This window comes from Silurus aristotelis, assembly GCF_946808225.1.
Source record: "Silurus aristotelis genome assembly, chromosome: 10".
In the NCBI taxonomy this organism is placed as follows: Eukaryota; Metazoa; Chordata; class Actinopteri; order Siluriformes; family Siluridae; genus Silurus; species Silurus aristotelis.
Genome location: NC_139583.1, coordinates 28044210 through 28105157, shown reverse-complemented (window position 1 = coordinate 28105157; position 60948 = coordinate 28044210). Strand labels below are relative to the sequence as shown.

The 60948-nt window shown below is 38.5% G+C and overlaps 6 protein-coding genes across 9 annotated transcripts; 1 reads left to right on the top strand and 5 right to left on the bottom strand.

The window, feature by feature from the left end:
• Positions 1–1294: 1294 nt before the first annotated feature.
• Positions 1295–8633, bottom strand: LOC310732464 (tubulin beta-3 chain). Of its 2 annotated transcripts, none has more exons than XM_083553063.1 (4): positions 8373–8633; positions 4174–4282; positions 3594–3704; positions 1295–2617 (listed from the first exon to the last, which is right to left on the bottom strand). In XM_083553063.1, the coding sequence occupies exons 1-4, from the start codon at positions 8427–8429 to the stop codon at positions 1542–1544; spliced, it is 1353 nt and encodes a 450-aa protein (XP_083409189.1). In that variant the 5' UTR covers positions 8430–8633; the 3' UTR covers positions 1295–1541. The 2 variants fall into 2 exon arrangements, with proteins under 2 accessions (XP_083409189.1, XP_083409190.1); XM_083553064.1 differs by having other exon boundaries at positions 3594–3834; positions 4029–4282; positions 8373–8501.
• Positions 8634–13976: 5343 nt separating this feature from the next.
• mc1r (melanocortin 1 receptor) lies at positions 13977–17550 on the bottom strand. The gene is made up of 2 exons (XM_083553136.1): positions 17186–17550; positions 13977–16994 (listed from the first exon to the last, which is right to left on the bottom strand). Exon 2 carries the CDS (start codon positions 16965–16967, stop codon positions 16026–16028), a length of 942 nt encoding a protein of 313 aa, XP_083409262.1. The 5' UTR covers positions 16968–16994; positions 17186–17550; the 3' UTR covers positions 13977–16025.
• A 2297-nt stretch (positions 17551–19847) lies between these two features.
• On the bottom strand, positions 19848–34888 carry tcf25 (TCF25 ribosome quality control complex subunit). The gene is made up of 18 exons (XM_083552977.1): positions 34528–34888; positions 33001–33081; positions 32419–32496; positions 32016–32143; positions 30817–30882; positions 30552–30634; positions 29919–30049; positions 29738–29837; positions 28385–28478; positions 27352–27444; positions 27037–27142; positions 26320–26479; positions 25818–25905; positions 25574–25732; positions 24843–24933; positions 24429–24508; positions 20884–20959; positions 19848–20467 (listed from the first exon to the last, which is right to left on the bottom strand). The coding sequence occupies exons 1-18, from the start codon at positions 34768–34770 to the stop codon at positions 20300–20302; spliced, it is 2025 nt and encodes a 674-aa protein (XP_083409103.1). The 5' UTR covers positions 34771–34888; the 3' UTR covers positions 19848–20299.
• A 2070-nt stretch (positions 34889–36958) lies between these two features.
• Positions 36959–41911, bottom strand: cyba (cytochrome b-245, alpha polypeptide). Its single transcript, XM_083553188.1, has 6 exons — positions 41756–41911; positions 41340–41409; positions 40679–40753; positions 40132–40215; positions 39947–40028; positions 36959–38057 (listed from the first exon to the last, which is right to left on the bottom strand). The coding sequence occupies exons 1-6, from the start codon at positions 41811–41813 to the stop codon at positions 37863–37865; spliced, it is 564 nt and encodes a 187-aa protein (XP_083409314.1). The 5' UTR covers positions 41814–41911; the 3' UTR covers positions 36959–37862.
• Positions 41912–42698: 787 nt separating this feature from the next.
• mvda (mevalonate (diphospho) decarboxylase a) lies at positions 42699–50489 on the bottom strand. Its single transcript, XM_083553089.1, has 10 exons — positions 50262–50489; positions 50098–50168; positions 48724–48838; positions 48473–48616; positions 47254–47453; positions 46468–46542; positions 46148–46366; positions 44686–44801; positions 44473–44581; positions 42699–43180 (listed from the first exon to the last, which is right to left on the bottom strand). Exons 1-10 carry the CDS (start codon positions 50335–50337, stop codon positions 43100–43102), a joined length of 1206 nt encoding a protein of 401 aa, XP_083409215.1. The 5' UTR covers positions 50338–50489; the 3' UTR covers positions 42699–43099.
• Positions 50490–53839: 3350 nt separating this feature from the next.
• On the top strand, positions 53840–57260 carry uraha (urate (5-hydroxyiso-) hydrolase a). 3 transcript variants are annotated; one of them, XM_083553201.1, is made up of 5 exons: positions 53840–54109; positions 54345–54431; positions 55429–55571; positions 56128–56263; positions 56936–57260. In XM_083553201.1, the coding sequence occupies exons 2-5, from the start codon at positions 54381–54383 to the stop codon at positions 57023–57025; spliced, it is 420 nt and encodes a 139-aa protein (XP_083409327.1). In that variant the 5' UTR covers positions 53840–54109; positions 54345–54380; the 3' UTR covers positions 57026–57260. The 3 variants fall into 3 exon arrangements, with proteins under 3 accessions (XP_083409327.1, XP_083409326.1, XP_083409328.1); XM_083553200.1 differs by having other exon boundaries at positions 53840–54120; XM_083553202.1 differs by lacking the exon at positions 53840–54109 and having other exon boundaries at positions 55387–55571.
• Positions 57261–60948: the final 3688 nt, after the last annotated feature.

Genomic DNA, 60948 nt, shown 5'->3' with positions numbered 1-60948 from the left:
TCACAGAAGGATCCAGGACACATTTTAGAAGTTGCAGGAACACTGTGTATTGCTGTGTAAGGGGACTATTTTAAAGGTAAACGTAGATAAATAAAGCGCTTTGTGTAAACAGAGGTCGTCTCAAAACCTTTTGTTATCACCTCATATATTGAATTTTGTACTTGCGTGAGATTTATGGTTTTATATCTAGTTGTATACATACTGTAATAATCAATACAGAGTTAGATATATGTCATTTGATTTAATAGCATTTAAGTTTCTAAGGTCTTGTTTCAGTTTTTTGTTGGTCCTGCTGTGGGCTTTCATCTCAGCGTTCAGCATGTTGTGCATTTTGAAATGCTTTTCTGCTCAACATGATTATAAAGGGTGGTTATAACCTTCCTGCTGACTCAGGTCAGTCTGAGCCTACTCCATTGCATATGTATGAACAATGTATATTTATCAGTACATCATTAGATGTGTGTCTCAGGGGACTTGTCTTGCATTGATCCGTTCCTCGACCTAACACAGCCATTTCGACGGTTCTAAATTATGCAGGAAGCATTTTCTTTCTTTATTATGGCAAACGGGTCATTATTGGGATTGTGAAGTGTTTGTGCTGCAGATGCAATTGTCCTTTCATTTCCTAAGACATTTACAGAAAAGGAAAATTGCACTTTATGTACAGATTTATATAATTTATATAAGATTTACTGATTATTTGCAAGCAGTGTTGTGTTTTTTCTAGACCTTACATTTACATCACGTGGTGGATAAACGCATCTTCATGTATACACTAGAGGCCCTGAGCATTAATGCCTTGCCTTTAGGTAATGCTAGGGTTTGAACTCACAACCTTCTGAGCAAAAGTCCAACGTGAGCTACTATTTCACCAAGCATCTAAGCTTTAAAGCCATTAGTAAAAGCCACTGCATCTCCAGAGCTGCTCAGAAGTGCCAGTGTGCTCTATGAACGCCTGCTCTGTCTGTGCATCTATTTTGTAGGCAGCAGAAAACCTTCATTGGTGTCATGACGCATGTGATCTTTCTAATGTGGTCCATTTTCTCAGTGCTGATAAAGAACAGCGTGGAAAGGATCTCGGGAGAACGAGTTCACTCTTCACACTGTGCCGGAGGTAGGCTGCTATTTTTAAGCAGCATCTAGGTCATCTATACATGGGATTGTCATGCAGGAGTCATTCAGTAGAGCTGAATAAGGACCAAACTCACCACAGACTCACTATAGTCTCATTATAGACTCACCATAGATTGCTGATGTGTCAGAAATTGATAATTAAAGAGATTTTACAACCAACTGGAGTCATGAAGACCACTTGAAACACTGGTTTATTTAGGATCGGTCAGTGAACAACACTATACAACAAACATAGTACCATTAAGAAGCCGTTATGGTACAGTAAAGTGAATTTCTGCTTAAATTGGTACAAATGGTTAACATGAAGTTTAATCTACCTGTAAGGGAAGTGAAAGATTAGGATATTATTAGCCGGCAGAGTAATAACTGGTCAGGTTTAGAGTAAGCTTGTTGTATATCATTTAGGTTTACTTTTGGACCTGGGCCTCAGACTCCTCCTCGTCATCCTCATACATCTCTCCTTCCTCCTCAGCCGTGGCATCCTGGTACTGCTGATACTCAGATACCAGGTCGTTCATGTTGCTTTCAGCCTCTGTGAACTCCATCTCATCCATGCCTTCGCCAGTATACCAGTGCAAGAAAGCCTTACGCCTGAACATGGCCGTAAACTGCTCGGAGATGCGCTTGAACAGCTCTTGGATGGCTGTGCTGTTGCCAATGAAGGTGGAGGACATCTTGAGCCCCCGCGGTGGAATATCGCACACTGCAACCTTCACGTTGTTGGGGATCCATTCTACAAAGTAGCTGCTGTTCTTGCTCTGGATGGCCAGCATCTGCTCATCCACTTCTTTCATTGACATGCGGCCTCGGAAGACAGTGGCCACGGTGAGGTAACGTCCGTGGCGTGGATCGCAAGCGGCCATCATGTTTTTGGCATCGAACATCTGCTGTGTGAGCTCGGGGACGGTAAGAGCACGGTACTGTTGGCTGCCACGTGCTGTCAAAGGAGCGAATCCGGGCATGAAGAAGTGCAGGCGAGGAAAGGGTACCATGTTGACTGCCAGCTTGCGCAAGTCTGCGTTCAGCTGGCCTGGGAAGCGCAGCGAGGTCGTGACTCCACTCATGGTAGCTGAGACCAGGTGGTTGAGGTCACCGTAAGTGGGTGTGGCCAGTTTAAGTGTGCGGAAACAGATGTCGTATAGGGCTTCGTTGTCAATGCAGTAGGTCTCATCTGTGTTCTCAACCAGCTGGTGGATAGACAGTGTGGCATTGTAGGGCTCCACCACTGTGTCAGACACTTTAGGAGAGGGGACCACACTGAAGGTGTTCATGATGCGGTCAGGGTATTCTTCTCTTACTTTGCTGATCAGCAGGGTGCCCATACCAGAACCCGTGCCACCTCCGAGTGAGTGGGTCAGCTGGAAACCCTGAAGGCAGTCACAGTTCTCGCATTCCTTTCGCACCACATCCAGGACGGAGTCCACCAGCTCTGCTCCTTCTGTGTAGTGTCCTTTAGCCCAGTTGTTACCTGCTCCACTCTGACCTGAAAACAAATCGCTAGTTAACCCACCATTCTGGTGACATTTATAGTAAACAGTAGGTTATATCAGTTATATTGCACGTGTCCAGGGATTAAACTGGAGCTAGCTAAGCTTTAGTATTAGAATTATATCAAAGGTGTAAATGTTTTTAAACATTTGAGAAATCCATTATTTATTATGTCAATGCAAACAGCCTTTACACAGCATCATCAGCACTGAAAGTCTGTAAGTACATTTCAATCCTTGCTGGTTTTTCTTAATATTTTAACTGTCTATTCAAATGCATTACAGACTCCACAGTCTTTACACAGACAGAGATGATTAACTTTGTATAATAATTCATTCCTAAGCTCTCCACCATGTCTTTCACTGTAGCCAGCTAACTAGCTAACCATCTTTGCAGAGCTGGATGATATTGTCCCTGCTAATTAAATAAATCATGCATTTTCACAAGTCACATTTAATTGGAATTAAATGAAATTCAATAGATATGCTGTGTGGCTTCAGCTTGCTTTGAAATACAGGCACACTACAGCTTACTATCAATTTAGCTGCATAACTGTAGACTTGCTAGTCAGATGCTAATTTGACAGAAATACTAATTTGATGTAGATACTTCACTTGTGAGATGTGTATTATTAGCTATTAGTCCAATTTATAAACTATCATGTATCTTTGTCAAAAACTAATCTGAACATACACTGTCTGGATAAAAGTTTGTGGCAACCTGAAAAGATTTTATGCTACCACATCTAAAAATGTCCTATTCAACTGTGTGCCTCCAACTTGCTGAACAAGTAGTTTTGAGAATTTAAATTCTGATCTGAGAAACGCTCCAAAGCAACTGAGAAAAACTGTAATACCATTTTTAATGCTTCAACTGATCATTGAAGACAGATGAAATCTAAGAAACCCTTGTCGTACAATCGTAGCTTCTGAAGAAGATGATACAGAAACCGGAGTGCATTATTTACATACCGAAAATGAAGTTATCAGGTCTGAAGAGATGGCCAAAGGCTCCAGAACGCACACTATCCATGGTGCCTGGCTCCAGATCCACTAGGATAGCTCTGGGAACATATTTGGAGGCTGAAAAGAAATCAAACCAATGATAATTCATTAGGAAATATGGGTGAAAAAAAAATGCATGAATGTCATACTACAATTATAACACACATTTGCAGCTTGAAGAATTGGATTGTAACATTAACAGTTAAAGCTGTCATTTTTGTTAAATATTTTGTGTTAGGACAGAGGACTTTGCAGTTCTTTGTCGGTTTTTTTGGTTTAGTAACATGAAGAGAGCTGCTGTTATGTACAATTATTTAGTCTATAAAATGTAGTGATATCTAGTTACAGAAAATTCAATCTAAAAGACATTTCAATATTAACCCATAAACCCAAAGCTTTCACATTATACCTTCCTGTAAAGTCATAGATAGATTTGTCATAGATTAATCATCTTTTTCTCAGTTATTAATGAGAATATTATCAATGCTGAGTGAGATCCTGTACTAAAAGGTTTCTATGGTGCTTTTAAAAGCTTGTTCTGACTCACAGGAAGCTTCATTGTAGTAAACGCTGATCCTCTCCAGCTGAAGGTCTGAGTCACCCACGTAGTTTCCAGTCGGGTCGATGCCATGTTCATCACTGATCACCTCCCAGAACTAAAGAGCACAAAAAAACACACGGGACACTGATTTGAAAAGCTCATTTAACTAATTTCTCTTAAAGAATTCAGAAATGACAGGAATCACATCATAGCGGCTTGAAGTCCATTTGGTCTGGATTAATACCATCGCCCTTAGGCAGCCATCCGAGCCAGTGAGATTGATCTTTTAGAAACAGATGTAACTGGAGAGGCTTGTGATGTCCTGCTGAGAGAAACACAGCAATCCACAGGGGACACTGGCTCCAGTCCAGCGAAAAGAAAAATGGATGTGGAGCAAATGAGCTTAACTTTGCTAATCCATTCGAGTCCATTTTGTGACTTAAAGTCGTGAATATTTAAACATGAAATGTGGTCAATTTTTAGAATCAACAACCAGTAGTGTGTGTAAGGGCGGGGTCATGTTACTGAAAAAAAAAAACAGGTTACTGGTTTTGTGCCGATATTAAACATAACTATAATCCAGAGATACTTATAATTATACTACAGATGAGGGTTGCATCTGACAATCCTGGGATTTGAACTCATAACCTTCCGGTCAAAAGACCAAAAATGAGACCACTAAGATACCGCTTCAGGATAGTAAGAGTGTGTTGTTGTACTATGTTGTCATTAGGCTGTATTCTACACCGTATTGTAGATTATTTTCCTGTAAGATCACTCCTCATTGGGTATTATTTCCTTACTTAATGTAAATAGTATGCATCCAGTGCATGATTATTACTGTTATGAGTAATGCCTCATAATCATCTAGCATTCGTTGCTATGAAATTAAAGAACCAAAGATTTTCTGAACTCTTTTGACATAGCTAGTCATCACGTCTGATTTCCCAGTTTAAACAAAAAAGATTGAATATGCCTCGTAGAGTGACGTTCAGTCATTAGCTTTCCTTAGAAACACATATCATCAGAGGAGCATGACTTGGCAGCTGATAGGAAAAAAACAGACAGCTCACTCCTTCACTGATGTGTTATATATTCTTGGAATCGGGTGACTCGTCTCTAAAAGAAACAGACTTGTGCTTTAGCTTGTAAAACGAAGAAAACAATATAAAAAAAAAAACAGTATTCCAGACTGTTTCTCTGACCTGAACTATTGTAGTTTCAGTGATGACGTATATGTGCCTTTCTGTTGAGAGCTGAGAAATGCAGCTAGAAATCATAATATCTGAACAACAATGCAGAAATTGTTTGCTGTGTCACCTTTGAACTTGTCCTTCATGCTGCTTTCCTCCTCCCAAATAAAAGACTAAGACACATTGTGCTGCAATACAAAGCGTGCCAAGGGCATTGAGGGCATACTGTGTTAATGTCGCCCCATTAACGTGTGTGTGTGTGTGTGTGTGTGTGTGTGTGTGTGTGTGTGTGTGTGTGTGTGTGTGTGTGTGTGAGAAAGAAAAGAAAAAGAAAACTGCAACAGGAAACAAAGACGCCTCTTTTGCAACACAGGACTGCTTAACGTTGAAACGTGAACTTTTTCTAAAATTTCACTGCGGTATCTGGTACTTTCACTATCAATATTAAAGTCAATACTGTAGGATTGTTAGACTAATTAGATTTAACAACTCTTTGACTTAAAGTCATGAATTTTTAAACCTACAATATGATCAATATTTATGACCCATTATCCAGTAGTGTGTGTGTGCGGGCGGGGTCTTGTCTAACAAATATTTTAAGCATGAAGTAAGGAAAAAAAACAGCTTTGGTTTTGTAGAGATAAATATAAAATAATATTAAATAAAACTATAAACAGATGAAAAAAATCTTGACATGCACGCTATTCATAAATGAAAAATCAATGCATTGGCAATCTGACATATAACAATTCAGGAATATTTTGATGTAGGAAAATGTACTTATTAGTATTTTGCAGACACTTATTCAGATTCGGAGGGCATCTTGGGGATCCCAGGATATGAACTCACAACCTTCTGTTCAAAAGAATAGTTTAAACACTACGATACAATTTTACGGTAGTAAGAGTAATCTTTTGGCATCAGGCTGCATTACACTACCCCAGTGATAATTTTCCTATAAGAGCACTCCTTCATGGGTTTTATTCCTTGCATAATATTAATTATATACATACAGTTCATGATTTTTACTCTAAAGAGTGATGCCCATCATCTAGCATTTGTTACTTATTAGACTTTATTCTCACAAGACATTATACATTATATTTAGCACCCAGAACCCTCGTGATGCTTTTGTGTGTTGGGCCGTGGCTCCATCGTCTCCACCTCTGTCTCCATCGCACCATCACTTCCTGTCTCTCTTAGTCTCTGCCAGTTTCTAATGATCTGTTCTGTCTAACACAGATGTGACCTGCCATCTAAATAGGTAATTAATCATTCCTAAATGACAGGGCCCGCTTCTTAAGTGTGGTGTGTGTGTGTGTGTGTGTGTGTGTGTGTGTGTGTGTGTGTGTGTGTGTGTGTGTATGTGTGTGTGTGTGTGTGTGTGTGTGTGTGTGTGTGTGTGTGTGTGTGTGTGTGTGTGTGAGAGTGTGCATTTCCTAAAAACAGAGAGGAAGAGATGTCTGTATTAGTAACGCAAGAATAGAAGTGGAGCATTTGTTCCAAAATAGGATAATTATATTGTCTTAATATTTGAAAGAAAGAAAGAAGAAAGAAAGAAAGAAAGAAAGAAAGAAAGAAAGAAAGAAAGAAAGAAAGAAAGAAAGAAAGAAAGAAAGAAAGAAAGAAAGAAAGAAAGAAAGAAACTATGAGGTAACCACTTAAACACCCCCGGTCCTAATCAGAGGGTGTGATAAAAGCTGATGCAGCTCTCTGCCATAAAGGAAACTAATGAAAGTGGCAGATGTGTGTGTGTGTGTGTGTGTGTGTGTGTGTGTGTGTGTGTGTGTGTGTGTGTGTGTGTGTGTGTGTGTGTGTGTGTGTATGTGTGTGTTGAGCCAGGGTTCCCTGCTGCAGACAGCATGAGATCACTGCATTATGTCAGTCATCTCCCCCTCCCTTTTCTTCCCAAAACACCAAACCAAAAGCCCCTCTGACAGAAGGCCCTGGCAAAAGCACAATGACACAGAATGTCTCCTCCCTGGTTTCTTCTCTGAATGAAGCAACACAGGTTTATGAAACACAGTCAGGATGATTTGCAGTATCAATCATCTTTAATGTTAGTATGACCTGGGATTAGAATGAGATATGAAGCTACTTTATAAATCTGTTGCATTTCGTCTACTCTGGATGGTCTGAAGGTTCGGAGTAGCTTAATATCTACATTTAGGCAGAGTGGAAAAGAACAGATTTGATGACAGTGGTGGAAAAACTCTCCCCAATAAATGCTCTCAGCAGAAGTGATGTAATAATTATATTTGCGTAATGATTGAATTAATAATCTGCTGACCTCAACATTAGGCAAGTATTAATAAGAACATCTGGTTAAACGTTAAAACTACGAACCTTGACACAGCATCTTATTTAAAAGAACCATTGTGCATTTTCCTGCACATAGAATTGATATGAAGGCTTTCAAATCACCAAAATGCTGACTCAGGTTTTTTAAACAAGACCATGCATTAAATCCGACATCACCGCTGGCTGGTGGCGCAGCAAAGAAATGAACCTGCGTCTTTGTTCGAGCTGAATCATGCGACAGAAAGGAAATCGCGGCCTTATTACAGGTTCAACACTCATTTCTTTTCTCATTATTTAAATGGTTTTTTTTTTTGTCTCATACATTTTCCTCGTTTCCTTGTTCCTTATGCATGAATGCGCAATTGCGCGTTTGCCAGCTGTTGCGCTTCTTGCGATTTTTTTTTTCTGCGACTTTGAAAGTTGTGCCGATTTAAACGCGTCTTTTGGCGTAACATTGCGAGAGAGCAGCTCCGATCATTTGGGTGTGGTCACCTCTTTTTGTCAAGTCATTTCTGCGACCCACACTCTGGGACAAGGTCGAGATCTGGACCACCACAATGAAGTCGCAAAATGTCCACCATTACGCCTAATACACTCACCCCTTTCCAGCAGAATGCTATTATTATTATTGTTATTATTATTATTATTATTATTATTATTATTATTATTATTATTATTATGAACAAGAACAATGATAAAAGCGTTTTTTACCTTGGCTCCAATCTGGTTGCCGCACTGGCCGGCTTGGATGTGGACAATCTCTCTCATCCTCGGTGTGTGTGTGTGTGTGTGTGTTCTATGTGAGTGCGTGTTGTTCTCTGTTTCTTCCAAGTTGCCGGCGAAAAACTCAGACAGCTCGATCCGATCTTTTATAGCGCAGACTGCGCTCAGAGAGAGAGGAAGAGAGAGAGTGAGATATGCGGTGACGTCATGGAGCCCAGGGTGGACGCTGACCAATCAGAAAAACCGGCCGGCATCAGCCTGGGGTGAGGAGGCAGCATCAGGACCACTGCGCACTGCGTTAAAGACAATAGGACAGGAGGATCAGCGGGAGAAAATGGTGTCAGAGTTACAATGTAGACCGCAAAGATATATTAATTTATATAGATATATATCATATATAAGTTGTATTTTATAGGATATAATCGTAAATTGCGTTTATAGAGTGCAGGATGCTGATCCAAGATTGGTTCCGGTGTGGGACGATCAGATTAGTTCCGGTGGATGTGGTGCGTTTATGCAGCTGGATTTAGAAAAAATGTTTCATTAAAATAAATATATAAATGAATAAACAAACAAATAATAATAATAATAATAATAATAATAATAATAATAATGATGATGACGATGAAAAAGAAGAATATAGTTTCAGTTAAGTGGGATACTATTTAATTGCAGGATACAATGCGCACACACACACACACACACACACACACACACACACACACACACACACACACACACACACACACACACACACACACATACACACACGGGGCTAATCAAGCATAAGGAAACTGGAGAACCCACATAGACTCAGGGAGCAGATTAAGCCTGTGGTCCTTGATCTATATGAAAACGAATAATAATGCTAATTAATGGTGATGATGACGATGACAATGATGATGATGACGATGATGATGATGATATCAGCTTCATTTAAGTGGGATACCAATCCATTGCAGTGCACCATGCACTCACAAGGGAGTAAATAAACATACTTTATGTTAAGGGGGACACTGGAGAACCCATATAGACTCCAGATCAAGTTTGTGATCCTGGAGCTTTAGAAGTAATAATTCTTAGCTGTATTATTAGTAGTAGTAATACTAATAATAATAGTAATACTAATAATAATAATAGTAATAGTGCTGTCAGCATTAGATATGCGCTGTGCTCATAAAACATCCCTCATTTCCTCCAGACCAACTTCCTGCTCTTTGTTCAGTACACACTGAATTCCCAAGGCCTCGTGTCATTAATCTTTACTTTTCCTGGCCCATCAGTGTAGTTAGAAACACTCTTATCCAGGTTGGGGAAAAATGAAGGAGTCAGTACAAATCCTGTAATGGAGAATCAGCATGGCAATGGGACAAAAAGCAAAGGAAGGAAAAAATCCCTGACTCACTCTGACCACGCCCACACCGAGTAGCAGTCTTCACAGGGATCTGATATCAGATTCTCTTAATATAATAAAAGAAGGAAGAAAAAAATGCAACAGTTATTGTATTTCCCTTTAAGGGGAATAAACCAGCAATTTTGCGCACTCATGACTCCTGGCTAAAGCTCGGGGTATTGATTTCTGGACCTGGAGGACAAACTGCAGCTGAGTGCCTTATTGAGCTGATGATTTTAAGCCTCCTCATGGACAGATGGTGCTGCACAAAGACAACAGAAGGCTGAGATCCCCCGATTTAGAGAAAATGTAGAGAAAATGAGCTGCTTATGGAATAATAACCGACTGTAAATGTGCTCGTGCAAGGTAGATGCATATGTGTGATACCTGTGGAGATGCATTTCACCATGTCATGCCCTGAAATGTCACATGCAAAAAAATTAATAAATTAAAATCCTGGAAAAATCTATAATGGCCTACATGTGAAAAATCAAGATAATTAAATGGAATAAATAAATACTTTTCTCATAAAATTGTAAACAATAACAAAAAAAGTAAGTGTATTGCTTACATGTGAAAGATTAACATGTCAAAAGAATTAACTATTTGGTAAAATAAATAAATAAATAAATAAATAAATAAATAAATAAATAAATAAATAAATCTAGGGTTAGGGTTAGGGGATAATAATAATAATAATAATAATAATAATAATAATAATAATAATAATTATTATTATTATTATTATTATTATTATTATTATTATTATTATTATTATTATTATTATTATTACTATAATAATAATAATAATAATAATAATATAGGAATCATGTAAATATATCTAAAATATGTGTAAAGATAAAAAATTAATTTCTAAAAATAAATAAATAATAAATATGTAATGATAATACAAATAATAATAATAATAATAATAATAAAATGAGAAGATAAATTGTGACAACTGGAAACAAGACTAAGAAACCATTTTTGGTCACAGATTTACCTATCTATTCTATATCTTTTTTTTTTTTCAAAATATATCTGTTACAGCCTCTTCCACATGAAAGATTATGAAAAATGACATAATAATAAGTATAATATTATCCATATAATCATAATAATTTATTATAATCAGGACAAAGAAGTACTTCATTACTTCCTATTTCTGGTGGAAGCTGAAACAGAAAATTGAACAGGTTTTCATCACAGGCTAAGATGAACTGAACAAGAGAAAAAGTGGACTATTGCATGCTCTAGTGGGCAGTGTGTGTTAGAGCTGCTTATTTTTTGTTTAAATATAATGGAAGTGAAACATGAATAAACATGATAAACTGATCCATGTGCAGCTAACTGACTGTAAACACTCATAAATCAAATCCAAGATTTATTAACATCATTTATAGAGCACATTTACAACAACCTCACATAAATTAAAATAAATGCAGAATAAATACATATTACAAAATAAAAGGTGTGGCCTCTGTGTAAGTAAATAAAGGAGGTGTGGTCTCTGTGCCTGTGAATAAAGGAGGTGCGGCCTATGTGACTGAATGAAGGAGGCATGGTCTTTGTGTGTGTGAGTGAAGGAGGCATGGCCTCTGTGTCCATAAGTAAATGAAGGAGGCGTTGCCTCTGTGTCCATACGTAAATAAAGGAGGCGTGGCCTATGTGTTTGTCTGTAAAGAAGGCATGTGGTATTTGTGACTTTTTTTTTTTTTTTAGCTTGTCCATGTGAATTTGGCCATCAATTTATGTGAAATTTAGTTTTCTAATCAATTGAGAAAACACTGTCTATGCAAGAGCAAGCTTTTCAAGACCACCATCCTGGAGCATCTAAAAAAAATGCATTCCGACAAAGATGATGAGAAGTTATGATGCCACTCAGGACCCTGAATTATCAGACTACGTTGAGTACGCACACCGGATTCGATATCTGGGAACTTTCGGGTCCCCTCTTGCATGTGCTCTTCAAAAAACAAATGATATGAGCAGAAAATGAACGAATACAAAGGAAACTAAACAACAACTATACAATTCAGGAAAACCATTAAGTCACTTGGTTGTTCATGAGGTCCTGAAGGAGACCTTCAAGGTTTTATTCAATGCAATATTATTTTCACAAACCAATAGGAATCAAATAAATCCCTTCCATGGAGCAAAGTTCCCTCAGTTGCCCAATAAACCTCTGATCCTTAAAAAAAAAAAAGGGGATCCAATCACGTGATTGGATAATTCAGGGTTCACCAAATTTTCACCAAATAGTGTTCTACTTTGTTGTAGAGTTATATGTAGTAGCTTTAAGGTTTCTTTCTGAGGGACAATCTAAAGGTCCTCTGAAGTTATTTGGATAAATCACAAATAGGAACTCCTCTGTAGAAGGGGTGTACCTTTAAAGAACTATCAGGGACCATTTAAGGCTCCCAGAAAGGACTTTCTTCATTCAGGAGGCTCTAAATGAAATCTTTTATTAATAGCATGTTTTAACCTTGTGCAGGTGAGACTTCTACAGTGATACTTTGTTTGTGGTTTAGCTCAGGAACCTCCAAATGCAGTACAGACCTGAGTACTGAATGTTACGTGAGTCAGGGAGGAAATCGAGGCCATTCATTACTGCATTCCACAGGGAGGAGGGTCATATGTCTGCTTTGGCAGATTATGAAACAGAAAAAGGATCAAAATGTACAAAAATAAATGTAATAGGGACACAAACAGAATATCATTTCTACACTGTAATTTGTTTAACCCAGCCAATAGCCAATAGGGTACCGGTGAGAATTGGGCTACTGTTAGCCGAAGGAGGAGAAGGAGAGGAGGAAGACGTCTACGGAGACGGCAGGGAAAGGAGAAGTGGAGGAGAGTGGAGGTTCGGGTTGGTACTTTAAATGTTCGTACTATGACTGGTAAAGGGAGAGAGATAGCTGATATGATGGAGAGGAGAAAGGTAGATATGCCGTGTGTTCAGGAGACCAACTGGAAAGGGAGTAAGACCAGGAACATTGGAGGTGTTTAAACTGTTTTATCATGGTGTGAATGGAAAGAGAAATGGTGTAGGGGTGATTCTGAAGGAAGAGTACAGTAACAGTGTAGTGGAGGTGAAGAGAGTTTCTGATAGGGTGATGAACGTGAAGCTGGAAGGTGAAGGCATGATGATAAATTTCATCAGTGCTTATGCTTCACAAGTGGGTTGTGAGATAGAGGAGAGGGAACATTTCTGGAGTGAGTTAGATGGAGTGGTAGAAGGTGAATCTAGGGATGAACAATTGGTGATTGGGGCAGACTTTAATGGGCATGTAGGTGAAGGAACAGAGGTGATGAGGAGGTGATGTTAGGTATGGTTTTAGGAAAAGGAATGTGGAAGGGCAGATGGTAGATTTTGCTAAAAGGATGGAAATGGCAGTGGTGAACATGTATTTTAAGAAGAAGAAGGATCATAGGGTGACGTATAAGAGTGGAGGAAGGTGCACACAAGTGGCTTTAGGGGTGAAGAAGAGGAGGAGAGTGAAGACAGAAAAAATAATAAAATGGTGAAAACTGAAGGAGGAAGACTGTAGTGTGAGGTTCAGGGAAGAGGTCAGACAGGGGCTCGGTGTTGGTGAAGAGGTGCTGGATGATTGGGAAACTACTGCAGGAGTGATAAGGGAGGCAGCTAGAAAAGTACTTGGTGTGCCATCTGGAAATAGAAAGGAGGACAAAGAGACATGTTGTGCTGTGTGGAGATGTTTAGGAGAGATGCAGTGGAGTTTTTAACCAGCTTGTTTAACAAGATTCTGGAAGGTGAGAAGATGCCTGAGGAATGAAGAAGGAGTGTACTTGTACTGATCTTTAAGAATAAGGGATGTGCAGACCTGCAGTAACTACAGGGGAATTAAGTTGATCAGTCACACCATGAAGTTATGGGAAAGAGTAGTGGAAGCCAGGCTGAGAGAAGAGGTGACCATCTGTGAGCAACAGTATGGTTTCATGCCAAGGAAGAGCACCACAGATGCATTATTTGCTTTAAGAATGTTGATGGAGAAGTATAGAGAAGATCAGAAGGAGTTGCATTGTCAAAGCAGCTTTACAGAATTTAACAGTTAAGGTGAATGGTGTGTATTTATCCCTGATGAGCAGCCACGGCGACTGTGGCAAAGAAAAACTCCCTTAGATCTTATGAGGAAGAACCTTGAGAGGAACCAGACTCAAAAAGTGAACCAGACTCATTTGGGTGATATCAAGAGTGTGAATATAAATCTTTAAACAATACAGAACACTGGAGAGTAAGAACATGAGCACTGGAATGTAAGATTATGAGTAATGATCTTTCTACAAGCTTTTACAGTCATTTGAGATTATGGGACCATGAGCTACTGAGAAACTCATAAAATAGCTCAACATTTTAACACTTTTCATAAACAATGAACAAGTTTATTTTCTATTCAAGGTCATGTGATCCCTGTTTTTAACTCAGCAAACTGCCTTGTGAGTTTGAACCTCTTTGAACTTTTCATGCCTTAAAACGATTTTAAACGCCTCAAATAAATAAACGAGAATGTCAACGTGGATGCGAACATTTGAGATTGGTAAAGCAGATACTCTTACTAAACTCACATTACACTTAAACTCAATTACCAATATATATTTTATATTTAACAGTGACTCTGAATTGATAACAAACACATCGATAAGTGTCACATGAAAGGGCTAAATGAGCTGTTCCTGCCCCTGAGCAAGCAGTCATGTGAAGGAAGCTTCTGTCTGATTTTTCTGAATGCCAGAAACAAAACCCAGTTAAAAATAAAGTGCGTATATACCTAATCTTTGTAAGATCTGGAGTATTTATTACGCCTGCACAGCCACAGGGTGTACAGATCAAAACGCTTTCCAACACACTCACTATATTCAACATGGTGGCTAAGACATATATTCATAGCTTTTGAATGTTTTTACAAAATGAACCATGTCTATTTCACCATTTATTCACAAACAAACAGCCCTATGAAATATCGAACATGGAGCTGCAGCTTACAAACCACCCATAAATGATTCAACTTATTTTGTCCGCATTGCGTATATATTATGTGTAAGGTTTTTTTAATGTAACTTTTATTGTGACTTGGGAGAGTTTTCTGAAGTGTGCTCTTCACACCTATTCAGCTAAGATTTCTTTTTCTACACCGCATGCATCTGACCACAATCTATTTACTGCCTTAATAACGTTGCCCACAGCATCATCTTGTGATGGGGGTCTAACTGAATCTAACAAAAGGATGATTCATATTTCATAGTAGCAGAAGAATTAACACAAAAATATTAATGGAAAAAGAACAAAAAGCAACAAAGCAATGGTGCTTTTCCAAAAAAAAGATTTTTGTTCGCAGGGCAACACTTTGTTCATACCACATGACTGAATGACTCGGCTTTGTATGTGTGTGTGTGTGTGTGTGTGTGTGTGTGTGTGTGTGTGTGTGTGTGTGAGAGAGAGAGGGAAAGAAAGATTGGAGTTGGTGATGTGTTAGTACCGGAGAAGTTCTGGCTCATAAATTCATAAATTAATGAATACTTTGTTAATGTAGTAAAAGTTTATAAGAAATACTAAAACAAATCTACCTGTTTCAGCCTCAATAACTGCTTCTTTATAAAAAAAATTCTTTTTACAAGCCGATCCTGATCCACTTGCTTTAAAGGCTCATAAAGGATTCCCTCATACACAATCGCTTGATTGATTGATTGATTGATTATAATAAATTTTCCTCACAAGTAACAAGGCATCATCTTAATAAACATTTTAAACGAATACAAGCCTGAATACAGTTTTTACTGAAGTGAAATCTCCGTTTGTTCGATTCTTTTCTCAACATACAAATCTGAATTTTTTTGCAAGAAAAAAAAAATGTCCAAATAAATCTCAGCTGAAGTGTCAAGAAAAGAATAAGAATGGGTTTATTTGAGTAGTGTTGAATAGTGTTATATGGACAACATCAAAAGTCCCTGCAGACGAACTGGATTTTAAAATCACCCTTAATCAAAGACAATGTTCAATAAGAATCCAGCATTTGGTTTGTTATTCAAATTCAACACTAAGTTCTGTAATAAGACAAGCAGAGTTTTTTCTCCAGTTCAGTTTGCATTATTTTAGTCTTTTTTCAAATATATAAATAATGATCTATTCAAGCTGTAATTAAATGTAAGAGTCAGGCATCTCTTCGACATGCTCGCGGCCTTTACAGGCGTAAACTGTACACTGTTCTACTCTTTTGTCTCGATAAATCTTACATAACAAAACACCAAGAGCACAACACGATCTCCTTAAGTGTCTTGCGCAGTTCTTGACTCCGGTAGGCGTAAATCAATGGGTCGATTAGAGAGTTGCATATAATGAGGATTAAGAAGAGGTTGAAATGACTGAAGTAGCATTTGCAATAAGGGTTTGTTGGACACGTCAGGATTAGGATCAGATGCAAAAAGAACGGACCCCAGCAAATGATAAAAACCCCCAACAGGATGGTCAGCGTGATGGCGCCTTTCATGCTGGTGGCCTGGCGCCGGTTTTTGTCGAGCGCCATGATGCGTTTGGAGTGCACGTGCGCCAGGATGAACATGTGCAGATAAAGGACGGCCGTAAAAACCAGCGTGACGCCGAAGAAGGCCACAAGGCAGGCGATGACGGCGTTGTCGGTGTGGTAGATGATAAACAGCGAGCTGGAGGTGATGCTGGTCAGCCAAACAATGGCGATGATGGTGACGGCACGCTGGGTGGTCATGATGCTGTGGTAGCGCAGGGCGTAAAAGATGGTGATGTAGCGATCGGCGGCGATGGTGCACAGGAAAGACAGTGAGGAAACCACAGAGCTGCAGATCATGATGTCAATGACGTTGTCCAGGTGGCGCAGCATCCTTGTCGTGACGCTCAGAAGCCCGTGGTCTGTGAGAAGCATGAACAACGTCTCCACCACGTTGCTCACGCTAACCAGCATGTCAGACACGGCAAGGCAGCAGATGAAATAATACATGGGAGAATGCAGGTTTCTGTTCTTGATGATGGCTGCAATAACCAGAATGTTCTCTACAAGGCTTATCAACCCTAGCATCAGGAACAGTTCCTGAGGAATCATAATCTGGGCAATGCCTGTCATGTTAATGTCACTGGGGGTCACGTTGAGGGTGATGTTGTCCATGTAGTCAATACTCAGGCTGGGCTCCATGGTGCTCATGCTGAAACAGTGGTTTGTTTCTTGAATCTTGAATCATATGAAGACAAAACAAAAATAGATAAACAAAATAGATGAACAAAAATAAACAGAAATCATGTGAGTAAAAATAAAGTCATGAAATTACATTTGCATTGAACAAAATCAATGGTCCTAAATCAGAACCCTGACACCTATCAATATCGAAATGTTGCAAAAATGATTGTAAACTTTTTTCCTACCTTTATGCTGAGGTTAAATCCACAAGTTCTCTCACTTTATAAATTTCTTCCTTTGTTTTAATTTTCTGAATGATAAACAGCCCACTTATAGTGTGACCACCTCCCAGACATGTTCTAAACGTCCATTACTGGGTTGCGGTTTGTTACCATGTGGATGAAGAAGCCTAATGCATTCGTGTCCCTTCTGGTAAACCTAAACGGATAAAAGTTCAGGGTTTGGTTTTGAAAGGAATGATGTTTGCTGCTGTTCTAAATGTTGCTTTTAAAATAAACTAACTCCTCCTTTTCTCATGCTGAAAATTAACAGAGCATGAGAGGGGGAGTGACGGAGAGAGAGAGAGAGAGAGAGAGAGAGAGAGAAAGAGAGAGAGAGAGAGAGAGAGAGAGAGAGAGAGAGAGAGAAGAGAAAGAGAGAGAGAGAGAGGGAGAGAGAGAGAGAGAGAGAGAGAGAGAGAGAGAGAGAGAGAGAGAGAGAGAGAGAGAGAGAGAGATGGCTAACGTTTTGTCACATTCCTCAGAGTTTTTAAGAGATTATGTCGATAAATTGGTGGTTCTGATAGTTCATAATAATACATTAAAAATGAAAGAAACTAATCAATAATAATTTTTCTTTTCCAAATAAAAAATTTTCCACAATTTATCCAAATATATAGATGTATTTAAAATATTTATTTTTAATATCCATTCACTATAAGTATATGTATTGCATAACATAGGTTTATATAATGTATGTACTGTAAATCTATATTTATAAATAAATATAAGATGTGATCAGACTGCCTCTCACCCCCACAGTCAAACATGGAGGTGGAAGCTTAATGGTTTGGGGTTTTGGAGCAGGGAAGGTTGGAGACTTATTCCAGAAAGGGAAAGAAAAACTGAACCAACATGGCGACCATTCCATATTTCAACACCATGCAACTCGGTCTGGACTGCGGTTCATTGGAACCAACTTTACCGTACAACAAGACGATGACTCAAAGCATACGTCTATATACAGTATATACTGTACATATCCATCAAATGATCATATCAGTGTGTGTACAGACCTCAAACAATAATATAATTGTCACTGTTCAGTTCAGTTATTCACGGCTAGTACAATAGATCTCATACATTTTAGAAAACACATGTTTGGTGTGCATTCAGATGTTTATGGATTAATGACCCTAATTCGCAGAACTTTCTGTAAGAAAACACACAGTGTTCAAGTAAATAATAAAATAGTAAAAAAATAAAAGTCTCTGTCAAGAATCCCAGTTTACTAACGTACAGAGCATCGATTCTGTAATTGCGACTGTTAAGCAGAAAATGCCCCAATTAAATCACTTTCAAGGCTATAAAGAGAGAACGGTTAGATAATGATGATGCCTGGAGCAATTTATGTAAGTCATTGGAAACAGCCTTGTATAACACCACCACCACCACCAACAACAAGTATGTAGTGTTAAAATGCTGTTTACATAAAGACTTGAAAAAAAAAAGGATGGAAGCACTCTCCAAATTAATGCATATTGGCATTCTAAAAAATTCTGACTAAATTATGTAAAAAAAAAAAAACATCAAACCCTTTGCCTCACTTGAAAATGCTATTGAAGATGCTATTGTGAGATCAGAGCACTATAGCAGCAAGATCTTCCTCTCCAAAGCATGTAAACCAGACCTTCAAGGAGCTCACTTTGTGCACAGAGGCATCGCCATGCTGAAACAGGTTTTGGGTTTCCAAGTTTAAGTGAATGCAAATTTTTATTATAGCGCCATCTAAAGACGTCCTGTACAAATAAATGCATCCAGCTTTGTGGTAACAGTTTGGAAAAGAACCACATATAGCAGGAAAGTTCAGGTTTCACTTTTGGAAATATAGTGTATAGTGATATTCCTTATTCTATACTGCTGCCCATATCTGTGTTTTGTAGTGAAAAGACTTGTTTAGGATTTAAAGTGATGAAAAATATAAAAAAGACAAAGCTTCGAATGAACTCTCTTCACACTCTGCTGTTAATCCATTAGAAATGGAATTAGATTCATGGCCTGAATCACATGCCCTTCGTCTGCACCATGTTCGAGCAGAGGATCAAAAGCTGAATAGACGTCTCTCTCTGACACGACTGGATATGACTGAAGAAACTGCATGCGTTTGAGGACAAAGCCTGGAGGTCCACTTGTTCCAAGTATTTCTCATGACATCGGCTTGAGCTCCAGGTGGATTGGAAAACAAAGCTGCAGTTCACAACAGCTTTCCGGCCAACATTTGCACCATTACGCATGTGATTTCTTCTGCAGGATACAAATCCAGAAGACCACCTCCTGCACTTTGAGGTTTCTCAGACATTTTTTTGTTTTACTAAAGCAAACTTTGAGATTTATTGCATTTTTTCCCCCCTTACAAAACTTCAAGAACGAGATCATATATTGCCTGGTACCATTATTTACTTCTGGCAGGTTGCTCTTCTGCCTCATGAAGAAGTTTTTGTCTTTGCTAGGAAATAAAAGTCAGGAACACGTCACACTAGTCTCAATGAACCCACTATTAACTGCCTATTAAGTTCTGCATAGACTGAAATGTTATGCTTATGACGTTTTCTATACAACTCTGAGTAATTAAGCTCAGGCATATCGCATGGAAGTCGATGTGAGGGGAAAAAAAAAAATCAATACCAAACCAGGCAAGAAACTCTTTTAATGAAAATATGAATTCAACATTAGGATCATTTATAGCTCAATAGATGACTTGGATCACGCCGTGAGAGGAAATTGTGCAAAGTAATGACATCTGATATTCAACCTAGTGTTTGTTCAAATCTAGAAACCTTTGTTGGGTCCTTGAGGAACACCGTTACCCCTTTAACTGCTTAGCGTACAAGCTCAGATTAAGACCATTATGTTTTATCTATATCGCTCTAAATAAAAAATAAAAGCATCTAACAAGCTTAGATTTACAGTCTGGAAAATTCAGCATACTCACAAATCAATCAACAATTCAGGTTTAATCTGGGAAGGAAACAAAAGGATAGAAATTTCTGTGAATGTACAGGTTTCTTGTTTTCCACCTCAACCTGCTACCCCATTGTCTTTTTGCTATCATTTTCTCCTCTCCTGCTCTCATTCCATGATTCAGTCCCACTCCTCCTCGTCTCGGTCTACGTCGTCATCCCTCGGAGGATCCTGAAATTGGATGTTAGCTAACATGTCCCTCATGGCCACCATCAATCGGTTCACTTCCTGGTTCAGTTCCCGACCTGCACGTGCCACTTCCAGGTCATCCTCAGGCCTCTGTTCACCCTGAAATAAGAACAAATCTGTTTGAGGACGTTTCAGGACTTGTTGTTTCTCACTACAACATTTTTTGCCACTCGTGGATTTATATGTTGTTGTATTTCCTACAAACCAAAAAACAGCTGATAAATTACCAAATATTAATATTTACAGTATATATTAAAATACATACCATGCCTTTGAACTTCTTATTACATTTATTTCTGTCTGCTAGTTGGCGCTGCACTGCTACTTTCATTGTTCTTATGGTACTGTTTTGCGCATCAACCATTTATGATGCAATGAAGTGACAAAACCTCTATACACATAGGCCTTGTGTTCACCTAATGGGCATCTAAACTAAGCCAAAGAATTTTATGAACTAAACCATTGTGTCTCCTGAAAGTCAGAGAAGGTGTATGTGAAGAGGAGCGATCACTCACCTGCAGGTTGAAGTTGGGTAACAAAGAGCGGAACAAGAGCGACAAAGTGCTCTCATTCGAGGCATTCGGATTCTGCCTAGAAAGGGTTTAACAAAAATCTAAATGAATATATCTTTCTTAAAAAATGTTACACTACATATTTAAATAGACAAAAAAAACATATAAGGGATATAACACTTGAAATGTGTTGTTATTTGAATTAAATTTAATGTTGTAGTAAAACAAGTCAGATTTCCTGTTATCAGTATGTTAGAGCAGCTATAAACCTAAAGTTAAAAGCTCAGCATTATTAAGCACCCAATACCACCAAGCTGGTGCCATGACCCCAGCATCCAAACTGTAGAAAAGATTCTTTACTATACTGTAATCTTCTTCTTCCTCTTCCGGCTGCTCCCGTTAGGGGTCGCCGCAGCGGCTCATGTCCCCACTTTACTCCGTCCTCTACATCTGCCTTTTTTCAAATTAACCTGAACCGTCTGTCAACCTGTCCATCACCACTGCAAACACGAAAGGGCTCAGAGCCGATCCTTGATGCAGTTCCACCTCCACCTTAAACTAGTCTGTCACTCCTACTGCTCCACATACATGTCCTGCACCACCCTCACATACTTCTCTGCCACACTGGACTTCCTCATACAATATCACAACGCCTCTCTCCACCCTGTCGTACGATTTCCTGTGAGCTTGTGGACATTAATAACACTCTTGTAGCTGAATTAAAGTCAGGTACTGATGTACGTGAGGTGAGGAGGCCTGGGGTGCAGTCAGGCCAAGCAGATTTGGGTTTGAAATTATTTATACATGTTAAAGTGTGTTCTTGGTTTGAAATTCATTTTGCTTTACAGAGATGGATTATCAGAGTTACATATGGAGCCAAGAATGGTCAGATTTGTGGTCATTAATTTGTTGTGTTGCATAACTTTCAGCCACAGATAAATACAGATCAAAGTGAACAGGCTTTCTGTCCAAAACTTTGGGAAATTCCTCTCCTCTCCTTTAATCGCATTTGGTGGCACCGAGATGTTCTCAGGGAACAAAATCAATCTTTCAGCTCTTATTTAGCTTATTTACATGCATCACAAGACCCGTTTATATGCTCTTTCTCGCTGTGTGTCTGTGTGTGTGTGTGTGTCTGTGTGTGTGTGTCTGTGTGTGTGTGTCTGTGTGTGTGTGTGTGTGTGTGTCTGTGTGTGTGTGTCTGTGTGTGTGTGTCTGTGTGTGTGTCTGTGTGTGTGTCTGTGTGTGTGTCTGTGTGTGTGTCTGTGTGTGTGTCTGTGTGTGTGTCTGTGTGTGTGTGTGTGTGTGTCTGTGTGTGTGTGTGTGTGTGTCTGTGTGTGTGTGTGTGTGTGTCTGTGTGTGTGTGTCTGTCTGTGTCTGTGTGTGTGTGTCTGTCTGTGTCTGTGTGTGTGTGTCTGTCTGTGTCTGTGTGTGTGTGTCTGTCTGTGTCTGTGTGTGTGTGTCTGTCTGTGTCTGTGTGTGTGTGTCTGTCTGTGTCTGTGTGTGTGTGTCTGTGTCTGTGTGTGTGTGTGTGTCTGTGTCTGTGTGTGTGTGTCTGTGTCTGTGTCTGTGTGTGTGTGTCTGTGTGTGTGTGTCTGTGTCTGTGTGTGTGTGTCTGTGTCTGTGTGTGTGTGTCTGTGTCTGTGTGTGTGTGTCTGTGTCTGTGTGTGTGTGTCTGTGTCTGTGTGTGTGTGTGTCTGTCTGTCTGTGTCTGTCTGTCTGTGTCTGTGTGTGTGTGTCTGTCTGTGTCTGTGTGTGTGTGTCTGTCTGTGTCTGTGTGTGTGTGTCTGTCTGTGTCTGTGTGTGTGTGTCTGTCTGTGTCTGTGTGTGTGTGTCTGTCTGTGTCTGTGTGTGTGTGTGTCTGTGTCTGTGTGTGTGTGTCTGTGTCTGTGTGTCTGTGTCTGTGTGTCTGTGTCTGTGTGTGTCTGTCTGTGTCTGTGTGTGTCTGTCTGTGTCTGTGTGTGTGTGTGTCTGTCTGTGTCTGTGTGTGTGTGTGTCTGTCTGTGTCTGTGTGTGTGTGTCTGTCTGTGTCTGTGTGTGTGTGTCTGTCTGTGTCTGTGTGTGTGTGTCTGTCTGTGTCTGTGTGTGTGTGTCTGTCTGTGTCTGTGTGTGTGTGTCTGTCTGTGTCTGTGTGTGTGTGTCTGTCTGTGTCTGTGTGTGTGTGTCTGTCTGTGTGTGTGTCTGTCTGTGTCTGTGTGTCTGTGTCTGTCTGTGTCTGTGTGTGTGTGTCTGTCTGTGTCTGTGTGTGTGTGTCTGTCTGTGTCTGTGTGTGTGTGTCTGTCTGTGTCTGTGTGTGTGTGTCTGTCTGTGTCTGTGTGTGTGTGTCTGTCTGTGTCTGTGTGTGTGTGTCTGTCTGTGTCTGTGTGTGTGTGTCTGTCTGTGTCTGTGTGTGTGTGTCTGTCTGTGTCTGTGTGTGTGTGTCTGTCTGTGTCTGTGTGTGTGTGTCTGTCTGTGTCTGTGTGTGTGTGTCTGTCTGTGTCTGTGTGTGTGTGTCTGTCTGTGTCTGTGTGTGTGTGTCTGTCTGTGTCTGTGTGTGTGTGTCTGTCTGTGTCTGTGTGTGTGTGTCTGTCTGTGTCTGTGTGTGTGTGTCTGTCTGTGTCTGTGTGTGTGTGTCTGTCTGTGTCTGTGTGTGTGTGTCTGTCTGTGTCTGTGTGTGTGTGTCTGTCTGTGTCTGTGTGTGTGTGTCTGTCTGTGTCTGTGTGTGTGTGTCTGTCTGTGTCTGTGTGTGTGTGTCTGTCTGTGTCTGTGTGTGTGTGTCTGTCTGTGTCTGTGTGTGTGTGTCTGTCTGTGTCTGTGTGTGTGTGTCTGTCTGTGTCTGTGTGTGTGTCTGTCTGTGTCTGTGTGTGTGTCTGTCTGTGTCTGTGTGTGTGTCTGTCTGTGTCTGTGTGTGTGTCTGTCTGTGTCTGTGTGTGTGTCTGTGTGTGTCTGTGTGTGTCTGTGTGTGTGTCTGTCTGTGTCTGTCTGTGTGTGTCTGTCTGTCTGTGTGTGTCTGTGTGTCTGTGTGTGTCTGTGTGTGTGTGTGTCTGTGTGTGTGTCTGTGTGTGTGTGTGTCTGTCTGTGTGTGTGTGTGTCTGTCTGTGTGTGTGTGTGTCTGTCTGTGTGTGTGTGTGTGTGTCTGTCTGTCTGTGTGTGTGTCTGTCTGTCTGTGTGTGTGTCTGTGTGTCTGTCTGTGTGTGTGTCTGTCTGTCTGTGTGTGTGTCTGTCTGTCTGTGTGTGTGTCTGTCTGTCTGTGTGTGTGTCTGTCTGTCTGTGTGTGTGTCTGTCTGTCTGTCTGTGTGTCTGTCTGTCTGTGTGTCTGTGTGTCTCATATACACACATGAGGAAAGAAAAGTGAGTCAATAAAAGTCTATACAAAGTCTAAAAATAATGTATACTACAAAAAACATTGAAGGATCAACCCTGGTGTAAGGAAGGCCAGTTATCTTCAATCCTTTAAATTCAGGCTCAGCTCTACGTGCAGCATTCAATCACTCAGAAATGACAAAAATTCGTTCCTGCATTGTAACGTGGGAGTGAGAAATGAAATAAACAATGTGAGACGGCTGTACCTCTCCGGCCTGGTGTAGGAGACGACAGAGTCTAGAGGAGGAAGTGGATCGTAACTCATCACTGGTTGTGTGGTCACTTCCTGTGTGTATAGGTGGGGGGGGGGGGGGGGGGTTGAGAAATGTCATCAATGACACAAATGTAATTTACTACTGTCAATGTCTCTGTCATATCCATACCCAGCCCATTCTTGTCTTGTTTTGTATATGTATATAGTATTTTATATACATATACTTATATTTTATGCTTCATGGTTTATACTTTTACAAGATTTTAGTTATTCTTTTTATATTCTATTTCTATTCGCATTTCTTCAGTGTTATTCAGGTTATGCTAATTGTCACATTTTGGGCAAAAAGGTCAGATAGATAGATAGATATATACTGTATATATAAAATAAAATGTAAAATATTCACCAGAGGCAGTGCAGACGTGGCCTCCTTAATCTCTGAAAGAAGTACGTGTCTGTGAATGTTCCTGGGAGCGCTTTGGTATCTCTGCTTCCTCCTGAATGTGAGAGAGCACGTAAAAACACACGCACACACAAACCTTTGCATACAGACACAAAATACACTATATGGACAAAACTATCGGGACACTGGACATTTCCACCCACATGTAGATCGCCTTCAAAACGTTAGAACATAGATGGAGGCAGACGATCGTAGAGGACACATTAAACTTTTCCCACCAACATCAGTACCGGACTTTACTAATTACTGAATGAATCTCATCCAAATCTCCACAAGCACCTTACCAAAAGAGTGGAGATTATTAGAAGAGAAAATGTATTTAATATTAATAATAAAAATAAAAAAACATAGCAATCTTATGGCTGGCTCTCTACAAATAGTCCTCATAGTGTAGGTCTTTTTGCTAAAATATTCCCAGCTCTGTGGCTGAGGAGTCAAACCACTAGACAGTGAAAACAGAGAGAATTCAAACACTTGCTAACAATGAATGCTGTGTGCTATTTAAAAATGTTTAGCCAGAGGAAACATCATGTCCTTTTGTCCTTTTTAGAAACGATTTATTTTTAGAAAAATAATAATTCATAATAATATCCATAATTATCCCTTGTACACCTAATCAAGTGAGGGCCTAACTCAGGGGCCCAGAAGTAGAATCATATTTGTAAGCTTCTTACTTGTTCTGGCAGTCTTCCACCAGTGGGTCCTTATCGTTGACTCTCCTCATTACCTCCCGAACGTTTCCCTCTAACCACAGCATTACCCCTGCCTCCTTCCACAGGCTGTGACAGCGGCCCACGTACAGACCCATGAGCTCAGACAAAGCAGGAGGCTGCCTAAAATAAGCAATTAACTGTTATTAATTGAATCTAATCTCAACATTAGATTAAACACAGAGACAGCGAGGGCATGGATAGCTACCCCAAACGGCTCTTGGCACCAAAGAATGCATGTGAGGACACGGTAGAGTCGGGCTGGACCGAGCACTGGTCCAACAAAGGCATCAGCACTGCAAAACACACACACGGATACACACGCAGGATCAAAAGCTGTTGTGATATGCAGTCTCGGGTGTCATCACGCCATAATAACAGCATCAGCTTGATCAAGTGAGGTGGTTTTGAGATCACTGAGAATCACAGCGAATTTAAGACATTTTAAGGTGAGATAGAGTGATCATGTGATCAATTGGTAAAAAATAATAATAATAAACAACAATGGTGTTGTTAATTAAAATTACATTGAAAGTCACAAGAAATAGAGAAGCTACAAAATGTTGTTTGGTTGTTTTTTTAGTGCACCAATGCCGTACCACAGCACCTTCTGGAACAACACTATTACTTAAGTGTGTGAGTTTGTGTCACCATGAATCAGAATGCCATTTAACAGTGTCTATGTGTGTGTGTTTGTGTGTGTTTGTCACCTCCAGGAAAGAAGATGAGAGCATCCTGCAGCATCGTGTCAGATCTGAGCTTCATGCGCTGGCTCTCTTCGGGCGTCATCTCCTCTTGCTGACTCATGTGGTAGCAAGCTAGGGCTACCGAGAGGGCAAAGTTGGGCAGCTGGGAGAGATTCCGATGTACCTAAAAAAAAAAAATTCCCTTCACTAGAACTAGGAGACCCAAACCATGAAGATATGGTTTACATGCATTGGAGTGGAAGATCTCCTACTATATTGCGATTAACACTACTGAAGACCTTTGGGATGAATGTAAACACTGAACGCACCCCAGGCCTAATCACCTCACCTACATCAGTACCTGACTTTACTAACACCCCACTATATGAATCTTCACAAATCCCCACAAGCACACTTCAAAATCTAATGGAGCATCGTTCCAGAAATGTGGATGATAATAACAGTAAATGGGAACTAAATGTGAAATAGGACCTTAATAAAGCAAATACCAATCTTATGGTCAGGCGTCCACAAACTTTTGTAGTATATAAATGATTTAAAAAAAATTGTAAATGTAACTGTGGTGAAAGAGGAATAAAGCACTTCTGAAAATTCCTGGGTGTAGCATCAATCTGCTTCATCACATCGTCCAGTCGTTGATTATTTTCCTACATCAGCACACAGACAAATGCTTCATTTTTAATGGGAAACGTGTCCAGATGAGATCCGGGAATGTCTTACCTCCCACTCATCATACAGTCGGATGAGAAACGTGTATTCTCGACAGCGCAGACACAGAAAATCGACCAGCAGCAGCATGCACAGAGGATCGTTATCCGGGTCCAGACTACGCACACAAATAGTCGGCAATCAGTGTCTTATATATATATATATATATATATATATATATATTATATATATTAAAAAATAATAATAATAAATAAATAAATATTGCACAATTTCCTGATATTTACAGTCAATTAATAAATGAGTGCAAAACAAACAAGGTATAATATAAAACAAAAAAAAGTGTAAGAAATCCTTAAAGAGCTGTACCTCAGGATGAGCTTGCAGTACTCCAGAGCTGTGCGTGGACATCCTCTTTTCTCCAGGAACATCATGTGCTTGTAAACTGCCAGATAAAATGCTCTGAACAGGAAGGAAAGATGGAGAAAGAGAGAAAGTGTCAAAAAAAAAATGTGGAAACAACTAGTCTTTTGAGACAGTTTCTTTGGTTTCTCTGGTACAAACTCAGTAAAAAGTAAAAACACACAAGAATTGGACAGTGTAATGACTGGGCTCTAACTGAAGAACTTGTGTAAGAGGGAGAACACGAGAGAAGATATGATCTCACCCCCACAGTCACACATGGAGGTCTGAACTTAATGGTTTGGGGTTGTTGTAGAGCAGGAAAGGTTGGAGACTTATTCCAGAAATTGGAAGGAATCCTGAATCAACATGGCTCCCATTCCATATTTCAACACCATGCAACTCCATCTGGACTGTGGCTCATTGGAACCGACTTCACCATACAACAGGACGGTTAACTCTATAAGCGTTAGAGAGCAAACAGCCGTCCCGAGTGATATCTATCATGGAACGACCTGCCCAGTCTCCACAGCTAGATCTTATTTCAACTGCTCTGAGATGATCTGGAGCAAAAGAAAGAAATCTCCAACTAGTGAAGGAACATCTTTGAGTTTTACAAAGTATTTCAGTTAATGTTTGTAGAAACAAACTGTCCGGATCCCGAGAGTGTGTAAAGCTGGTCTTTATGCTAAGGGAGGATTTTTTTTCCCCAATGAAAATAAAGTAGAACATCTGGACATCTGAATATTTGTTTGTAGACAATAATAGCTCCAAAATATTAAATAAATGTATAACGTCTGACCATTTGTTTGCATCAGTTCCAAAATACATTCATTTACCATTATTCTGCTCAGTCGCTTGAGAGCTTCCAATAATTCAGGAGTGAATTAAAGCTTCTGTGGTGGTGTGTGTGCAATTTATTTTGGAATGCATCAGAAAAAAGGAACAATAAGAGAACTATTGGGGTGAGGTTCAAAGTCCGATGAAGAGCAGATCAAACCTGTTCTCAGTTCTTCGGTAGTCCAACCTGCTGGCCCCCGAGGTGAGGCTGAACACGGGATGGAATGCACACTCAAAGTTGTACAGAGCCCTCTCTGATGACAATACACAAACAAAAACACAGCAATAATTGATGATATTGATCAATCAAAAGTAGAAATCAAAGTAAGAAATAAAAAGAGGAAATGATCTGATTCAAGAAAAGATGAAACAATGATGAGTGAAGAGAACATTAAGAACCAAGAGGTGAATCCTGCATATATATATATATATATATATATAATATGCAGGATTCGGCTCTTAGTATATCCAGACTGGGGTGCAGTCCCAGAGGTGCTCAGTTGGGTGGAGGTCAGAGCTCTAAAGCAGGACCTTTTCCATTCCAACCCATATCTTCATATAGTCTGGGTCTCCTAGATCAAGTGAAGGGAAATTTTTTATTCTACATCTGAAACATCTGATGGTTCATGTTTTAGAAAAGATAGTATTGTTAAGCCACATACCACAGGACACTCTGGGAATACATAAGATGCTATAGACAGGAGAGGAGCCCTTATTATATATAATAAATAAATAAATAAATAAATAAATAAATAAATACTAAAGGACTTAACAACTGGACAGTCTGGGAAATCAACTCCTCACTCAGATTGATCCAGAAAAGCTGATTTAATTAGATAATCATATCACCGGTTAGCAAAAGACACCACATGCAACAAATTAAAGTCCTGTAGAAATGTACAAAGAGTCCAAATAAATCTGAACAACACGGGTTTATGTGTAATCCATTAAAATAGAAATACACATGGTTCTTTTTTTTATTATTCACTTATTTTACTTAGGAATATTACAAACATTACCCCAACTACAAAGAGAGACATGACATTTTTTTACTATTCGGACACGATGCAAACTGGAATTCTCCACCCCTCCCATCCCAGCTAGTCTGTCGGCTCCTTGACAAGATGGAGTGGTTCATAGACTCTTTATTAATAAGGGATTACAAGCAAATTGGTGCATAAATGAAGAGAAACCAAAATGCCAGGTTCTTAATAAATATCGATTTGAGACCATTTTCTCAAACAAAAAGATTCTGTGAACTTCTGTCTCCAAGGTTATTTTTAACCGATATGTTCCATGAGGCCGGACTAAAAAAAAAATCTAACTGTATAAGTTTTTGTGCAAATCTGAACATCAAAATTTAATTACATTTGGAGCAAATTGCATGATGTAATTATCCACTGTATGATAATTAGGTTAACTTGATGCAACTTAAACGCTAAGCAGGAATGTGGGGAAGTAAAAGTGGAAAAGAAATGAAAGAAAAAAAATAGTTTTGCAGGAGATATCTCACCAATCAGGTCTCTGGCCGTCTCCTGGTCCTCTTGTATGCGACACACATCGGAGAGTTGCAGCAGAGAGTCAATGTGGTAGGGGTTAAGCTGTAGCAGGGCCTGTTGAGGGACAATCATTTGACTTATATAATTTATAATGTATTCTGAGAAGCATAATGTACACAGCCCTGATTTCTTTACCACAATATTATTAGGATCCATAGATTCCACAGCATCGAAGAACTTGAACTGGACTTGCTGGTAATCGCGACTGTGTTCAAACGCAAAGAAGTGAAGGCCGTCTTTTGACTCCAGCAAATGCATAGAGATTCCTTGCGGAGGGAAGAATCAATCAGTAAGATTCAAGCAGACGCCATGTAGATATAATATTATTTATATAGATGAAAAAAAAAAAACACTATATGGAACAAGATATTTGGAGACTTTGCAAGCCATACGTTTTTGTTCTGAAATTTGTTACTACAAAGTTAGATGCACACAAATGTATAGAATGTCAGAAGACTGGAGGTTGTTATAAGCGCAAATGTAGACTAAATGTGGAATAGGAAGAAGAAAAAAAAAAAAAGCTTCATTAAACCCTAAATTCAGCCTCCATTACAAACCAACATACGACAGCATACACATGAAACAGCGCACCGAACCTCAAATACGACACAAAATCATTGGACGTTAATATGATGATAAACAGCTCAGAAAGTTCTGTATCATAAAAAGTAATAGGAAAGCAATTAATCAATTAAGAACTCCTGTAACTTCCATTCTCTAAACCTCTTCAGGCTTATAAACAAAAATCTGATCACTCTCAGGCTTTACCTGGACGACTGAAGCGAGGCCATGTGTCTTTAGGGGAGGTCATCCATGTGCTGCGATGGAATTGTCTCTGTCTTTGTCTGGGCCTGGACACACACACACACACACACACACACACACACACACACACACACACACGTAAAGGACCAACCATAAAACCCACTAAATGTGACGATGCACAAAATTCCCATTGCTTTCAACATTGAAGTAAAGCAGACTATGTAGCAATGCTTATAAATGTTTACACATCCAAAAGATGGAAACTAACCTCTGGTCTCCAAGCACAGCCCGAGCTCCAAAATACCTCTTTAGTTCAGTCTCAGGATTAAGATTTCTACAAGACAGAAAGAGAGAAGAGATATTCTTCAAAGCTGAATAGACATGGCTTTAAATCTGAGTGCAGAAAAAGAAAGAAAGACTTTTATTGGTGCTTTGAGTCCAATTCTCTCCTACTGAACACTGAGTGTTCAACATGCACCTCATGGTAAAGACTCTCTGAGGATTTGAGAACAAGGATAAGAAGACCTGAAACTGAGTTACAGTACAACAGTCAGAGTTATACAGAGGTTTTCCAAGACGGGTTCCACTCAGAACAGACCTCGCAAGGGTCCATCAAAGAAGTTCGAGTCTTCGTGCTGTGTGTCAGGTGCAGAAGCTGCTTAAAAAAAACCAGACGCATGAGTGCTGCAGCGTTGCTTTAGAGGTTGCAGAAGTGGACGGTCCGCTTGTCAGTGCTCAGACTAAACACACACACACACACTGCAACAAGTCGGTTTGCAGGCCGTCGTACCAGGAAGCCTCTTCTGAAGCTGCTCACAAAAAACCCAGCAAAAGCCCTAAAGACAACTAGTCCAAGAATTAATGGAAACATGTCCTGTGGTCTGATGAGACTTAAATAAACTTGTTCGGCCCAGATGGTGTCCAGCGTGTGTGGTTTGGTGTGGTGAAATTGTGTCTTGCCTACAGTCAAGCATAGTGGTGGTAGCATCATGGTCTGGGGCTGCATGAGTGCCGCTGGTGCTGGAAAGCTGTGGTTTATTGAGGGAAACATGGATTCCAACATGTACTGTGACATTCTGAAGCAGAACATGATGCCCTTCCTTCAGAAACTGGTCATCACTAAAAAACTTGCTGCACAGACCACACCCACTAGTAACAACAGCCTCATGTAATACAAGAAGAACCTACAAGTAGCCTGAGTGACTTACTGAACATGAAGTAAATAAATCGGTGTCTAAATCATGAATCATCTGTATTAGTTGCAGGCTGGAAAACAGGAGTTTTGAAAAGGGGGGCGGGGCAAAAAAGGGAATTCCCTACATTGTGTGTTTTATGTAATCAGATCAGAACAGGCTGAAGAAGTGTGTGAAGTCCTCAAAAGTGTCTTTGATAAAACATGTGAATGTGAACCTGTATTTAAAATCAGACGATTACGGTTTTAATCCAGTGCGAGGATGAAACCCTTACCTGTGTTCTACATAAAGCACAGGTCTGTGTCCTGAAACTCCACCATCCTCACTCTGAACAGACAAACTGTTCTCCTTCTCAATGCTCTCCAGCAACGCGTCAATGTCATCACCTTTCACTGGCTCCTCCTACAAACACGCACATATAAATACACATGTCCTGAAGAACCAGAAAGACACATTATAAAGAGCACCTTATTTCTCAAGCTGGAATCAAAATTATTTGTAAATTATTCACACAGGCTTCAGATTTCTGTGAGATTTGGCTTTTGACTATGCTACTAAACACCCAGTTGACCGTTCTGAAAACCTGCGACTTTACCAAAATGAGTGAAAGATAAATCAGGACAATAACATCAATAATTATAATAAAAGAAAAAAACAACAAAAAAAAACAATCATACCGGTGCCTCTGCGGCAGGAGCCTTTTTTCTCTTCTTCTTCTTTTTTTTCTTATGACTTGCCTTTTCATTCGAGTCAGACTGAAAAAGAAGCAGAGCGCTAATCAGTGAAACTCTCCATCAAGATTTTCATGTCGAGTCTAAAACAACAACTGAATTTCAACGTGCCTATAATATATAAAGAATAAAAGCATTTGTTAACTGCAGTGTGTGTGTTTAAAAATGACCATACACTTTTTAATATATTATAGGAAAACTATTATTTATAGTACTTTTATGGAGTAAAGGTGGACAACATTTGAATTATGATTCCGTATTTATGGCCCGTAAATTTACCCAGAATCTGCTGTTCCCTATATTCATGACGGATACATAACTACAGACATGGAGCTCAAGAGGAATCGCCAATGTTTTCATAATAATTGTAATATTCCTTGCAACCAGCAGAGGGCAGTAATAATATAAACGTTTGCTTTAAATAATAAATAAATTGGACTACACTTAATAACTTGCTATTTACATAAAGTGATGACCAAACAGTCACTCAAACATACAGGTTTCGTTACATTTCAAATATTTACAGACCTTTTCTTGGTTTCCTGGTGCCGGGATGCTCTCCTCTTCGCTCTGCGTCTTGGTGCCATCGGGATCAGCAGCTTCACCAATCTGGAATTCAGTACACATAAACACAACTAAGAAAAGAACCATTTTAAAACCATTAAACCCTTAAATAAATAAAATTAAATAAAGGTACAAGACAAGGGCATGAGCTCAGCATATCTGTGTTGTACTGGAAACAAATATGGTGTTTAAAATACGATAACATACATCTTTGGCTCTATGGGACTAAATACAATAAATGGACAAAAGCATGTGGACACCTGACCATAAGATTGGAACATCCCATTCCACATTTAGATTCCTGTTAGAAGAACCACCACTTTTCTAGATGTTTCACTACATGTTGAAGTGTGCTTGTGGAGATATACACCACATCTTCATGGAGCTGGCTTTGTGCCAAAGGGGCATCGTCATGCTGTATCAGGTTTGGGTCTCCTAATACAAGTGGGAAGGAAGAATTTCTACATCCAGAGATGTCCAATAAAATCGTGTGCCTCCAAGTTTGTGGTAACAGTTTAAGTAAGAACCACATATGGCTTGGAAAAGTCACGTGTTCCAATACATTTGTTCACATAATGTTGATCATTACAGCTTATCGTTGAATTAAATGCAGGTAATAGAGTGACTTGGTGCACCGACTACCATCTGCAGTGAACCGGAAGACAGCAAAGTGCACATGTTCCATCTCCTTATCAACATTTCTACATCAACCGGTAATCCAAATATTTTATAAAGACTCGCCCCCAAAATCTCCAGCAGCCTGGAATAGCAGGGATCCCCAAACTACAGCCAGCCCCCACATTTGGGAAGGCCCTCTGAACAATGCCAGAGATATATTTTAAAGTTTTAAATTTGAAATATATATTTTACTCATATTATATTGTATTTAATAAGAAAGTTTGGCTTTCTAAACTAAAATGTCCCTTAGTTACTAATAGAGGTCATTGGCAAAAATCCATACCGATAGTTTTTCCGGCGGTCCGCTGAGAGCGGCCTCTAGAGGCGAATCACTGTGGTGTCGTTATTTCTATACGTGAAACTGCGAGCTGCACGGATTGCGCCATGTTAAATTTATAAGTTATTAATTGTGTTATTATATTTCATCAATGAATAAATTAATATGTATTTCATTTAGCACATTTTGTGATTCAGAACTGTTTTTTTTTTTACTTCTGTAATAAAGTTCAGTTGATTAATCGGTTATCAGCAAGTACGATCCATCCAATTAATACAATTAGTGTAAACTAATTTGTAACTAATTGTAATTACATGCACGTACACATTTTTGCGTTGTAAATTTATTTTTTACGTATCTTCAAAATTATTTATACAAATATTTTTGATATTATCGATCAACACAGGGTTTGTATTTGTTTACACTTGAATACTAATAAACAGGGATTGAAACAGAATAAGAGAGCACTTGAAGGCAGCATGAAAAGAAACATGGCAGTGAAGGAAGTGTGTGTTAGACACTAGTTTATCTCTGACCAGTTCATAAATGTTGCTGATGTTTTTCTGATTTTTGTTCTTCTTCTTCGCTTTCCGGTTGGTGCTCCCTGCCGGCTGTAAGACTTCATCCTCCTCCTCCTCCTCCTCCTGCGCTCCTTCACCTTCCTCCTCCTCTAAATCCCGTCCTCGACCTTCCACATCAGTCAGTTTCAGGTCTCGGATGTCTATGTCCTCCTGTCCGCGCTGTTTCCCCTTTAGTCTCCGCAGCGATCGGCTCGACATTTCCACACAAACCGGCTCTGAACAGCTTCTGCTGGGCCAAACAGAAGCACGACCACAACACACGCCTCTGATTGGACGCCCATGCGGAAGCACTTGCTCCACCAAAGCGGACGCTGCGTCATCATTAAGCGCGCAGATTTTGCTTCCGGGATTGCGAGGCGTCCCGCATCTCTGAATTACGATTGGTTGTTTGCTGACAAAGATATCCAATAGTAATAGAGGGGGGGGCGGGGTTTACATGGACGTAAAAAAAAAATCTTGTACTTCATATTATTGTCCACTAGAGTGCATCGCGGTGCAGTTTTTTTAATAACCCCAAATATTTGCACGCGTCCAAAAGTATATGGAAATTTTTTTGATAGATATAATCTATCTTTTTAAATATCTATCTGTCAGACAAAAAGACAGAGAGAGAGAGAGAGAGAGAGAGAGAGAGAGTGAGAGAGAGAGAGAGAGAGAGAGAGAGAGAGAGAGAGAGATATCGAGGAGGCCTGGGGTGGTTCCAGTTCATCCCAAAGTTGTTCACTGGGATTGGAGCTCCAGGTTCTGTGCATTTAACACGATTGTACACTTTTAACTTTGTGGCACAACCACATAAGTGTGATGGTCAGGAGAACACATACTTTTAGCCGCACAAAATACGTAAAAATGAAATGAGTCACCTTGAAATGAAACCATCAGCTGTGACACTAAACTAACAGAGGAAGTTCTAAAGGAACTCAAACGTGAAAATTCATAGAAACGTCTGTCAAAATCTGAAAGGTTCAAGACTAATGTTTCTGATCGCAGGTTCTAATATTTCACATGATTAAAACGATCACAAACCGATCATAAAATGGTTATTACTAAACGTAGCTTTTATTCCTATTCATTGTTTGGATAATTAAACCTTTTTTATGGGTCCAACTTTTCATCTTTGATTATTCGTTTAACATTATTTCCATCCATCCCAAATGTAGGAAGCACAGATATAATGAAAAAAAACTGATTCAAACATTAACAAATTTTGCCACAAATCACTAACAATCGCTCTTCAGTAAGCCTTTTCTGGAGACAGGAGCCACTATGTAATGTTTATCAATGGGGGAATTTTAAGTCTTCCATTAAAAAAAAAAAAATAAATTCCAAACTTCTTCATGTTGTTAGATTTGTGTTCATATAAAGCTTCCTCTTTAATTTGGAGTACAAATTTCAATGTTTTAAATCTTGGAATTTCCAGTGCAAAACACAAAGACTGTCTCAGTCCTGCAATTCTCCCAATGCTGAATTAGGATGTGTGTGTTGAAAATCATTTATCATCAGTTATTGTGGTTAAATAGCTTTTGAAGGTGTGAGGTTTGCCTGCAAGTTATCTTACATCAAGTCCCTTGTGAGTGTGACAAGGACTTGCTAATCAACCATGAAATGGTTAGAGGAAGTGTGTGTGTGTGTGTGTGTGTGTGTGTGTGTGTGTGTGTGTGTGTGTGTGTGTGTGTGTGTGTGTGTGTGTGTGTGCGTGTGTGTGTGTAAAGGTCTGTGTCTGTTCTTCCCTCTGGTAAAGAAGTAAGAGATTTGTTTTCAGTTACACCATTTGACGCTAGAAATTTCATTCCCCCCCCCCCCCCCCCAGGCTTCAAGAGAGTAATAGGGGCAGAAGTGAAATGTTACTAATGTTATTTGCTTAACACAGAAAAGCAGTTTCCTTTTTGCTAAATATGTGATGCGAAACCCATTTCACCACTCCGGTCCATCGGCCTCAGGTTGTTTCATGGCCTACGTGCTGCTGTAAAAATAGGAACGAAAGGATTTCCCCATCTTTTGCAATTTGGGTGAAATAAAGAGAATGAAGAAAAAAATAAAAAAAAAACCAGAAGTAAAACCTAAACCCTGGTGTATGTTAAAATTCGGAGGGAAATGCAGATGTTTACCAAAGACGTGCTCACTCATTTGTGAATTGTATTGTCTTAATAATGTTGGGCTGAAAATATTAAATATGTTTACTCAACAGGTTTACAAAGACTTTCGAGTGTGTACTCTGTTGATGTGGCGGCCATCTTGGGATTTTTGTTTTTGTTTTCAATGATAGAAAAAAAAAAGTTTCTGTCTATTCTTATAAGCCGCCTCAGATACTTACCCATTATTCTATGAGATGTCAAACACAATTGCTAACCACCCGAAGTGATTGTCTCTTTTCACATTCATGAACATATTATAAGCATAAAAATATTTATTACAACTTAAAAAAAGAGTTACATAGTTCGTTTTACAGTTGTATATATATATTGTTCTCTGAACAGCGTAGATATTCAAATATAAAATACTTTGTGATAATATAAATACACTGACAGACTGATTACATATAAGCAATTTGCATTTACATATCAGATTATTAACCAACAGTACAATTTGCCTTCATTTTGTTTTGTTTGCTGAAAAAGGTCTCGAGTTCCAGCCCTTTCGGTTATTTTTCCTCCTTATACACCCCTCAATCTGGTGTGTTTGAGCAGGAAAATCGTCTGGGATGACATGCATACTGCCATTTTCCCATGAAAAGTAATACTTAGATATACAGTGTACAATTAAATGCGAGAAATGTGTACTTCCTAGGTTTCTGGATTTGCAGCAGATTGAAGAAAATCTCACATCTTCATATCATCTCAATTAGGAATCTTAAAAGTTTGCACCTTGTTTTCACAAACCCAAGATAATGTATTTCAATTTGCCTCATTCAAATGTTAAACCAGATCAAACTCTGAAGTAAAATCCTTGCATTAAACATCTTGCTGGCTTCATGATTTAGATGTAAGATCTGGGTGTGCAAACTTTCGCCCTCAATTGTACAAAGCTATAAGATAAATCATCTCCATAGTGCAACAGAAGCAGAGTAATCAGTGTCAGAACGCCTTCTTATGAAGTATCTTATAAACACTGTAATACAAATATACAGTAACACGACATTACGGCGTCAAAACCTTATAAAGCTTAAAATGTCATTTATCTAGACAAAATCATTCAGTAGTCATGTGTGTGTGTGTGTGTGTGTGTGTGTGTGTACAGTCCTCTCTTGGTATGGCAGCTGAACAAGAATCTGTACAGGGTAGGGATTTGGTCATTCATTGTTCGTCTGCAGTCACAGCTGCGGGATTGACGTAAGAAGCAGCCTCGAGATCGTCTACTCTCTTCCTGCGCACTTCAGGAGGAGGGCGTGGTGGTGGGTTCTGAGGAGGCTGTTTGATGCTAGGCGGGACGCGTTTGCTGGGTTCTTCTATCGGCAAAATGGGTTCCCAGTGCTCACCATGAATGGCAGCCTGTGGAGCAACAGAGAAGAGAGATTTAAAGCAGCATTCAATCAGGCGTTAGCAAGTAGGATGACCTACAACCTTCAGTTGCCTGGAGCACTCCTGAGAGCCAAAATGTTGGAGCAAATTTAGATCAATGGCTAGAGATCTGGACTACCATAAGAAGATTCGGACATTGAATCCCTGTACATCTAAGATTCCAGAGCAAAGCTTCAGCTTCGGATAATAAGTGGATGTTAAGGAGGTGTTTTTAGTGTATTTAAGTAAATTTTATAAGTATGTGGAGAAATATGTGGACTAACGCATAATATTCTACTCTTGACACAACTCCGTGTCAGAAACACGTGCCGTTCCTCTCTACTGTAAAGTGAAAACATAAATGAGAAGCTGTGGTGAGGGCACAAGTTGACCAAACGATTCTGGTGAGATTATGTGCATGTAGGAGAAGGGAGCAATAAACTGCATCCGTTATGCAAACAGAGTTCTGATACATCACTACTTCCATTCAGAAAAGAGAAATTTTGTATTTTTACACAAATAACATGAGATTTGTAGTTTTACTCTGGTAAAAGAACGATGTACTACATCCCCTGAGGCAAATATAACAATGTACAAGTCTTATGCTTCTAAATCCATGGCCAGGAAGTTTGTTATTTGAGCCCATGAGTTGTTCAGTATTTGGCAGGAAATTCTGAAATGTCTGTCAAGATTTGTTTAAGGTTACACTAGTGATATTTAATCTGTAAAATAAGTAGCCTCTGTTGCAACAGTACCCACTTCCCAATGTCCAGACAAACCCTAAAGTTCAGCCAGGACTTCTCATGAATCATCTTTATATTTAGCTTCCTGGTTGAATTTATAAAAATTTGTCTTGTGGCCTCTTTATAGCAATTCACAGTCACAATTTACTAAAGAACAATCACAATTTGTCAGCAATTCTGTCCAGGTTTCTTACAAAGCACCGTTTTTTTTGGGCTTCATATTACAGCAGATCAAATAGTCTAAAGTGCCTAAAATTGTCTCCAAAGTTCACACCCTGAAATGAATGTTGCCTTTGTTTCAACGATGATAGAACATCGAAATTTAACTGACATTCGGTGTTCGGTGTGGATTAGAACAGGTTCCCTTTTGAGTCTGGTTTTTCTCAAGGATTCTTCCTCATGCCACCTCAGGGAGTTTATTCTATGCCACAGTCACCACCGACTCACTCATTAGCGATAAACTTATTATAAGGAACAAACCTATTGGCACTAAACTAACATTATTTTCTAATACTTTATATCCTATTAATCTCTGAAAGTGTTAAAAACTAATAAAAATGAATCGAATTAAATTTCTTTAACTGTAAAACCTTTCACAATGTGTGCACAAGAAGTGTTAACTTTAGACCACGGTTTCACAATTTCTGGATGGAAAGCAAAACACGCACAATGAGAATGAGAATTAATAAAGGAAGATATACTGTATAACATGAAATATAACTTTTTTGATAGTTCGGTTTTAAATTCGGTTGTTATTTTCACTTTCATAATTTTAAGCAACACGTTCCAGTTAATTAAGCTGAGTGAGGATATAAATTTTCTTCCTTGTAACCAAATTATTATTATTATTATTATTATTATTAGATCTGGTTAGGCAGCTCTGTTAGCTGTACATGAAGCAAAAGGTGTAAATTCCAGATACAGTATGTGTGCTAATAAATGTGTGTGTGTGTGTGTGTGTGTGTGTTAGGAAATTCCTGAGATGTATTAATCATTTCTTTATTTTAGTTTCCTTCTTTCACACTGAGGCACATTGTATTACCATTTCCTATTCCAGTAAGCCATTTGGTAGTACGATCAACAAGATTAAGGAAGGAATTCTAGACAAAACACCGATAAATCAGAAAGGTTACTCACAGACAGGTAGATGAGGCTGGCTATTCCCAAACACACACAGCCCAAAACTGTAGCGAGCATGAAACCTCCAGGAACACTGAGCCTGTGAATGTAAAAAAAGAATTTGCACTGAACTTCTCACCTGGTGTCAAAGGCATTTCGTGTGTTTTATAGAGTGAATGCATTGAGCACAGGATTTGACTTACGCCGCAAGAAGTATCGCTCGAACGTAGTAATTTCTAGTCAGGGGCCCGAATGCCTTCACACACACAGTGAAGCAATACTGACCGCTGGAAAAAGAGAGAGAGAGAGAGAGAGAGAGAGAGAGAGAGAGAGAGAGAGAGAGAGAGAGAGAGAGAGAAGAAAAAGAAAACGCCTAAATACCTTTTACTTCCTCATGATAGACATTTATAAATAACAGATTTATTATAGATAAGCTTGCATACACAAAGATACAGTTAAAATGCTTAATACAGGTTTTCTAGAAAAATAAACTCTAAATTTCTCTCAAATATTTTTCTATTATTCAGAATTTGAAGAACCAACACAAGAGCGGGAGATTTCCTAACCAGGAAGCAGCATTTACCACGCTTATGATTATTTTTAAGTGTTTTATTATTAGCCTTGAGTGACATGTTTGCTGCTTGAGTAACCACGAAACATCTGCGAACGTAAACACGTAACAAATACAGGTTTCATTATATCGCCTATTATATCTATTTCCTGGAAAGATATACTGTGTGAAGCACTTACGTTCTCCCCATACTGGTTCCTTTGGCTCTTTTGCTCCTCGGATACTCCAGCAAACACACAAACACACCCGCAGCTCTGCACCTCAATTAAGGCCAGTAAACAAAATACATTCTGGTGTACGATTGAGCATTTATGGTTAATTACTCAGTAATAAGCATGAAACTAAATACAAAGGTGTGGGTGAGTTCATAGAGCAAGGAATGTAGGCCAACGTTTGGATGCAATTACCTGCACCAGGTCCTGGACTGATACAACACTGGACTTTTTAAAGATTTAGAAGCATAGTGGTGGTAGTTCAGTAAAAAAAAAAAAAATGGAAATCTCATCTGAAGGTCATGAGTTCAAATCCCAGCACCAAATACCCACCATATTTGGGCTCTTTAGAAATGCCCCAAAGGTTGGTAGCTCAAGATAACATCGTCTACCAAATACAGTTTCAGCGTCTACCAAAAACGTTATTGCTTATATATTTTTTACTACCACATGCCTTTCATAAGGATAATTTTCTAATTTTTTTGTATTATCACTACATAAATATTATGTCGACTACCCTAGAAGACTTCACTAAACCTATTTAACTGGCAAACACACTCATTCGTGTAATAATTAGTGAGATTATTGCTTAAAAACATGTTTGTTGAAGCATGAAGTGGAAGGATACATCCCAAAAGCAGCATACTGCCAGTCTCTGAACTGACCTGCCACTCCTACGATGCCACCGGTTAGGTAAACTGGAAACAGGGAAGTTGGAAAGAAAAAAAAACTTTTATTCCCGACTGCACTTCCTTATAAATATCACAAAAGATAAGACATGCTTGAGAATAACCTGGAATAAAATCCTGCTGGGTTGTGCAGTAAACACTGATGTAGACCACAGCTCACCTTTATCCAGGTGTTAACACAGCACACCTGCATTTCCATTAAAACTGTACTCTGGATCTACCAGCATGATGGTTACAACTAATACATCTGAAAGTCCGGAGTGGTCCTGCTGGAGACATGGTTTTCTCCTGCAATCTCAGCTACACATTACAGACCCAGCAGGATTGAAACATGTAGAAAGTTTTGTTTACTTACTGAGTCCAGCCGCCAGTGCTTGTTCATTAGCCCACATGGCCCACTCGATCTTCCCCATTGTCGCTAAAGTGTTTTGGAGAGCACCGATCTGCTGCTTCCTCCTGCCACACGACCGCACAGCGCTTTCAACACGCACCTTAAACTCTTCTGCTATTAAAGAACAAAGCGGGGCGTGGCCACGGCGCTCAGGCTCCGCCCCCCGGGGAACTAGTCACGTCCTCTATACTTGCTCGAATCGAGTTATTGCAGTCTCTAAGTTTGTAACTCACTTACTTTATCTCTCTGTTAGTTTTCTCTCTGACTGACAGTCAGTTTACCTCCTGTCAATTACAGAATTATTGGCACCCTGGAAAAACATTATCCTATATAAGGAGCCATGAACAATAGTTTAGAGCTTTATTATACAAGAGATCTCTCTGTCTGTCTGTCTGTCTGTCTATGTATGTATGCATCTATCGTTTGGTTGGTCTGTCTGTCTGTCTGTCTGTCTGTCTGTCTGTCTGTCTGTCTGTCTGTCTGTCTGTCTGTCTGTCTCTATCTATCTATCTATCTATCTATCTATCTATCTATCTATCTATCTATCTATCTATCTATCTATCACTTTAAGCATTGCAGCACTTTATTACACAATACCTCAATCTTCTATATAATTGAACAAATGTCTATACAGTAATCAGAAATATTTGGTTTATTTTCAGTATCCCTTTTTTTTTTTTTTTCTTTATTGATGTTTTGCCAGGACTTTACCACAGCCACCTTCAGCTTTTGCTTGTTTGCCACTCAGCCATTTAAGGGCATTTCCCATCTGTACTTTGACGGACCGATTCTATCTATTTTGCCGCATTTGACTGGATCTGAGTGGGAACTATATCTTTGCATTCTTCAGAGTTCATTCTCTGATGTCTAGCAACAGTCACATCATCAATAAACACCACTGACCCAGTTCCAGTTTTACACGCCCGTGTTGATATTGCTTCCAGCATCTATTATCATTTTTATTACCTGATTATCAGAGTAGAGGTAAATAAGGGCAGACACTTTGATAAAGAAAGCAGCTACAAAACAAATTAATATGAAAAAAACAGACACCATCATGTGATCAGTACATGTATTTTCAAATAGCATTTTTTTTCCAAAATCTAGAAAAATACTTTGACAGAAATATTTATGCAAAAAGACAAGAAGGTAAAAATCCTGGGCACATAAATGCATACAGAAATTTTTATTATTATAGATAATAATAATAATAATAATAATAATAATAATTCTTGGTGTAAATCATTTATATCTTAATTGCTTTTTTACTCTGGGGAAGTAGATATTCTGCATCAAGCCCATTTTCACTCAGGTAGCTTTCTTGGGATGTCCATCTGTACCTAACAGGTGAAGCTTTGGGTCGTCCAAAACACAAGGACCAGGGCCAACCTGAGGAACAATAAAAGAAAAAAAGCTTTAGGTTTTGTACTTCATGTCATGTGAGATGTCGTGGTGGGTAAAGGTACAGTTACACCCTGTAGTTATGCATTTTAATTTACTCACCCTATGCAGAATAAACTTCTAATTCCCAGGTTTAAAAACATTCCAGTATCAATTCACGTCCTAATTTTAATCATCGGCACACTGGAAACTATTTTTTTTATTTGATTTGCTCTTTTTTAATATGCAATAAATAATATGCTTTACAATATTAAAAATGATGGTAAATCCACTTAATCATCAGTGTCAACATCTCATTCTCTATAATCACTGTTCATTCTTATATTGTTTGTGTGAGAAATTGATTCTATAAAAATTATGTAAAAAGATTTATCTAAAAAAAGATATTTTGGTCACAATCGGAAACTTCTAGAAATTCAAGTGAACATGAAGTTTTTATGAGCTTTTTTACCCATCTTACCAAGGGTGCCAATAATTCTGGAACTAACTATACACACCGACAGCTGAAGTTGCTTTAATTTTCCATTAAATTATGAAATAATCTAAACACTAAAAAGGCGTGTGTAAACACTCTGATGATGAAAAAACAGATGACATTATCCACCAGCTTGATTGACGTGTACACTGTGTGAGGAAATCACACTCAGCCAGAGGTCACCATAGTCATCTTTCTGCAGAGTTTTCCTCTGATGGTAACAGTCTCTGAATGAGAGTCTGCCGAACGTTAGAAATGTAATAGAAATCCCGAGCAAGGTTATAAAATGAATAAAGATACTCCCACACTTTATGTTGGATTTTTGTCAGAATTCAATCTCATGTTCCCAAAAAAATGTCTCCACTCTTCTGGGAAGGATGTGGAGATTTTTTCCCATTCAGCCACAAGGGTGTTTCGAAAAAATAATATACTAATGTTGGTGAGTTGAAAAGACCTGGGGTGCAGTCAACGGTCACATTCATTCCATAGGTCTTCAATATAGTTAGAGCTCTAAAGCAGGAGATTTTCCACTCCAATCCATGTAAAGCATATCTTCATGGAGCTGGTGTTGTGCACAGGGGCAAATGAAGGCAAAATGTATGCATCCTCTACCATTGTATGCTTTCAACTTGGAGGTTTGGAGAAGAACTACATATGGCTGGAACAGTCAGGTGTCCTAATACTTCAGTCCATATAGTGTATCATCATTTACATAGTTTACATACGGCAGTTTTTTGTGTTCAAAAACAACTGATGCGAAAACAAAGCCCTTTTGACTTGCTATTCACGGATCTTAGTCGTGTACCTTAGTGCTGATGACGTAGCTGATTCCTCTCGGGCTCGTCTCCATGCCGATGTCTCTGATCAGCTCGTCAGACAGCGAGGCAGAGGGTACAGGATGTCCTTTTACAAACCTACAGTTAGAAAAACATTACACATCATGCAATCATTTTACAACAATGCACAAAAGGGAACTGAACATAATGCTGGAGAACAATAAACAAAATAAAGGACTTACTCGCCACCGTTAGATTCTGGAGGAAAGAAATGGCGAACGGTCTGGATAAATTCTGTCACGCTGTCACGCAGGAGGAAGATCACCGCGTTAGGTCCTGCATCAAAGGTGTACGCCACCTGAAGGATTTAACAGATAAGAAAAAGGCACTCAAAAATAATTCAGACTGGTGCTTAAAACAACATGTATGTCCTAAACCTCTACAAAACCTAATTTTTGGAATTCTTTTCTCACATCCTACGGGTTGAATGAGGGAAAAAAAAAAACAGCATGACAAAAAAATGTGTGCGTGTGAGCACTCCATTTAAACTAATCTTAATTTTAAAAAAAAACCCAAAAAAAAAATACTGTATGATGATCAAAATGTGCTTAATATAGCATCTAAATAATAAATAACCAAATAAATAAACATTAATGAATATAATTACATAATTATAAAAGAATAAATAATAGATAGAATATAGTGCTCTCCGTGCAGCGACGCCATTTCTCGTGAAAAAATAAGGGATTTTTGTTCTGACAGGAATAGTTAAGAGGTTAACCAAATTCATAGTGTACTGAAAATACCTTATAAAATAAATAAACCCTTTGAAATAAATTGATTCTGGAGAATGAAAAAGAAAAGCCCTTTGCTACTAAGGGTGCCAATAATTCTGAAACTGACTATAAAGCACTTTAGATGCATGGAACACAGAAGTTGTATGTGTGCTATTCAAACAGCTGTCTGTAAGATTTTGTTGGGAATTTGTGAATTATAATTAGAGTTCGACTGAGTCATTGGATTTGCAGATTAATTGGCACCAATTGTTAATTGCTAGACCTATCAGCTATTGGCAAAATATAAATAAATAAATAAATCCTTTTAACAGAGTTGTCAAATTTGTAATCTTGAGAACCAGTGTTGATTTATTCATTGATAAAGACTCAAAGCACTTTTGTAAGTCGCTCTGGATAAGAGCGTCTGCTAAATGGCGCAAATGTACATGTAAAATCGACACCGATAGTTTTTCCGGGTTGCATTACACAAACAAGAGCGTCCTCAAGAGGCGAAACGCTGATGCCATGTGCAGTGTCTTTTTATTTATTTTGGATGTAACTGCTTTTATTTATTTGAAGTGTGACTTTTTGTTTCAGTTTGAATGCATGTTTTTTCTCAATATTTATAAATGTAAATAATATATTTATATTTATTTTCTTTAGCACATTTTCATGATTCGGTACTGTTTTTTTTTTTTTTTTTGGTAATAAAGTTCAGTACTATTTTACATGGAGTGGTGTTTGTTTTTAATCCAGTATTCATTTTAAAATGCTGTTGATTAATCGGTTATCTGCAAGTACGATCCGACCCACAGTAGCTACCGGTTATTATTGGATTTCATACTCCAATGGACTTGTGAATGTAATTTTCTTGTTGAGAATTTCAAAATGACTGCAGCCCAAACATATAAAAGACTTTCCTACTCACTCTGGTTTCTCCGTAATGCTGATTGTAGCGATGCACCAGGTTTATGACTTTGCGTGAAACGTCATTGAGGTAGAAGATAGGTGGGAACGTATCCAGACAGGTGGCGTGAAACTGGTTGCTGTCTTTCATGGTGAGTTCAGCGAACGCCGCAAAGTCTCGCTTCCGAATGGCCTCGATCATATCGTCCATCCGAGCGGGGACCACGCTGTCCGCACGGTGCTGTAAAGAGCAAATATTTCCCAAGCTGTCATCTCTACAAACAAAAAGAGTTTATTTTAATACTAGCAGGTTGAAATTGAGGCAGTGTTTAGCGTCCGAACCTTCAGCAGTTTGCTCGTCTGTACGCTCGTCTGCATGCCTGAAGTGCTTGCAATGGGCTTCCGCTCTGCACTGACCTGAACGAAGAGGAAAAATCGAGCTTAAAAATTTTTTAAACAGTTTATCGATTCATAAATTGTATATTTAATTAATAATTAAGCCTTATGATCTGATAAGTGGTGTGAATGAATACAATTTGAAAGAAGAAAAATTCATTAAATCAAATAGAAAACTTAAAACATCATGCAGAGAAATAATAGGAATTAATATAATTATTACACCTTCTAGTCCTTTATGGTTTTTAAGACACGTGCATGTTCCTTTTGACGCTGCATATTATACTCAATCTACTATATTGTATTTTATTAGATCAATGATTGTTTTAATTATTTACTTAAATAACAAAATATATTCAACTTTTTACATGTAATTATTTAAATAATTATTTTACCACAATTCCAAGTATAATTTACTAATATTTTAGGTTTCTTATAAATTTATCATTGTTTTTTTAAGGCGAATATTTTTATGAAAAAAAAAATTTATATTGTGAATTTGTATCAGGATTAATATAACTGACTTTTTTAATTATAAATAAAGACAGATCATTTCAATTCCTTTTACATGACCTTCCAGAAATATTATACATAGGCATACATCTAATGTTTGCATTCAAGTATTCGATAATTTAACAACTGAAAAAAATAAGTGTCAATGCAGCATCTATACCTAAAGTAACATAAAACAAAAAGCTGTAACAAACATCCAGATTGTTTGGTAGGACTCACAACCAGGACGAGAACCCGGAGTTCAGGCCAGTGTGTCTCTGGTGCCACCTGCTCAGCCATGCTGTCTTTCCCGTCCTGTCTTTCGCCCATCTTCCACTGCACAAAGCCTCCATACATACTCCTGCAGGCGCTGCCCGATCCCTGGCGTGCCACCACCGACAGCTCCGTGTCCACACCGAACAAACGGGACAGCGAATACACTGAGAGAGACACGGACACGTTAACGGCACTGTAAACACTCATAACAAAACATGTAATAAGCATGTAGAGATCATACTTAAGATAAGAGTGGAATCAGACTCACAGAAATTTTAATTAAGAAGTAAAAAATTGAATAAAAATTAATAAATATCAGACAAATGGAAACCATATGCCTACATACAAACCTAAACCAGGGCCATTCTAACATCAATATTGTGATAAATTACAATATAATTACACTTTTTAGAGATATAACAACATACAGAGAACATTTAACTTATTATTCTTATTATTATTGTATTTTTACTGCTTTATAATTGATCATAGGTGATTTGATATTTGTACAGAACCTTTTAATTTGTAATTGTATTATTACACAAATGTAAAAAATCAAAAGATCCTTCTTTTTTCAGTTTCTGTAGACATCACAGGCAATTGTTTAGTTTTATTTTAATGTATTAAAATGACAACAATAATTAAACACTTATTTCAAAATTTTTGGAGCTAAACGTTTCCCAGGAGCGTAATGAATGTAATATTTATGACATACGCTTCAAAAAGTAATATTTATGTTAAATAGATTAATTAAGGAAAAGATTGTGGGATTGATTCTTAAAAAATAAATAAATAAATAAATCACTTTGCTTACAAATAATGATATGCTGAGAAACTCAATAATTTCCCAATGGTAATTATTTTTCTGGAGCTGACTCAAGAGCTTCAGCCGAAGTTTGCAAAATACAGAAGTAGTACATGTATATATTTGGGCGTATATGTATATTATACCTCCTTTAAAAGGTTTTTATACACCTTCTGTACATTAATCACCATCACCCCAGTACGTATGGAGCCAAACACTCATTTACCATATCGCTATTTAATGTAAACAGGCTTCTAATGCACTTCTGGTTAGATACTAACTGCATGTCATTGGCTCTCTACATGTACTTTGCACAATGACAATACAGTTGAGTCTAATCTAAAATAATCTAATCTAATTCAGTGATTATGAACTTACCCAGGCAGGCATATCCAGCTGCAGAAGACGCCAGGCCAGCTGCTGTAGGGAAGTTATTCACAGAGCAGATATGCACCCGATGAGAAAGCGTGACCTCGGCATTTGGGTGTTCATCCTTACGTCTTTTCCGCGCTAACCTTCGAACTGGTCGAGAACAGAACAGAATAAAAGGGTCATTTTTTATTTTTACGGGGTGTCACAGCTTGCCTGTATTGTCTGATATTTTGTGTGCCGTTTAAACAGAAGCGTACTCTCACGAAGACATGACTGCAATCTGGGCTGCTTGATGTCTTCTACTTTGCCGTTCAGCCAGATGCGATCCTCCTGAAAATTTCTGCTGCATGCGACTGTCGTGGTTGTTTTAAGCTGGAAATGGAAATGACTGGATCAGTATTTTATTTTTTTTTATATTTACAGCCGCATGAACTTCAGCCGCATGTTTATGCAGCCTTCAGGAGCTAGTAAAAAAGATAATACACAGGATGCCAGATAGTGGATTATAAAAACAATCACACTTTTTTGATGCATGTTTGAAGATAAAAAGAGAAAAAGCTTTCAAAATAAAACAGAAGAAAGAAGCGCATCATTGTGAATTCCCACGCAAACTTCTCCCATGTTACATATAGTAAGTTTAGTATGTTTTTTTTTAGTATGTTTTTCCCTACAAACTCTACTGTATACTAAGAACCTACAGATAACAACATTCATTAAGGAGTTGGATTATAAAGCATACATCTAAACTTCCTCAATGATTTTTTTTGTATTATATACATATTGTAGGATTTAAAAAAAAAATTGAAAAAGAAATAGAATAAGAAAGAAGCACATCTATATTTATGAGAATATTGACAGGTTCAGCAGGACATGTGATACATATAGAACAAATCTTGTAAACCTGTCTATCATTCATTTACATTTAATAGATACAGCTGAGCGGATTAAGGGCTCTTGCTCAGGAGCTCAGGAGCTGCAGCTGGGTGTGGCTGGGATTTGAACTCATGACCTTCAGATGCAAAAATCTTGATGATATGATAGAAATAAATGTAGCTTAGTAGTTGAGGCATTGGACCCAAAGGTTGTGAGTTCAAATCCCAGCCGCACCGAACTGCAACTCCTGGGCCCCTGAGCAAGAGCCCTTAACCCCATAGATGCTCAGTTGTATGAATGAGATAAAGGGCAAATTATGATGGCATGGTGTCTCGAGGGATAGTGTTGTTGCCTCACAGCTTCAGGGTCCACAATTCGATCCTGACCTCAGGTTCCTGCCTGTGTTTACATTGGAATCAATTTTCATCCCACCTTCAAAAAGAATTATGATAGGTACAATAATAATGAATTGTTAATGCATCTAAATGGTGTCTGAATATGGTGACATCTCACTCAGGATTTATTTACTTCCTGGGAAGGATCCAAATTGAAATAATGATATGCACTTACATTAGACCAGACTGCTGCTTTCCCAGGTTCCATAAATCAAATGAATCATGTGACCAGCATCAATTAGTCAATGGGTCACGTGACAAGCATGGACGAATGATCATTATGAAGTAATAAGAGATGCAGGTTCATATAATGAAATATCTCCCAGGGCTTTTTCAATAAGGTGAAGCAGCTGATCATCTCACCTGGTCCTGATGCAAAGTGACACTGAGTGAGGAGTTGATGGGCAGGATCAGCTCTTCATCTCGTTTACCCCCTGCGTTGGAAACATCAGAGCACTTTAGCACAACTTCTGAAAAAGTAAACATCTGAATGTAGACGCAGAAAAAAAACAATAACACACACTCACAGTACTTAATAACAGCGATGTTCACTGGCGCCGTGCACGTGACCATCGAGACCGTTTGGCTGTTCGTTTCCGGCATAATTACAATTATATTTTTATTTTTATTCTAAAAATTGACACTGCAAAAAAAATCTACATTTAATCACAAAGCTCGGCTGTAACTTGCGACTGTGAATTACTCCACGCTGACATTTAGGTCGCCATGATATGACACCAACGAATGTGATTGGCTGGAGTGAAGACACGAGCCTCATCTCTCCGCCAATCAAAGGCTCTAAAGCACGCCCCCTCCAGCAACCAGCCAATAGCAGACGTCGGACCATCGACACATGCGAAAGGACGGCTTGACGTTGTGTGTGTGTGTGTGTGTGTGTGTGTGTGTCCCAAAACCAAAAATTAATTAGCTAAAAAAAAAATAATAATAATAACAAAATAATAATAAAAAATATATATATTTGTAATAGAATTTAATAAAAAGGTAACTTGTGTTAAATTAGTTAATTCACATTATAAATATACTCTATATTCAATAGTCAAAAGTTTGGGGACATTTCCACATTTAGTGGTAGCTTAGTGGTTAAGGCACTGGGTTACGACTGGTCAGGGGTTCAAGCCCTAGTAGTTCCAGGCTGCCACTTTTGGGCCCTTAATACTCCCTGCTCCAGGGGTGCTGCAGCATAGCTGACCCTGACTTCCTAACAAACTGGGATATGTAACGAAAGAATTTCACTGTGCTGTAATGTGTATGTGACAATACATGCCTCATCTTATTTAGTTTTGCAATTAGCTATTCAGTAGCTACATTATATGGCTAAATGTTTGTGGACACTGGCCGTTACATCCATGTATTATCCCTCTCTAACCTCTTGCACTGCCCCCAAGAATATACATGTATAGGATGTCTTTGGATCCTGTCACATTATTTTCCCTTCACTGAAATTGAAACAAAGAACTAAAACAGATGCGCACAAACACCTAATATTAGCTGGTTTACAGTTAGCTAATCGGTTGCTGCACTATATGGCCAAAAGTTTGTTGTTTTTTTATGACTTCCTTCCCCAAAATGTGACCAAAAATTTTTGAAAAATTCTAGAAGTACACCCTTCTATACAATGCCTTTGGATGCTGTAGAATTATAATTTCTCTCCACTAAAACTGAGAGACCCAAACCTGTTCCATCAAGACAAGGCTCTTGTGCACAAAACAGCTCCATGAAGACATGGTGTACCTGGGTTGGGGAAGAAGATCTTGAGTGGCCTGCTATAGAGCTTTGACCTAAACCCTACTGAAACCTAATCCAGACTCTGAGATCTGAGAAGAGGATGATGCAGACCTTAAAACATTTCCATCACAGAATTTTTTTTCCATTTATTTAATGCAGCTTTGCTTTTACATCATACAGGAAAAATAAACGACCCGAAACTAGAAAGTCTATATAAAGGCCTCTACATTTTTATTAAATAACATACAAGTATACACCTTTCATTACTTATTAGTCCTTCATAATTCAGTTTCTTTATTTTCTCCTACTATTTGTTCTTATTTCCCTCCTTTACATTTCTATTTTTACATTTCCCTTCTTCCTTGCCTTTCATCCAGCTTACTTTCTCTCTCTGATGCTGTCTATGCTTATGTATCTACTATTTCTGTTCTCTCTCGTCAATGCTTAGTATTTATTTAAACTGACTCTTCCAGCCATATGTGGCTCTGAATCAAAATAATACCACAAAGTTGTAAGGCACACATTTGTATAAGAAGCTGTAGCTTAAAATTTGTTTTCTCCCTACTTTTCTTTCTTTTTTTGTGAGGGGAAAATTTGAGAATATTGTATTATGCCTATTGCAATTTCAATAAACTGTATTATATTTGACCAGAAACGGCCTAATTTCATTTTAAAAGATAAATGGATTCTGCCTTCTTTCTTTCTTTCTTTCTTTCTTTCTTTCTTTCTTTCTTTCTTTCTTTCTTTCTTTCTTTCTTTCTTTCTTTCTTTAAATAGTTCCTTTCCTCTCCTGTATGTGTATATATATATATATATATATATATATATATATATATATATATATATATATATATATATATATATATATATATATATATATATATATATCAAACCATAGAGGTCCATAATTTACGTTGTGTGATAATGTAAAAATGTGACAAAATGATTATATTATGTTAACACACTTACTGAAATGTATTTAATACTTCATACAAAAGTCTTTGTTGGTAATGACAGCTTTAGGAGGTTCTGTGGGCTTCTTTTATGAACTCTGATCTTTAGTTCTTTCCATAGATTTTAAATTAGATTCGTCAGGTGATTGTCTGGGCAATTGAGAGTTTCCTTGGCTGTGTGTTTGGGACCTTGCTTAAATTTTCATCATTTTTCTGGTAGATGGCAGGAGATTTTTATCAAGAATTTCACAGTACATTCATCCTTTCTTCAAATATATGAAGTTTGCCAGAACCGTATGCTGAAAAACAGGCCCACACCAAGATGTTCCCACGTCTAAACTTCACTGTTGGTATGGTTTTTTTTAAGGTGATGTTCAGTGCCATTTGTCCTCTAAACATGGTGTGTATTATGACAACAAAAGACCAAAATTTTGGTCTCATCTGACCAGACTATATTTCACAGCCTTCTCTAAATATTGTGCAGCAAATATTAAACGAGCTTCAACATGCTTTTCCTTCAGAGTCTTGCATGGTGAGCGTGCACACAGGGCATGGTGGTTGAGTGCATTACTTATTGTTTTCTTTGAAATAATTGTACCAGTTTTTCGGAAGCTCTCCACAAGTGGTCCTTGGCTCTTGTGATAATATCTTGCAACAACTCTTCTGATAATTATTTTTTACTCCTCTGTCTGAAATCTTGCGAGGATCACCTGGTCATTCCCAGTTTATGGTAAAATGATGTTCTTTTCACTTCCAGATTATGGCCGCAATAGTGCTCACTGCAACATTCGGTAGTTTTGCAATCCTTCTGTAACCAGTGCCATCAGTACGTTTTGCAACAATTCGGTTATGAATGTCTTGAAAGAGCCCTTTGTTTTTACCCGTCATAAAATGTTTCTTGTGTGACAGCTTAGTAATGGGACACCTTTATATAGGCCAGAAATTGGGACTGAACAAGCTGGTATTAATTTGCACTGACATGGACTTGATTGATTTTAGCTGTTGTCTTGGCTTTCCATTCCTTTTTGCTCCTCTCTTTCTTCATGAGTTTAATACTTTTTCCTTTTGACATTTTACATCATTCATTTACAGACATCTATATGTGTGGATTGCATGGGTTTTTACAAACATATGGTCAAAATTTCACATCAATAGCACCTTTAGAAATATATTTACTGAGAAATATAGTGATGTTTTCAATACTTATTTTACTAGCTGTATATATGGTGGATTGATAGAAAAAAATCGGGTTCTGTGATAAAGGGCAAAATATGGAAAGAATAAAAATGCTAATTGTATTTCATTTTAAAATATTTAAGCATATAATTTACAATTTAATAATTATATAAAATGCAAATAAGCTTAACATTCAACCAGCCAATCAGAAGCCTTCTCCGTGTCACGTGATTGATAATTCCCGACTTCCTGATTTGAACTTCTCACATCTACACCCATTTCTATGGAGTTCTTTTAGTAACTTGAGCATTGGATTATGATTTTTAGACCCTTTTCAGCACTTTGCATGCTGTGGTAGGGGCATAAGTGAACAACAAATACTTTTATACCTGTAGCCATTCATTTGTTTGAATCTGCACGTGCACTTTGCACTGACAGGTGAATGATAGACAGATCACTGACCTGCATTTCTCCTGCAGGATCCACTTCTCCTCCACACTGTCCACACTAAGTAAGTACACAACTAATGCATTTACTCAATGAGTATTAGCACACACAATATCATTTCTATATAAGCTATATATTCTGTTTATTGAACAATGATCATTGAATTGTCCCAGAGCTGGATTTTAGCTCCTACACCTTCATGTAGTTTTGTAGAAATCAACTATAAATATGTGTCTCCTACCTGTATAATAACCTAATCTCAACTCATTCTGTTTGCTCATTCTGTAGGTTTTTTAAAACGGCTAGAAAAGCCAAGGAATACACATGAGCACCAGACTACAGCGTATTAAAGATCATCTCTTATCAGCAAATCAGGTAAAATTAATTAATTAATTAATAAACAACAGATAACTATTGTTCATTAGTTTATGACTAATCTTCATGTGGCTTGTTTTGAGAGATAGATAGACAGACAGACAGACAGACAGACAGACAGGTGCGACCCTCGACAAAACCCTGACACGTGTTGTTAACATCTTACCAAAGTAATCCCAAAAAAATATCCCATATTTATATTTATTACATGAGGCAAGAAATTTACATAAATGATCAAATATGCAAATCTCCCATATGCCACACCTTACAAAAGAGCTAGAAAGAATTCCCTTTTACCAAACTCTTTCTAGAGTTTTAAGAAGATTAATTTTCATCAAAACCAGGTAGTTTTGGTCTTTTTTGATGGATATTGCTAATAATATTACTACTCTTAGTTTAATGCTTTTCCTTGTAATGCTCAGTGTGTGATCGGGAATCTCACAAATGACTTTAAAAAAAAGGGAAAAATACCACCATATGGAGTGTTTTTATCTTCAAATATAAAGCAATGTCATTTTTCGAATAAATGCCATAAAAAACATTTTTTTTAACCCCCAAACCATGATTTTAAACATGTCCTGATAACCTTCTGTCTCAGATGGTTTATTCAGAGAACAGTATGTAGATCTGTGTTTGGGTGAAACTTGGGGAAACAGAGGCTTTTGCAATAGCAGTGATTTGATAATGAGAGAAACCTGCAAAGTTAACTTTTACAGCTAAAGCAGTTTATACGAAAGCGTCAACAACACGGGATGTAAAAAACATGCGCTTCCTCATAGTAGTAATTATTTTAATCCTTGGATTTGTGAACTAATAAAAAAAATCAAAAGACATCCAAAACCTTTGAAAGTGACATTTTCTTTACGTGTTTAGGGCAATTTGATACTTATTCATGCTAAATATCAACAGAAACCAATAAACTGGTCAAATGTCAATGTAATATTTATTTATACAGATGTAATAAATAACTGCAAATCCAACAATGTCCATGCTGTAGTGTTCAGAAATGAGCGTCTTGCCACCGAGCCCTCTCACCACTCATGTGCTGAACACTGGCCGAGGTATACCAGCTGCCGGCATGAGCATCATTCTGTACTTCCTGGATCCTACCACGTCAACATGGAACCATCGAACAACAGGGTAAAAGTTTAATATGGTATAATGTAACGCAGTGGAAGGTTGTGGAAGGTTGTCAGGACCAGCAAGGCTTTCTCTTCAGAATCAACTACTTACGTTTTTAAAGCATAGACTATGTTTTTTTTAAGAAAAAGCTGGACGTTGTGAAGAAATGTCATCCAAAACTGTTGTTAACTATGTAAAACACAATTTGCCTTCATTTGTAAAAAAATGAAAAAAAAATGCAAAGGGATTTACGGAAAAACCCGGATGATTTTATGAGGTTAATATCGATGCTCCTGCTGGATATGATCTATGTGGGCAATGCAGCTGTGGCTACAGTGAAAGGAGATGTGATAAATTGTGTTCTTGTGGTTTCGTGCTTTAGTAATGATTTTTATTCTCACTGTATGAGATTCTTGTCTGTGATGCAGCGCTCTGTTTTACTGCATCACTCTTTAATATTGATGTTTTTTATAGATGTGGCATCATAATGATGGTATTAAGGCCTAGGGGTAAAATGCACGACCTGCCACTGATGTAATGTAACATATTCTCTTATTAAACCTGTTTCCTGTAGAACTACAAACAGTGATGGGCGTTGTCCAGGTCTCATCACTAAAGATGCCTTTAGTCCTGGTACCTATAAAATGCGCTTTGAGACCGGTCAGTACTGGGAGGGTCTGGGGGAAACCTGCTTCTACCCGTACGTTGAGGTAAGTAGGGGAAGAGTCACATAAAAACCATCTTTCAGGATGTAATCCTTATAGGGGCCATTCGTTTAAATGCTCATGTGGTTGCCAGGTTGCTGCATTATAACATAAAGGGAGCTCAATATTTCATTAGGGACCTGTGTTCCTCATGACAACACACTTTAGTACATCACACTGGAATCAAATACACATGCCAATATTCTCAGTTTTTTATTTATAATAAATAGGAATTCATATTTTATTTTATTTTTAGTTACATCTTTGAATTAAATCATTTTATATTTTTAGAACAGGTTCTGTTTGATTTTAGGAGTGTGCTGCATGAGCGATAATTAAGCTTTAACCCGAATAAAACAATTTAATTCAATAATAAAAAGAAATTAATGAAATTTAATTAATTAAATTAAAATATGTGGACCTCCGGTCGTAAGTATGGTGTGTGCTTTTTAAACATTGCATTCCACATTTAGTCCCTGTTTGATCATATAATTTCCTCCACCCTTAGGAAACATTTCAAGGAGAATCTCTAAACCCCTTGAAAAACCCTTGAAGAATGTTTTTTCCCCCACTCAGCACTTTTTTCACTCGGAAGGGAAAAGGAAAATATTGATTTGTGGTCTCATGAGTAATACGTTTTGATTACAATGTCATAAAACATGAACTCCTTGCCTGCAGATCGTCTTCACCATCACTGATGCGTCTCAGAAGTTCCACATCCCACTGCTCCTGAGTCGCTTCTCCTACAGCACCTACAGGGGGAGTTAACATGAGTATGGACCAAACGCAATCACACTGACCCGCCTGGTCCTGATGCCTGGCTGCTGCCGCACAAATACGCTCATCTAAATGTGAAAGATATCACTATTGCTGTTGTATATCTGTATGGGTCATATTAAAGCAGCTGTCTAATGGGTCCTGAAGTAAAAGGGATGTTTTAGTTGATGTGACAGGATGGAAAAATGTTACATTGCCAAATAAATAAAATAAATATTGCAATCAGGTTATTAATCTCATGTCTGCTTGTGAGTGGAATCACCGTACCAGTCATCTATATACATACTCTGGAGATATATGAGGAATTTGGGAAACTTAAATACTCACCACCAAAGCTCCTTTTTTTGCTGAGGTTCTGTAGCAATCATAGTATTTTGGTTTTTAGGTCCATGATCCTTGATTATTTATTTCTACAGTAAATATGTTTTTATTTATTATACAACTGTGCATCACTGTACTACTACAATTCTCTTTACAGAAGGTAGTTCCTTGTTTCAATGATCGTGCTGGATGTTCTACAAAATATTTGAAAAAGTCATAATAAACTGAGTTGTTATTTTTAACTAAGAAACATGTTAATGAGAGGTTTCCTGATTATGTAATGTTTAAGGAAGAAGCCTTGGGTTCAGAGGAGTGGGTTTCATACAGTACTTGAGCGTCTGTTAGCTAATTTTTCTTTCCCCCTGAACAAAAATTCTGACCCGAGTACTTGTTTGCAGCAATAAATCTTTTAGTATGCAAATTATATGCAAATGACCATGATACCATCAGTATGCAATTCCAGTGATGGTTATAACGCTTGGATTAATCCTTTTTTCTGAACACAAATTCTGGCACTGTAGCATATACCTGTAACAAACGAGCACATATTTTCTTGGGGGAAAAACTAATTTTGGTTATATAAATGATATACAAATAATCATGATACGATCAACTGGTAGTTGTAGCTCAGTGGTGAAGATGTTTAACTTCTGACTGAATGAGTATTAGGTCAAATCCCAGCACCACCATGCTCCCAATTTGTTGGGAACTTGAGTGAGGCCCTAACCCATCAGCTGCTCAGTTATAATTGCAATTAATTACAGTTATCAGTTATAATTGATATCATTGCAAGTTGCTCTGGAAGGTCAGAAGGAGTTGCCTTGTGTGTTTGTGGATTTAGAGAAAGGGTTACAAGGACAAAAGATTTAGGAAGATTTAACATTAAGAACTAGACAAGATATCAAGAAACTCAATGGGGTGGCAGTTTCCTTTAGAGTACGTTCTATATCACAGCCCCAACAGAGTTACTGGATCTATAATGCCTTTACCTCTGAGCACTTTAGCTAGGTTTAGCTAAACACTCGTATCCCATTGCAACACTCCAGCAGAGATACCAACACCTAAAGGACATTCCTTTACAGCCCATAGATAAAGTACAACCCCTCCTTTTGATAGGAGCAGACCATCCCCACCTTTTAACACCAGTTGAGCCTGTATGCCTAGGACCCCCTGGAGGTCCAGCAGCTATTAGAACTAGATTAGGCTGGACACTACAAGGTCCAACGTGCTTTCTGCAGCAACAGATACAGCCTCAACAATGCTTACATATCTCTATCACTCCCCAAATGGAAGAACTATCCCGAAACGTAGAGAGACTCTGGCAAAGTGATACTATTCCACACAAAAATGAGAAATTAGTCACGCGATCAAAGCAGGATCAAGTGGCAATGGATCTGTTACAAATCAGAAAAACCATAGTAACGGTAGATGGAGTGGATCATTATGCAACCCTCCCTCTTAAGGAAAGTTAATATGCCACATCTCTGTACCTCTAACGACTCTGTTATTCCCAACTTAAGTAGTATAGAGCGACGGTTGGCAAAGAATCCCGAAAAGGCAGTAGCATATAACAAAGAGATTAAGAAACTAGAGAAGTGCGGCTATGTAGTCAAACTCACCACTGACTCTGTAAACACCGAAGAAGAGTTAAGGTTCATTCCACATCACATGGTACAACATAATGGGAAGAAAAGAGTAGTGTTCAACTGTTCTTTCGAAACACGTAGGCCAGAATCTGAATAATTACCCTCTTTGCTGGACCTACACTTAGCCCTTCCCTCTTAGGAGTGCTGTCGCGCTTCAGGGAACATTCCGTAGCAATAAGTGGAGATATTAAGGGTATGTTTTATCAGGTCCGCCTACTGCCTGAAGACAAACCACTCCTTCGCTTTGTATGGCGTGACCTTCAAACCAATAACCTTCCCGGTATTTATGAGTGGCAAGTACTACCCTTTGGCACAACTTGTAGCCCCTGTTGTGTCATCTATGCCTTGCAATGCCATGTTCTCGACAACACCCAACCTAACGATATTCTCAGATCGACAGTAGAAAGAAATTTTTACGTAGACAATTGTCTTAAAAGCTTAATGACCGCAGATGAAGCCAAGCAAGTAGTGGATGGGTTATGTGGCCTTCTTGCTAGTGGTGGGTTTGAGATTAGACAGTGGGCCTGTAATATCCCAAGAGTCCTTAATCATCTCCCCAAAGAGGCCCGTTCGGATAGCATTGAGCTTTGGTTATCATATGACAAGACCGATCCCCATGAATCCACTCTTGGACTGAGATGGAATTATAACTTAGATATACTCAGTTACAAACACCGCCCAACACCCAAAACCACACCCACTATGCGGCACATCTATAGGATAGTAGCAAGACAGTATGACCCCTTGGGATTTATCCTTCCATTCACCACCTGCGCCAAAATTCTAATTCAGGAGTTGTGGAACAAACAGAGGGGTTGGGATGATCCCATGTTGCCCACAGATTTAGTGAAAGCCTGGTGTGAATGGGAGAATTAACTACCTATTCTTTCTCAGGTCACACTTCCCCGATGTTATGTTACGCCAGATATGGATAGGTCCAATACCACGAAACAAATTCATATCTTCTGTGACGCGTCAGAGCAAGCATATGGTGACGTAGCATACTTAAGAACTGAAGATCAAGAAGGTAGAATACAGCTTGCTTTTCTGATTGGCAGATCCAAAATTGCCCCTAAACGTAAACAAACCATTCCTAGACTAGAGCTATGTGCAGCCCTTATTGGTGCCCAACTACCGAAGCTGCTCGAAAATGAACTCACTCTTAAGATCAGCCGAGCGATCTTATGGTCCGATTCAACTACAGTTCTTTCATGGCTAAGATCTGAATCTTGCAGTTTTAAAGTCTTTGTAGGCACTAGAATAGCAGAAATCCAAGACCTAACTGAGTCACATGATTGGCGATATGTAGATACAGCCAGAAACCCAGCCGATGATCTAACAAAGGGGCGTAGCTTAGTAGAACTTGTTACACCAAACAGGTGGAGTTTAGGTCCACCCTTTTTACTTAAAGCAGAATCAGAGTGGCCAACCCTGCCACCTCTTAAGACCCCTGAAGATAAAGTGGAAGGGAGAGCCAGTATATTCTGTGGTGTCACACAAACATCAAAGCCCTTAGACCCTAGTGAGTACCACTCTTGGAAAGACCTTGTTGAAGCCATAGTTCAACAACATCCAAGTGACTTAGATCAATCTAGTATACCTACAGCTAAGGACTATGTGACAGCAGAACATCTCCTCTTCCGCAATATTCAACAAGATAGTTTTCCAGAAGAATACGTGCAACTAAGCTCTGGTAAGCCCGTATCCCCTACAAGTAGATTACTCACTTTAGCCCCAGAATTCGACAAAGCCAGTCAGCTTATACGGGTAGGAGGACGCCTAAGTCGTGCTGAAGGTTTAGAACTCCAAACAGTTCACCCTATTGTCCTAGACCCTCATCATCGAGCCACCAAATTACTCATTCAAGACTATGATAGTAAGCTGTGCCACCCAGGACCAGAACGAGTATTTGCTGAAATGAGGAGAAGTGTCTGGATACTAAGAGGT

Excerpts from the sequence above, each read along its gene's own strand:
- LOC310732464 (XM_083553063.1), bottom strand. The coding sequence starts at position 8,429 with ATGAGAGAGATTGTCCACATCCAAGCCGGCCAGTGCGGCAACCAGATT. Across the intron at positions 4,283-8,372 it reads GCAACCAGATTGGAGCCAAG|TTCTGGGAGGTGATCAGTGA; the intron begins GTAAAAAACGCT and ends TGTGCTCTTTAG. Across the intron at positions 3,705-4,173 it reads TTACTACAATGAAGCTTCCT|CCTCCAAATATGTTCCCAGA; the intron begins GTGAGTCAGAAC and ends ATTTCTTTTCAG.
- mc1r (XM_083553136.1), bottom strand. The coding sequence starts at position 16,967 with ATGAGCACCATGGAGCCCAGCCTGAGTATTGACTACATGGACAACATC.
- tcf25 (XM_083552977.1), bottom strand. The coding sequence starts at position 34,770 with ATGTCGAGCCGATCGCTGCGGAGACTAAAGGGGAAACAGCGCGGACAG. Across the intron at positions 33,082-34,527 it reads TCAGCAACATTTATGAACTG|ATTGGTGAAGCTGCTGATCC; the intron begins GTCAGAGATAAA and ends ACTGAATTCCAG. Across the intron at positions 30,050-30,551 it reads GCCTCGCTTCAGTCGTCCAG|GAATCTCTATGCATTTGCTG; the intron begins GTAAAGCCTGAG and ends TCCCTCCGCAAG.
- cyba (XM_083553188.1), bottom strand. The coding sequence starts at position 41,813 with ATGGGGAAGATCGAGTGGGCCATGTGGGCTAATGAACAAGCACTGGCG. Across the intron at positions 41,410-41,755 it reads AGCACTGGCGGCTGGACTCA|TTTACCTAACCGGTGGCATC; the intron begins GTAAGTAAACAA and ends CCCTGTTTCCAG. Across the intron at positions 40,029-40,131 it reads CGAGCGATACTTCTTGCGGC|GCTCAGTGTTCCTGGAGGTT; the intron begins GTAAGTCAAATC and ends TTACATTCACAG.
- mvda (XM_083553089.1), bottom strand. The coding sequence starts at position 50,337 with ATGCCGGAAACGAACAGCCAAACGGTCTCGATGGTCACGTGCACGGCG. Across the intron at positions 48,839-50,097 it reads TCACTTTGCATCAGGACCAG|CTTAAAACAACCACGACAGT; the intron begins GTGAGATGATCA and ends TTCCATTTCCAG. Across the intron at positions 47,454-48,472 it reads AGCTGGATATGCCTGCCTGG|TGTATTCGCTGTCCCGTTTG; the intron begins GTAAGTTCATAA and ends TGTCTCTCTCAG.
- uraha (XM_083553201.1), top strand. The coding sequence starts at position 54,381 with ATGAGCACCAGACTACAGCGTATTAAAGATCATCTCTTATCAGCAAAT. Across the intron at positions 54,432-55,428 it reads ATCTCTTATCAGCAAATCAG|TGTTCAGAAATGAGCGTCTT; the intron begins GTAAAATTAATT and ends TCCATGCTGTAG. Across the intron at positions 56,264-56,935 it reads GCTTCTACCCGTACGTTGAG|ATCGTCTTCACCATCACTGA; the intron begins GTAAGTAGGGGA and ends CCTTGCCTGCAG.